Source organism: Acartia tonsa, chromosome 5 (assembly GCF_053477335.1).
Source record: "Acartia tonsa isolate MP-2025a chromosome 5, ASM5347733v1, whole genome shotgun sequence".
Classification (NCBI taxonomy): Eukaryota; Metazoa; Arthropoda; class Copepoda; order Calanoida; family Acartiidae; genus Acartia; species Acartia tonsa.
The window spans coordinates 28,732,107-28,804,195 of record NC_137264.1 but is presented as its reverse complement, the minus strand read 5'-3'; the positions used below and the strand labels follow the sequence as shown (position 1 = coordinate 28,804,195).

At 34.5% G+C, this 72,089-nt stretch overlaps 3 protein-coding genes across 5 annotated transcripts in view; 1 reads left to right on the top strand and 2 right to left on the bottom strand.

Moving 5' to 3' along the window:
* The window catches only part of LOC145319212 (heart- and neural crest derivatives-expressed protein 2-like), a 7,555-nt gene extending 1,414 nt beyond the window's left edge, over positions 1 to 6,141 (bottom strand). Inside the window, exons 1-5 of the mRNA XM_080161184.1 lie at positions 5,920 to 6,141; positions 3,076 to 3,354; positions 1,703 to 1,948; positions 688 to 746; positions 1 to 118 (exon numbers count right to left, since the gene is read on the bottom strand). The exon at positions 1 to 118 is cut by the window's left edge and continues 1,414 nt beyond it. Of these exons, the coding sequence (XP_080017310.1) occupies positions 1 to 118; positions 688 to 746; positions 1,703 to 1,948; positions 3,076 to 3,354; positions 5,920 to 5,941 (724 nt within the window). The 5' untranslated portion in view covers positions 5,942 to 6,141. The remainder of the gene's footprint in view (positions 119 to 687; positions 747 to 1,702; positions 1,949 to 3,075; positions 3,355 to 5,919) is intronic.
* A 15,682-nt stretch (positions 6,142 to 21,823) lies between these two features.
* LOC145319211 (uncharacterized) lies at positions 21,824 to 49,230 on the bottom strand. Of its 3 annotated transcripts, XM_080161183.1 has the most exons (20): positions 49,211 to 49,230; positions 41,417 to 41,467; positions 40,066 to 40,126; positions 39,681 to 39,758; positions 38,049 to 38,095; positions 37,531 to 37,588; positions 36,541 to 36,594; positions 36,245 to 36,304; positions 35,988 to 36,062; positions 35,590 to 35,650; positions 33,270 to 33,352; positions 25,018 to 25,053; positions 24,436 to 24,507; positions 23,859 to 23,922; positions 23,656 to 23,707; positions 23,528 to 23,582; positions 23,043 to 23,393; positions 22,499 to 22,713; positions 22,007 to 22,194; positions 21,824 to 21,947 (listed from the first exon to the last, which is right to left on the bottom strand). In XM_080161183.1, the coding sequence occupies exons 1-20, from the start codon at positions 49,224 to 49,226 to the stop codon at positions 21,912 to 21,914; spliced, it is 1,713 nt and encodes a 570-aa protein (XP_080017309.1). In that variant the 5' UTR covers positions 49,227 to 49,230; the 3' UTR covers positions 21,824 to 21,911. The 3 variants fall into 3 exon arrangements, with proteins under 3 accessions (XP_080017309.1, XP_080017307.1, XP_080017308.1); XM_080161181.1 differs by having other exon boundaries at positions 21,824 to 22,194; XM_080161182.1 differs by lacking the exon at positions 39,681 to 39,758 and having other exon boundaries at positions 21,824 to 22,194.
* Positions 49,231 to 68,063: 18,833 nt separating this feature from the next.
* The window catches only part of LOC145320299 (carbonic anhydrase 2-like), a 39,517-nt gene continuing 35,491 nt past the window's right edge, over positions 68,064 to 72,089 (top strand). The window contains exons 1-5 of the mRNA XM_080162714.1: positions 68,064 to 68,168; positions 68,765 to 68,873; positions 69,650 to 69,709; positions 70,820 to 70,916; positions 71,400 to 71,491. Of these exons, the coding sequence (XP_080018840.1) occupies positions 68,067 to 68,168; positions 68,765 to 68,873; positions 69,650 to 69,709; positions 70,820 to 70,916; positions 71,400 to 71,491 (460 nt within the window). The 5' untranslated portion in view covers positions 68,064 to 68,066. The remainder of the gene's footprint in view (positions 68,169 to 68,764; positions 68,874 to 69,649; positions 69,710 to 70,819; positions 70,917 to 71,399; positions 71,492 to 72,089) is intronic.

Here is a 72,089-nt window from a genome sequence, read left to right as displayed (position 1 = left end):
TGCTGGGTCTGCCATGATGACCGCCAGCCGCGGCCACCGTCCGAGCTGCAGCAGCCCGTGATTCTGTGCTATGACTGCGGCTTCGCTCTTCGCCTCGATTATTTTTTAATTCTTCCTCCTGAAAAAGAATTATTAATTAAAAAAAAAAAACTTTTTTCTCATGGTTTTTGAACAATAAAATCTTTTTTTTTTGTTTAAATTTGCTTGGAAAACAACTTCTTTACACACTAACAAAACTCTAACACAAAATTGTAAAAATCAGAACCGAAAGTCCAAAATTGAATCTTCTATAATGTAAAACTTTGATAGAACCTTGTCTATCAAGATGGAATGAAAATTATTTTTCTCAAACATTGCTTTTAGCTCAATTTTGTTAAAAAATTATTAGATAAAGGTGGTATATCAACATATCTTATTAAAAATTTATTAATTTTGTTTTGAAATATAAAGACAACACAAAATATTTTAGTATTTGATTTTCAAACTGTCTTCAAATATAATTAGTTATTTTGTTTTACAATATATTATAATATCTCTTGTTGTTATTAACAATTAATGTGCTATTTTATAAACTGTATATATTAATACTTCAAGACTATGTGATTTAATTATGTATAGTTTGTTCTTAAAGGAATAAATTATTAAATAAGAAGAAGGAAAAAATATAGAAATATTGAAAAAACTCACCAGTTCTCGTCTTTTTTGTTCTTCTGATTTTTCATTCCATTTTTTATGAATATCCGCCTAGAAATCAATTTTACTCTGTTCAATATTTTCAGAAAAAAAAACTTAAAAATTTTTCTACGAAACATACATATCAAAAATCTTGCAAAACAATATATATTTTAGTTTATTTCTATTTATCCATCCACTTATCTTAACATTGAAACAAATGTTCTGTTGCTTTCCCCTTAATCTCTTAACTTTTTTATCATAAATTTATCTAAAGTATAATTTTGTTTACCATTTTGTCGGAGCTTTCAAGTTAGTTCATCAGAAAATAGGGGAGGTCAATGACACAGTAGATAAAAATATACACATTTTGGAATGTTAAAGGAGTTATAAACTAAACGCAGTACTGAACTTACATTGCTGAAAAATTTGTCAAGGCTTAAAATTACAAATCTAAACATGTTAATGGACCACAGAAAAATATGTCTCATTATAATCATTCTAAGATTAGGGTTAGGTACGAGTTTCGTCGTATGGTAAATGATCACCACAGGGGCTAGACAATTTGTTTTTAGAAATTAACAATAAGGGCGAGTGGGTTTCGTTGGTCTAATGCACATAGAGAAAAAATATACCTCGCCTCCTAATGAAATCTACTAAAAAATTATAAATTAATTACAATTGATCCATTTGTTTATATCTTGATAAAAATTTGTTTGTCACCAATTATACGATAGCGAAATAGGGGGGTTGGGGTGTTGCCCATTGAGCTATAATAGAAACTACCAAATTGTTGATATTATCTTGATATTAAATATTGTTTGCCACCAATTATAACATCAGTAATATTCCACCCTGGATTATTATGGTTACAAAATTACAATTTGGTTCATAAGTAGCGCAGCAATAACAAATATTCAATATTTTAGATCAAACAAGGATAATTTTGCACATAAGTACGTAGTTTTAGCCTTGTAATGAAAAAATAATAGGAAACTGTTTATTGAACAGAGTTGCCCTAAACTTTCCTTAAAACCTTCAGCGGCCAGGTTCGGGTCGTCTGACTTGAGCACATTCAACAAATAATCTATATAGGAGGTCGCCAGGCGTAACGTCTTGATCTTGGACAGTTTGGTATCACAGGGCACGTTAGGTATACAGTCGCGTAGCGAGGCGAATGCCGCGTTTATGCTTTGGGTGCGGCGTCGCTCCTTCTTGTTGGAGCCCACTATTTTGCGCTTGTCCGTTCGGATTGGGCCGCCGCCGCCGCCACTTCCTAAAAAATAAATTATTAAGAGGTTGCGCTATTATTTCTATTTCATAATGTAAGATTTTCGCTTGAAGCTAAAGATCTCGGGGACCTGATGTAGGTTACGGTAAAATGTTCCTGGGATCGATTATCTTCAAAAATCCATGAACTTTAAAGTCTGCTAAATGCCAAACGACTGAACGTATATGTTATGCCTGCACAATTTTATAAGGCGCATAAGAAGGCCTATAAATAATCTGGAATAGCCAAGAATCTAATGATGCACGCATTGAATAAGTCTTTTTGTCGCATTTATTTGCGCTGTGAGTTGATTGAGTGATGGCTATTTCAGATTATTCGTCGATCTTCTTTTGTCTGTTAAAATTATGTGCAAACATGATATATACAGTTTGATCGCTACCAGTTTTTAAAGTTCTTTAGATAATCGATTCCAAGAAAGATTACTGTAATTTGTGATCTCTGAAAAGACTGGTCAAATGGGTTTTAGTTTTTCAGGAAAGCTTTATAAAAAAATCTTATGGTTATTTCAGACTTTTTAAATACACCTAGATGCTAGGTGCGAATTATCATTTTATCATTTTTCTGTTAAGTATAGCAGCTGCTTTTATGATTCGATTTGCTTCAAGCTTATAAATATACTAATTATGAATTTATTAAAACTAAAAGCAACGTTACTTTTTATTTGTATACATGATTTGCATGGCTCCTATATGTTCTAGAATGCTGACTTCCTTGTCAAATAGAATCTAATGTTTACAATAAATATCAAATTTTTTTTTGTTTTAGCTGTTTTTAATATTTAAATAAATAAAAAAAATTAACTCTATGTCCTTGTTTATTCTGAATGTTGTCATCCTTGTCTAATGATAAAATTTTCGGGTATAGTCCCTTTCGTGACATCGCTTCTTATGGGGCGAATTGTCGTATTTTTCACAGTAGATTTTCTCCTATTTCTAGACCCTGCGGGGGACTCTAACCCTGCGGTGCCAATTACCTAACCCTGTGGGGCAATCACCTAACCCAATATAACCTAACCTAACCTAAAATAACCTATAAAAAGTCATTCTAAAAATACGACAAATCGCCCTATAAGAAGCGATGTCACGAAATGGACTATTCCCAAATTTTCTTACCTTCATTGTGAAAAAATAGTTGTTCCTGGGCGTAATACTGGGCATAATGGGCGTGCTCCGCCCCTCCCCCTCCCCGCCCATATTCACTGGGCGAGTGGCTGGCCTCGCTCTGCGGGGAGTAGTCGCCGCCGTGACCGGCGGGCACTAGCGGTGACGGGCTGGGCTCATAGGTGGTCAGTGGCGGGGGTGGCGGGTAGTGCGGCGGGTAGGCATAGTATGGCGAGGGAGGGTAGGGAGAGTTGGAGTGGGTGTGGGTGTAATAGGGTTCACTGTTATATTCTGTACCATTACAAGTTATTTATATATTCTGCTTGGTTGTATAGTACAATTGCTAGCTGTATCTAGATATTATAGTACAGACCCAAATTTTATTGGCTTAATTTAATTTCAAGTTAAAACAAAAACTATGCATGTAAACAGTTTTGGGATTAAAGGCTGAGTTTTAAGTTTAAGTAAGAATAATTTTTTATCTTAAATTGTTAACTCAAATATAGACAACTTTAATCATATAGTTTTTAATTCTTTTGGTTTAAAAATGATTATTTCAATATTTTTATGAGATCATCAATCATTAAAAGGCTTTGCAAAAAAATTTATAAAATGTGCAAAAACACAAACAAAAAGTAGTAAAAAAACTACATTGACATAATAGCATGTGCAAAGAATACTTGAGAAATAAATTATATTCAATATGAGAATAAAATCTAATAAATCTTTAAAATTAAATAAAAAGCACAATAAAAAAAATAAGATATAAAGATAAAAAAATGGGATAATGATACAGGAACTAACTTTAAGAACTCAAGTAAATATTTAAAACCTAATTATACTCTCTTAAAAATGCAACAGAAAGATCTAGATTGACAAAATATGTAATTTAAAAATTTATATTTACAAAGAAAATTTTTATTCTTATTTTAATCAAAATTATTTTTCCAAATACGAATTCATGTAGAATCTAAATCAATCATTTAAAGACACATTAAAAAATATTTTTTTTTATTCAATTTATAGTTTGTTACATATTTTCTTCCTTTCTTGGGTTTTAATAAAAAAAAGTACATAAAATTCAATCTTTTTAAATGAATTAAAGTTTGAAATTCAAGATTTGTCTAAAAAATATGCAATGATATAAGATATATCGAACTCTTTTAAATTGTACCTATCTTCATTAATATATATAAACCCAGAACCACTTCATTATGCAATCTACATTTTCCTGGATATTTTTTCTACGGTAGTCCATAAGTGTACAGCTTTACAGTACATTGTTTCTATTTGTTAAAGCAACACGTATGACAAAAGAAAAAGATTCTTTTTAAAGTAAAATGCTTATATTTCAATCAAAATCTATATTTTGTATTTTTTACCGATCCACTTCATTATGTAAATCAAAAAAAAATCAATGGGAAAACGTTTGTTTTGCACTTTTCTCCACTTTTAAAAGATAATTCTGATAAAATAACAATTTTTTAAGGGATTTATGCATTAATTATAATGAAAAACAGTTTAAGGTAGATTTTAATGATTTTTCTAATTAAGAAATAATTGAAAAAAAGAATTTCTATCCCTATCACTTTAGAGGACAGCTGCCGACCCCCAGTCTTATGGATTAAGCTAAATACATGTTAAAGATAAAAATTACCCTAAAAAAGTATACAAAAATGTTTTTTGATGTGTTAAAAAAATCCATTTTAAAATCTTGATTTTGAGGATGATGACCTTTAAGATGCTCCTACTGGTGGTGAAGGTGAGCTAAATGTTATCTAAGTACATGACCATTACAACAACTTGTCTATTAACCTATGTACCATTTTTTGTAGTCATAGCGGCCTCCAGTGGAGCCTTTCGACATGAAATATAACCATTATCTAAAAAATACATTATTTACTTTATGAATTTTAGTAATTGAAATTGCAATTTTTTTCTTTTTTAATATTGCTTGGCTGGAGGCTGCTATGACTACAAAAAATGGACCATAGTTCAATATATAAGTTTTCATCATGGGCATGCACTTTAATAACATTTAGCTCACCATTACCACCAGTAAGAGCATCTTAAAGGCCATCATCCTTAAAATCAAGATTTTAAAATGGATTTTTTTTAACACATCAAAAAACATTTTTGTATACCTTTCAGGCTAATTTTTTATGTTTAACATGTATTTAGCTTCATCCATAAGACTGGGGGTCGGCAGCTTTCCTCTAAAGTGATAGGGATAGAATTTCTTTTTTTCAATTATTTCTTAATTAGAAAAATCATTAAAATCTACCTTAAACTGTTTTTCATTATAATTAATGCATAAATCCCTTAAAAAATTGTTATTTTATCAGAATTATCTTTTAAAAGTGGAGAAAAGTGCAAAACAAACGTTTTCCCATTGATTTTTTTTGATTTGCATAATGAAGTGGATCGGTAAAAAATACAAAAATATAGATTTTGATTGAAATATAAGCATTTTACTTTAAACAGAATCTTTTTCTTTTATCATACGTGTTGCTTTAACAAATAGAAACAATGTACTGTAAAGCTGTACACTTATGGACTACCGTAGACAAAATATCCAGGAAAATGTAGATTGCATAATGAAGTGGTTCTGGGTTTATATTTATATAAATCCACCACTTATGTTTCCCTACATAGGAAAATAAGTATACCTAAATATTTCCACTTAATATTTAATATTTTTAAGTTGTCATAAAGAATTATCATGTTTAACTATCGCAAAACAGCCACAAACTGCAGATTTTGCACAGAAAAAAAAAAGTTTTTAATATTCACTTTTGATTTATATAGGTGCAGATAAATAAACTGATATAAAACAGAATATATAAATCCCTTGACCTAACTCTATAGGCCTGGACATTGTAACATCACAGCTAGTAACGTCACACACACACAGGCAAATAGTTAGATAGATGGATAGATGGATAGCTGGGTAGACAGAGGGGGTGAATTATTTTGTATGCTTACAGGTTCTAACTCACACTATGACTGGTCTTTGTCAAGTGTTGTGCCGCCACTCTTCACACTCGTGCCGCCACCTGTAGACAGCTCAACGCTGATTGGTGGATTTTCTTCGTTGCAGGGGTAATTTAAAAGGGGAAGGATTCCCAAAAATGAAATGAAATGATTCATACTACTATATCTTATTTAAACACAATACTCTGCTTAAATTTTAGATTAATTAGCTTTGTATAGAAAATAACAGAAAAAAAGTAAAAACATTTAAAAAAGGTAAATTTTTGTTAACCATACCATTTTCTATCTATTTAATAAATCTTTTTTTTCATCCTGCTTTAATATTAAAACTTATTTTTTTTTATCTAGAAGTTTTTTCTCTAAATTTATTAATGAAATAGCCTAAACTTCCACCAGAATCTACGTGAGACCTTAACGGACAAGGAAAAAACATTTTATTTAATAAGATTAATGTCAGAAGACATTATATTTATAATCACAAAATGAAATGCTTCTAACGAAAATAGCAGTAAATATTTTTTAAATTTAAAAATGGAATAATAAAAATTTGTTAATTTAAGGTTCATTTTTGGCAGTGAATGTCAATAAACCTCTACATAATGAAATAACGTTTTTAATTTTTTTCTTCAAATTCTTTCATAAACAGAATTTTGATAATAATTTCATTTATAGAGAAGCTTTGCCTATGAAAATATCTTAATAGGACTTTAGAAGTGGTGCGCCTCTGTGTTTCATCCAATGAAAAGTGAGGCGCCCCCCCAACCCTCCTCCCCAATTTTGTTTATTTATTTCCCTTTTCATAAATAAAACATTCACCTTCCCCGTATTTAGATCTTTGCCCTCTTTTTTTTTCAGGCAGGATATAGCAGGAAGAAGGGGATAGGTTAATGTTTATTTGTAGCAAAGCTAATTATATACATATTTAGGGTATGTCTGTACATTATAAAGCAATCATAAAGATTGCAGACGTAAATGCACAATCTTCACTCTACAGTTTCTGATAACAAATATGTAAAGACTTGGTTGACTATATTTTAATAATATGTAATTTAACTTGTCATTTATGTTATTTTGTATTCAAATTTGATGTTATTTTTCATTTAAGAATGGTTTTCAGTGTTTCTCTGATTTTTTAGTGATTGAGCTTCTTTGGTCATATATGTCATTGTTTTTTCAGTAAAGCGTTATATTGGTCCAAGGCTTTGTGCAGGCTATTGTTTTGAGATAATTCGAAACCTATTTGATCCCCATATTTTCTATCTAATGTTAAAAAAGATTGTTTGAGTTGTAACTCCAAGGTGAAGCCTCTAGTACTAAATAAAAGATATTATAAAAACTTATATACCCCTATCACCCAGAGTTAGATATACAATAAATTGATTGTTTTAATCCAACTGAAAGGAAGTTCCAAAGATAAATAAGATGGTGTGCTATACCTACCACCATAGACGTCCAAGCTTTTTATTTTGGGGGGGGGGGTAAAAAAATTTTAAGGGGGGGGGTAATTCGTCTTTGGGGGGGGGGGGGGTAAAATGGCGCGGAAAGCGCGCCGCAAATTTTTTTACCCCCCCCAAAATTTTTACCGCGGGGGTAAAATTAGCTTGGGGGGGGGGGGGGTAATTACTCCCCCTGAAATCTGTTGGCAGGGGTAAATTTTGTTAAATATTTAGTATTAAAAATGCATGCGCAAAAATTTTTTTTGTTACAGATTTTTCATTTTGGGGGGGGTATTTACCCCGCCAATATTGTTTTGGGGGGTAAATACCCCCTCCTAAATGTTTGGGGGTGCCTACGGCACCCCCAAGGAAGGGGTAAATTTTAAATAGGGGGGGGGGGTAAAATGAAAAAATTTTTGGGGGTGCCAAATTCGTTGGGGGGGGGGGGTAATCACCCCATTACCCCCCCCCCTTGGACGTCTATGCCTACCACTATTAGGACAACAAAATTAATTTTATTCAAAAGAACAATTGAATATTTTTAATGATTTATTATGAAAGTAAATATTTTTTAAAAAGAGGATCAGTTTTGCTGTAGTAATAAATTTGTTAAACCCAAAACAATCTTTTAAAAAAAAACAAGACTTCGAGCGTTAATGATCTTGCACCAAATTATATCTTTCTAAAGTCGGGCGATATAATGTAATGGAGGCTATGATTTATTGGAAACACAATAATTATCATTTTTTATCAGAATAAGTGCCTTTTTATCTAAGATTTATTTTTTCTAAAAGGTTATTCTTCTAGATAAAATTTAAAAAAAGTGAAATAATTTCAATTGGTCTGTAAATCGTTTATAAACTTAGTTGACATCGATATCATAATTTTGGAAAGAAGGAATTCGGTGTTTTAGACGATTGTTCATATTTTCAATAAAATATCTGGATCATGTTACTTGTAGGTTAAGCGCTTAAACTTACAAGTAGCATGTTTAACTTTGCTTATCCTACAAGTAACATGTTAAAGGGGGATGAAAATATGGGGATAGGCAGACAATGTTAGTTATATTTTTATTGAAAATAAGCTTTTTTTGTCATTTCTAAAGAACTTCAAAATCCCAAACAACTTACTTTTTCTTGAACCAAATTAAACTAAGAAAACTCCTCCCACTCTTTTTCTCCTGATAAATTTTTACCAATCCTACAAGTTATTTGGATGAATATATGTAGAGATCGCTATAATGATAATGCTTTTTACAATTTGAGCATTGCTATTCAATATCATGAGTAATTATTAATAAAATTTTTGTATCTGTTCAATGCCATTACTAATAAAGGTTTAGCTATACAAATTCATATCAATTGTTTCTATTTATAATTATATTAGTATCTATATCAGGGTTCCGGATCCGGATCCTTGGACTCAAAAATATGCGGAAAAAATGGAAAAATCTACCTAAATTTATATAAAATCTCAGACATTCTCTTGATGAGAGCCAATTTTTAAGGTTTAGGTTCAGACTTGAAAATTAAAAGTATTTTTGACTTTGAATTAAAGAATAAATTTTTTTTGAAAAATTTGGTGATTTTATTTTTATTGTCAAGGATCCGGAACCAGATCCGGATCCGCATACAATCAATGCGGATCCGAAACCCTGATCTATATTATAGGGAATGGAAAAGGGATATTGCTTAACCTACAAGTAACATGTTTGAGTTTGCTTAACCTACAAGTAACATAATCCAAATATCTAAAAAAAAAAAACAAGAACCAACACATGATCTGCCAAAGAAAGGTTAAAAAAAATGAAAATTTAGATTTTTAATGACTATTTGTGTTTAAATTAGTATCATTATTATTTGAAAATATTAAAATTTCTATCTTTAGAATGTTTTGTGAATAAATCCCTGTATAACATTAAAAGCTCATTAAATTTTAATTCAATTTATATTTCAAATAATAAAATTCTGCCAATAAACAAAGAACAAACAGACAATTTCCTATATGCGGACAGAACCAATTTGTAGAATAATTGGGTAATTAGTAATTTTCAAAACTCTTAAATCATAGAAGCTTTTTATAGTGCCTACAAAAAATAACGTAATACTGAACTACCATTTGTCAATCAAAATATATACTGGCCTGCCATTGGTAATTTAGTCTGTGTTTTGGCCTATTATAGGTCATTTGTATTGTATGACTTAATCTTTGTAGGCACTATCTTAGTATTTCTCTATTAAAATTGAAACTTCACTATCTTAAACATCAAGTTTCCCTCTGCATAAAAGTTCTGAACAAATTAAGATACACTTAACTACAAATAAACATCAAACAAGGATAATACTTTTTATAAACCGCGCAACAATAAAACACATTTGATAAATAAATGTAGGCGAAATATATCCAATGATGAAAGGACATTTATTTTGGTATTTGATGTCAAATAAGACTTTTTATTTGTATAGTTTATTTAATGAAGATAATGTTTTTAAAGGCCATACTTTTCTACATATAGGGTTGGCCCGTCTGTCCATCCGTAACAGTTAGCTCAAATTATTAATGTTAGAATTCTCAATTCTCTTATAGATTTCAAACTTGGTATGCTGATTCCTTCCACAGTTAGGTACAGTTCAGAAAACGTAGCCTTAAAATCATTCCTAAAAAACGTAGGACTATAATAAACATTATTAAATTTAGCTTTTTTACATGATGTTTCAAAAGAATGATTTAAAAAAAAAAACTTCGTTTTTTTTAATGATAATCAAATAACACTCTAATTGTTAATTATCAATTAACACAATCATAATTTTCTTTTACATTTTTAAGTGTATGATTATTTTATATTAGTTACAAATATCCTCTAATATTTCTTAACCTGTTATGAGCCATATTAAAATACATGTCTCATATAGTATTTCGAATTCTAGAGAATTTCAACAATTTTTTTTTTAATTAGTCCCCTTTTGGCTCAAACCTTTCGCCCTTCTGGACAATAGAACAGAAATAAATCCTTTAAATTAACCTATTCGTTAAAAATTATATATATATAATACGATGCATTGTGTATGATTGAATGTATTTGTAATATTTTTTAATCTCTTTAATTCGAAATGTCCGTCCGTCTGTCAATCCGTCTGAGACAAAGTGGGAGAAACGTGATTTTCTCGGCTCCTATACAAGATAGACAGCTGAAATTTTTAGTGAAGATTCTTATGACATATGCCCATCTAATCTATAAATTATTTTGTCCACCTGTCTGTTATTTGGGATGCTAGATCGATTCCTAGATTTTCATATTTTCTTGATTTTCTCAACTCCTTTTTAAGATAATGGACTGAAATTTTCAGGGACAGCTTCAATTTACATTCTACATATAATGTTTATTGTATGACACTGCTTTATAGTAATTTTTCCCGATATCCATTCATAATTTTTGAGCTTCGTAATTTGTCATCCTTGAAAAAAACTAGGCTTCTTTCTTGTGACAGACCCAATAAAATTTACAAATGTTATCTTAATTTTTCCGCAATTATTTGACTTGAAATCCTCAAAATTTCCCAAGATATGAAACATAAATAAACTCTAATCAGGGAACTTAAGGGATAAGACAATATGGATGATAATTAATGTACTTCTCCAATGATTGAAAACAAAATTACCTCATAAAAAGATTAACATTATTGGTTAAAAGTCTGAATACTACTAGTTTGAACCTTCTAATCAAGGTTTAAAAAGAGTACCCAAAGCTTTTTAGCCAACGAATGAAAGATTTTATAACATTTAAGCATCATTATTATTTTCAGTCTAATGTTACCTCCCTCCCTGTTTTAACTCTTTCATATATCAAATTCCACCCCCTTATTCTGAAAACAAGGATGACAACATCCATAAAAGCGAAGCACTGAAACGGTAGGACAAACGGACGTTAACACTTGTATAGTTTCAGAACTGAATAATCCTAATATAAATGTATAAATATAAATAAAAGAGTCAAAGCAAAATTGTGAGTAAATTTGTTAAAAAACTGCTTGATACAGGATAATGTTTATGGACATACTTACATTTTTAGGACTTGATTATAGAGTTGCTTCGTTTATTACATTATACTTTGTTGTCCCAGGAATCAATATACCAAAAATCAGATCAATCGGATAATTAGATCACATAAAAATTTGATGTTAAAAAAGTAAAAAAATCATCATGTTTAAAATGGACGTACGGACATTTGGGTAATGATTATAGAGTTGCTACGCTTTCTAAATCGTACCTAACTGCTACAGGAATCACCATGCTAAATTTGAAATCGATAGGACAATTCTAACATGCCTAAATTAACGAAAAAAGCTATCCGTTACGTACGGACGTACGGACGGACGGACCGACCCTAATTATAGAAAAGCTTTGCTTTTAATAATTCCCTCCCCACTCTTCAAGGAGTTAAGGGGCACCTGTTGTCCCGACTGTTGTGCCATCACATTCGCAAAAAAGCTAAATTTTCAACAGCCCTAAATTCAGAATAATTTTATTCTCAGAATAAAAAACTAAAATATAAATACAGAAGTTAAAACGTCTGATTGTCCTAAGAGCAGTATTATTAAATATAATTAATAATAACAAATCGAGCTATTTTATATAATTACGGTTTTTAATATTTTAATTACTGGCGCAAATAAAGTATTGTTTTAGTTTATGAAAAAGCTCATTTAGATTTATTCTCTGTCTGGTTCAACATCCCTTTCATAATGTAATATTTTGATTTTATGATTTTGTCGGCAATATCAGTTTAAGTTTTTTTTAGCGGAATTTATGGTACACAAGCATATATTTCCCTTTATTCTTGACTTTTCAGTTCCCTTTATAATTATTGAAGTTTTAAGATTTATTATTACTAGAGTTAACATTTATTTTTAAATAAAAAGGTACTTTTATATAAACGTTTGTCTGTCAGTCTAAAACAAGTGTTTTTATACTGCTATTTAAGATAGACGGCTGAATTTTATTCTTTCTACTTTCCAATCAACTCTAATCAGACACATCCTTATCATTAAAAAGCCAGGATATAAAAAATATAGAAATTCAAATTATGTAAACAACAAGGATGAGAACATCGATAAAAGCAAAGCACCGAACGGTAGGACAAACGGACATTAACCCTTGTATAGTGTCAGAACTGAATAATCAGAATATAAATGTGTAAGATTTGAAGCAAAATTGTAAGTAAATTTGTTGAAAAACTGCTTGATACAGGATAATGCTTATGGACATACCTACATTTTAAAGACTTGATTATAGAGTTGCTTCGCCTGTAACAGTATACTCTGTTGCCCCAAGAGTCAATGGACGTACAGACATTCTGTAATGATTATAGAGTTGCTACGCTTTCTAAATCATACTTAATTATTAAAGGAATCACCATGCAAAGTTTGAAATCGATAGGACAATTTTAACATGCCTAAATTAACGAAAAAAGCTATCCGTTACGGACAGACGGACCTACCGACCCTAATTATAGAAAAGCATCGCATTTAAAAGGAAGGTTTTTAGAACGGTTAAACCGAATCATGCATATTGTCAACTATTCGGTTTCATAAAAAGATGAATTGCCACTCTATATTAAACTCTATTATTAAATAAAATCCCTCTTTATCTATATTGAATGACATATATATGTCATCATTAAACTATTAGGTCACATTATGATATTAATATCAAAATCGTAAACATGATAAAGTTATGGAACATGCATTAGATTAACAAGGGCCATTAAAACAAAAATTTTATTTCAACACAAACATAGAAAATTAAACATAAGACTGGTGAAATGAATTAGGACCTCAGTAGTTGTAAACAATTTCAGTTTAAACAAGCCGCAGTCTGTAAAATTTTGCCAATCTTCGCCGACATCAAAATGAAGAAGCAATGCCATAATTTTCTGGACAATCCATAGGAGGACCAGTTAAAATGACAGCTGATTGAACCCGTTTTACAATATTTCCTACACCTGAGTGAGTGGCCATTCAGCATACATAGCCACTTCTATCCAACAATCCACACCAAACCTCTGAGAAATCTAAACTACACAAAGTGCTAACTCAATGTTTGTCCAATAACCTGCCTGGGAAAATTTTCTTTATTAAATGCAAGTTTTGTTGCAATCTAGATAGAGGGAGGGAGATGATAATGGACTGTAAATTCCACGGGTACTGAAATTATGAAAAACTTTGAATGATATGGTTACTTAGATTCGTTAGGTATTTTTTAGATTTTTCTTGAATTGTTGGTTTCAACTAGCTTTGTCCCAATTTTTTAACCAATGATTTTAATGTACAGTAGAGTAGAGGTCCATTACGTCCATGGTTGTATAATAGTTCTGCAAGTTTTTAGTTAGCAAGAATGCAAGAATCATTATAAAATGTAGTAAGGTGTTTTGTCTTTAGCCTAGGATTTCGATAACTACTGTATTTATATATTAAGCTCCATCCAAGGTGTTTTAAGACTATTTCATTTTGAAATTTAAGTCTTAGGATAGTTTCAGTTCATTTATTGCCCTTTCCTACAACTGCGAATAAAGAGCCCCTATATGGTAGGGGCGCAGTCACTAGTGTTATTATAATATAATTCTAACTGTGTTTCTATTTTTATTCAGTAAAAATATACATATAATATTAATCAAACTCTAAGAAATATAAAAAATAGTAAATCCAAACAAAAATAATATACCATTTTAAAATAATATGAAATGAAATTTGAGATTATACAATATCTATTTGAATTCAATAAAATTTCCATTAAAGCAAGGATAATACCGTCTAGAAATAACGAAGCCAAACTATTTCAAAACAATAATACAATTGTGAAGTACTGCACATGATAAAACATTTGCAGTAAAATCCAGGGAGGGAGGGGACATTGGGCTGCAAATTACAATTGTGTCCAAAGTTTTCAGACCACGTCATATTGTTCATTGCCTCAAAAACTTTTATTTAAAAAAATGTATCAGTTTTTCGTCAATTGTCTTATTTCTTATTATCCTTTTAGTAAAAACTAAGTATGACAATTCCCATTAACGTATAATTAAAGTAATATTCATCAGTATGCAACTTACTTTTACCTAGTGTCGGCCTTACATACATATCATAGTTATAGAGATCTTTGCTACTTATAATGAATTGACACCATCCATTAGAAAGGGGCGCTTTAAAAACAATAATAAAAATGATATATTAATGTATATAACGTAAAATAGTCTCAAAGGGTTCAAATGTTTTTGTTATTTTAGGAAGAAAAAAATGAAGCTTCTTTAAAATTGATATTTTTAATGTTAGATATTTGGTTTCAATAAAAATACCCCAAATAAATGATGTTTTTATTTCATTCAAGTGAGGGGTTAAGATAAACACATTCATTAAAAAAAATACAATTTAATAAAATATCCTAAAGATTTTTTATCTGAATCTTAAGATCTTAGACATTGCTTGTATTGAATACTAGAGTTGGCTCGATATAATTATCTCCCTATTGGCTAGTTTTCTATATGCATATCTATTTCTCAATAAATCTATTTTCCTCACCCGGCATTACTATCTAAAAGAAAGTAAATATTTAATAATTTAAATGATTTTTAAAAGATTTTTTTAAATTATATTTTTTTCTTTATATTACCATCACCAAAGGGTTAATGATGATGATTACAATTTTAGTTTAATATTTGAACACACAAAATGTCGCCACAATCGAATTCTTTTAAAACATAGTTTTCTTAAATTTATCATATTATAAATTTAAATTTTCTTTTTTATGATTAGAAATTAAATACATCAATATAAGGTAATTAGCAACATGAAATGAAAAAAATGAATTTATCTTTAATAAAGTAAAATAATGGGTCTTATCGTTCTGGGCAATGAGAGTTTATTATGGATTATTGGAGCACTATGAGTTTTAATCATATATTCCTTGGAAAACTTGAGCTCGTTTATAGACATTTATTTCCTATATAGTTCTGACATGGATCTTGAAGCAATTAAGCAGGCCGTTTTGTACATGTTAAAAATTGGAAGATTTCATTAAATAAAAGTAATCGCAAATATACTTAGTAAATAATAAGAATTTAAAAACTTAATTTTCAAAAATTTATAAAATTCGACCCCCTTAGAACGTCGGTATGTCAGTCATTTTAGAATTCCATAAAATTAGAGATAAAATATATGGTATGGATAACCTACGTAATTATAGAAATACTTTGCTTCAAAAGGCTCAGTAATTTTGTAGGCAAATAAAAAGAAGTAAAATTAAGCATAGATAATTGAAAACAAGAGACTTTTTTTCCATTCTTTGTGAAAAACACACATTTTTTGTCGGTTTACCAATGATAAACTTTTCTACATTGTATTGTATCTGTTCGTGTGACGTAATAAGCGGCTTTGATTATGACATTTAAGCATTTAACAATCGCTAATGTGAATAAAAATTTAGTGCTTTTTCTCAAAGTGACTATCGAGCACTGAATCTTCTCTTATAAATACTTTCTACGCCCTAACCTGGCGGTGCTACCCAGTACTGAATAGAACCTAACCTAACATTACCTAAAGTAAAACAAATCACACGAAAAACTAAAGGGGTTATCACCTGTGCTTAACAATTACCAAGAATTGTTTAATTAACAAGATATTATTATTAAAAATCATAACTTCTAAAAAAACTCTTATCAAACTCTTATTTTAAACCTAAAATAATTGCTACTAGTGATGTTTTCAATATTGGGAAAAGATATTTTATAGGAATATAATTCATTTCACCCCCCCCCCCCTAGCTTGTTGGTAAGTAAAAAAAAGAAGTTTCAAAAAGTACCACAAAAAGTATTACATACTTCTTAATACTACAAAAAAAATTTCCAAAACCGTTTAGAAATAAGTAGAATTTGATTATATTAATGAGGCAATTAAAAAATAGAAATATGTAAATATGTAGCAATTTGCTGTTTTTGATTTTAACAAGGACAATTATTGTTAGTTGCAAGGTGCAGTACTAAGAGCTACAGTTAAAATGGAATAATTAAGGCGTGCGGAAGGGGGGCGTGGGAACCATCAATACCCCTCTAAAACATAATTTTATGAAGAACTGCCTTCCCCTTTTAACCTCTAGGTAAATCGCTGTGCATGCCAATTAATACATTATTTCTTATTTCTCAACTATACATAGAATATTAAATTATAGAGTAGTTACACTCATAATAATGTGATATTTCTCAACTATCCATAGAATACAATTAGAATACCACACAGTACTTAAAGCTTGATTAGGGTGGGTCACATTTAACAGTTTTTGTACCAACATAGGTGAGTTTGTTTCTCTTAAAAATATTGATTCATTCTCCCGCTCTACCCCTATCCCTAAACAATAGCATAAATAAATTATTTGAATATTTAAAGAAAAGTTACATAAGGATCAAACAACTTTCCCAGTATAAAGCGTGAACACTGAACAGGGTTCAGCCTTAGCACCTTAAACCAAAATCGAGGGGCTGTGAGCTTAATGAAGGTGTAATACAGACAACATGAGGATTGTAATTTCATTAAAATACACCCTCCTACATAACAAACATACTCTGAAGTCAAACAAGCCTCCTTTGATTGATAAATTTTCTAATACCGTCCTTTTAACTTGACACTATCATTGGCTGTTTTTGGGTGGTGTGTCAGAAGGGTGTAGACCTTGTGGGTGGAAACACCCACCAAAAAAAAACCTTCTTCACGGCTCTGAACCTAAACCTAATTTATTACAGTATAAGTAAAGAAGAATGAACCAGCCTAATAATTGTATTAAACATAAACCAGATGCCCCGACCCATTCCAAATTCAGGAAGCTCATCTTCCCGTGTAAAGTCCCACCCTCCCCTCCCTTCCCTATTTTCACTTATTATTTTTGGCAGCGAAGTTACTCTTTAAAGTGTTTGCGGAGAGCGCAAACACTTATCCACACTGATACCCTTTCCCCTGATTGCCCTCTTTTAAAATGGGTAACCAAACAATCACAAAGAACCTCCTTATAGTGCTAATAAAAGGACGTTTCACAATACAAATGACCAATGACAGGTCAATACACAGACTGAATTACCAATGACAGGCCAGTACACATTTATTTGATCAGTGGTAGGCCAGTATGGCTTCATTTTTATATGCACTATAAGTGTTTATATCAGAAAGCTTCCATTTTGCTTTTTGGCAAGTCTCCCTCAAAATAATTGTAAAATTTCTTCATAAAACTTTGGGATGTGAATGTTCTTGTTTATATTCTCTTTTTCCTTCACCTGATACGGTAATTTATTCTGAAAAATAAATTAGACGGAAAGATATCCAACATTAAGCACTTCTAATTATTTTAGGTTATAGAGCCTTGTGTTGTAGTTTCTAGGTGAATGACTGAAATTGATATTTTAATAAAGTAAACTTTTACATTTCTGCAAAAAATAGACCAACAATCAACGTTTAACTATTTGTTTTGAAGAATGTTAGTCCTGACTTGTTTCTTATTTTACTCCACTTAAAACTCCTCCCTTTTCACCCCCCCCCCCTTCCCTCTTATATTTTCTTACTCTCCACCACCTAACTTCTTGAGTTTTGAGGAGGGAGGCCACCTTGTGGTAACGCCCTCTGGTGAACCCATTCCCTGGAAAACGCCTTCCGAAGAAAACAAATAGAAATCAAAGTTATTGTATAAAAGTTAACATTTAAATAAAAATGCTTATAAATTAAGTAATTCTTCATTTTTAGAGTTGTGTGTTTTAAATGAATTATTCATCTTACTAGAAAAAATCGTAAATAAATCAAATATGATAATATTATATAATACACATATACATGCTAAGACATTATGTTATATTTTGATTTATATTGATATCATCATATAAAATTCTTTTTAATTCTTTTTAATTTAAGATTCCTCTGACTTATTTGTTGCATTTGTTGCTTCTCCGATTGCTTTTTAAAAAAATTAATACTTTTAAATAGCGTTTAAAAAGATAGTTTTAATCTGTTCTAAAATTTGTTTAATCCCAAAGTATGATGTGTGTCTCTCTGTATAGGGAAGATCAGTAATCTATTACAACTGCAAAAATACATCTGTTTTGGAGTAAACTATTCTGCATCCAAATTAATTCTGTTGATTCAAAATCAAACATCTGAAAATGATTTTTAAATGTTCATTTTTTCCCTAATAACTTTTACATACATAACTCTGAATGCCAAATGAAAAACCTTAATTGAATTCTGCCTTTGGAATTTCTCCTACAACTTTCAGTAGCAAGTATTTGATTTTCATTATTACTGAATATAGAACCCAAAGATACTAGGGGCTTAGACGCATAATTTGAAAAATAGTATTAAAATTGAAATGTTTCAAAGATTATCTTCTAGTAACTACATAACTCACTTTATTGTCAAACTATTAAAAAATTTATGATGACAGCATCTACAAAAGCGAATCTCTAAAACACTAGAACTAACGAACATTAACACTTATACAGTGTCAGTACTGAGAATAATAATAGTACTTATAGATATGCATATCTTATAACATTGTACCTTGTTGTAATAGGAATAAGTATTCCAATAATCAGATGAATAGGATAATTATATCACTTCAACAATTGTTGTTGAAAAGGTTAAAAATCAACGTGACATAAATGGACGTACGATCCCAAGTTTGAAATCGATAAGACAATTCTAAAATGTCTAAATTAACGATAAGAGCTATCCGTTACGGACGGACTGACATAAGGTCGCCCGACCCTAATCATGGAAAGCTTCGCTGTAAAAGTCTAATGCCTAACAATAACATCTCATCATCCTTGATTTCTTTTTTTAAATCGAAGTTTTCCTACATTTAGGATGATCTTATTATCTATTCTGAAATTTCACTAATGTACGTTTGTCCGACTATCTAATATATCAGTCCAGTTTAAAAAAAAACTTACCATCCTTGTTTAATCTAGTAAAATCTGATTCATCTATTTGTAATCTAAATTAAATATTTTATTATTTCTAAATATGCTCACAATATTTTAACATTTTAAGATAAATTCAACAAATTGTATGTAATGTATTTTTAATTGTATCATCAAAGTTTTAATAGTAGAGTTAACTCATATTTTTGGAAATATGCGAAAAAAAATCATAAGAAATAAAAAGAAGGAGATGGAAAAATACGAATAGAAAACAAAAAAGTAATTTTTTTCGTATTTATTCGAATCCGGTGGATAGGAACCGGTTCTCATCCATACGAAAAAACTATGTCTAGCATCGTATTATATCCAGCTTTTTACGAATATAGAAATGTACAATCATAAGATTCAAACCAGTTTTTTAGCCCGTGCCTTCGGCACCTCGGGGCTAATAAAACTAGTTTTAATCTCATAATTGTACATTCTATATCCGCGGAAAGCCGTTTATAATACGATGAAAGAAATAACTATTATCGACAAAAATATAGAAAGATTAGCAGACTATTATGATTTAAATATTGAATTAATATTGTATAATTGTCTATTTATGTCTATACATGGTCTTATATTCAAACTGTAAAGTTATAAAAATAGAGGGACGAGCAAAAATATTATTTCTATCAGAGGGAGAAAGGGTTAAATCACTTTATCTCCCCATCGCAACCGCCTTGTGCAACCGTTCTATTAGGTCATTGAAAATCAACCAATCAAGTAGACGAAAGATGCCTCTGTACTATAGATCTACTTTTAATCCTTAGAGTTATTTTAGTTTTTACCCCCTTTAAATACAAAGCCCTTTGATGCTTTATAAAGAAACTAGCGCCCCTGGCCTCTAGCTTGTAGTCTTCAAACAAACAAAAATCTTATACTTTATATAAAAAGTTATAATGAAAAAAAAGGTTTATAACTATAATCAATTTATTGATCAATAAATATCAAATAACCGGGTGCTTTCACAGAAAGTGCCAGCTGAGTAATATTCTCTTGTCTAATACTTGTATTATTTAAAGTTTGTCTAGGTGTTTACTTTACAGGATTGTGTCTTATTTTAGAGGAGCATGTGTCAATCAGGAAAACGGAATAATGTTAGGAAAAATAGAATAAAACAAGGATGACAACATCCATAAGTAGCGAAGCTCAAAACTATGAATGGATATCAGGAAAAATTAACAATAGACCATTGTTATAAAAAAAAACATTAAACTTGATAATCACGAAACCTTTAAAATAACGAAAACTAGGAATCGATCTAGCACCGCAATTAATTGACAAATCTTAATGAAACTATGTGAAAATTTTAGAATGTAAACTTATCTAATCCCTAAAAAAAGCTGAGCCATCTGTCATAAATAGATTTATAAATATGTAATTTTTAGTTGCGCCTTTTTAAAATTTAAAGGCCAAAGTATTTTTTTCATCTATTTACATTAAAGTTTCTGTGAAACCAAAAAAGACTCTCTTCTCTTATTAGAGAATGTATTTGGTTTCCTGGTTTCCACATAATCCTTATACTAAAGTAACAGGATGTCTGTTTGTCTGTGTGTTTGTACCAAAAGATCTCGCTAACCGCTGAACCGTTTGGGTTCTCCTTAATAGGGTAGATTCTCAAAGGTCCCGGGAAGGTTTATAACTATTTTGGGGGAGGGTACCACCACCCTCCCAAGAGAAATCACAAAAAAATCAAATTTTCTTTTTCTTGATTTAACAAAGAGAGTTTAACGAAACATAAACGTCAAACGCAACATAGACATATTTAAATATAAAAAAAACACTTAAAGTGCTACTAGAGGCCTCTAGGGGCGTAGCCGCTAGTACTAAAAATATAGTAATATCACACATAAGAACAAAGACGAAGAAAACTTCATCATTTTCCTACCTCTATATACATAAGTATTTTAAAAACTTGATTAAACTTTTTAAAAAAAATTAGTGACTTGTTTTCTTTCATTTGTTTATCTTACTAAATCTCCCTGTCTTATGTCAATGTTTGTAACCTAATGATATAAAACAGAAGCCTAGATAATGTTTACAATTATTCACTTGTTCATTTAGAGTCTAATGCATATAAAACTGGATTGGGGGAAGATTAAAATAGAGAAGTGGAGATCAAAGTAGCGCAATTTATTTTACTTCATTATGTATGTAGAAGGTTGCGTGATTATCTTATTATTGTTTATTTATTTATAGGTTGCGTGATTACTTTTTATTTAAATGTTTTGTGTTTGAAATAAATGAAATCTATGAAAGAATTCTCCATAATCAGTTATTATTAAATAATGCCAAAATCTGAAAAATCATAAATTCATTGGATTATTTGAAACAAAATTAATAGACGATGTTTTAAGTTTATTTGAATTATATATACAAAATAAAATAAATATTACTTGATCTATATGTTAACAACATTAAAATACTTATCAATGTACAACCCAGGCCCATTTTTCCTTCCTAGCCTAAAATTACCCAGAAATATGAATCCATCTGGATAAATGAAAAGCCCAGGTCCATTTACCTGTCCCAACACCAATTTAGATACAAGAACAGTTCTATGGGTTTTTGATGATGAAATATGAGCACCAGCCCATTGTTTGTATCCATTATAATATTGTCCAACATAGGTATGTTCAAATTCTTTTTGTTCAACTCCAAATGTATCTTTTTTATTATTAGTCCAGTAACCAAGGTAGGTTTCCTCTCTTTCTAAAACACAAGTCAATTGAATTATTTTTATATAGTTTCAGTATAGCATATAATTTTTTATTTACTAGAAATAGTAAGTAAATGGCAGTTTCAAAAAGTATTAAAAAAAAGCATATTCATCCAAAAAAGATGAGAGGTTCCAACAACATATAATTATACTGTAGAGGTTTGACGGCAAAGGCGTATAAATCAATAGTTTGGGTTTTCCAAGATGTGTTTAAAAACTATCAGATAAATAGTTGAACGCTACAGAATTTAGAGAAAACAATAGTTGACTAGCAACAACCAATTAAAATATTGTTACCTATATTAGTGAGCTTGCCAAAACCATGTCTGATGATATCACTTTTTACATCTAGTTGTCCAGAATACACACCAAGATCATTAAATTGATACTCCCCATCAAGATCACCGCCTTCTTCTAGGTAACAGCTGGCCTTTACACTTGGAGTAGCTTTGCATTTCATAGAAAGGTTGTTTTTATCAGACATATCAACATTGATCTCCATTGATTCATTACTAGAAATAGTAGATGACTTATTATTAACTAGTAGCTATGCCCCAAGCATCTAGAGTCTAAGCATAAAAAATCAGATCCCAATTGTTTCCAATATCTTAGGTTTGTAAGGGACCAGAGAGACAGAAAAACTAACTAATGTGTTTTCCCTCTATTAGATAACTAGATAGATTACCAACAAAATTGAATATATCTTGTAGAGGCCAGCCTCAAAGAGATGTCAGGTCTATCTAAACAATATTTACCTAACCTAATCTAATATGGTATGAAACAGGACTTTAAGTATATAACAATATAATTGTTTGTTTAGTCTCTTCAGCTTTAATTTTACCTGTCTATATATTGAACTGTCATAGTATTGATAAATAGCTTCATTCCATTACTTAATTGTCCTCTTGTCCAAGTTCCAGCAAATATTTGATAACCCTCTTCTGCATTGACTTCAATGCCAAATCCAGTCAACTCAGAATTAGTAAATTTTCCAATTCTGGCAACAAAAGTGTTGTTGTTGATAACAACCTGTTGCTGATTATCTAGAAGAAACTGCTTTTCTAAAGATTTGTTGGTGTTTGGATACCTAATTGAATATGGTACTTCAGAATAAGTACCATCATTTTCAAATAAATTTGGAGCTTTCTCGTTCTCTTCTTGTAGTTCAGCAAGACTCATTCCAACTGTTTGCCTAAATAAAAAGTCAACAATGTTATGTAATCAAATGATTTTAAAGAACATTGAAAAGCATTAGCTTAAGATTTTTGCTCTCAATCCTAACATCACAATTTCACTCCAATCCTTGGGGAATACACAAATGTATACCTTATCCAATCTACATATGAGTAGATATTTACCATGACATCAGGGGATCTACTACCTAGACAATAGTTTATTTAAAAATATGATGAATTTGAAAAAGTATGAAATAATTTTAGGACTAATTGAAGTACCTTGTCCACAATCTGTAGCCCCAAATGAACTCACACCTCTCAAGAAAAATCTCTGGAATTGGATAAAGATATATAATTTTAATTACTTTATTTCATTTTTTTTCTAGAGGTGTTTTCTTTTGTTTGGGTTGAGTATTTTCTTCCATACTTTTTGCATAATCTTTAGTACATATGCAAAAAATATCTATATCATGTACAAATACCTTTGAATCAGTTCTTTGAACATAAGCCCCTCCACCTGAATCTCCTGTACATGATCCAGCCAGCCTACACAAATTGTAAGTAGTAGCTTTCGCAAAAAGTTGTGAGCAAGATTCCAGTCAGATGCGCTTATTAGTTCAAACTATCTTTAAGTATGCGTTTAATTATATTATGCGTTTTTGTGCAAAATTAAGAACAGATAGATTTAATAAGCACATTTGACTAAAGGTTGCTCACAATTTTACAGAATATTGTGAAATAATGTACTATTCTCTTTATTATAGGATTTATAAATTTAGTTTAAAGTAATTAAGAATTTTATTCAGTTTTTACTGTGATTAAAAGGGTGGAAAATAAAACATCCCTTCACACACAAAAAAAACACTCAGTTATAGTTTAAAAGTTCGAAAAAAATTTTATTCATTCTCAAGTAATAAGAAATATCCTTGCCTCCACTAGGAAACACAGCCCTAGACAGCCTTTTTTTGAGAATTTTTCTCTATAAGAAGAGTGCTTATATCAATACTATATGCAATTGGGTCACATACATAAATGAATTTAAAAAATGCTCTATATTACCTGCCTATATTGTCAGCTCTTCTGCCTTGTATGCAAACAAATTGTACTGATGTATTCTTTAAATCATAAGCTCTAAATTTATATTTATTAACTTATCTATTTAATAATTGATAGTTAAATCTTTTAGATATATAATGGACGAATAGTGTATTAACTATTTGACTCAGGTCTAGCTGTAGCTACACTATAGTTATAATCCTCTAAAAAACGTTAAAATGATAAGCTATTCTTGCCTGATTTGCAGCTAATGCAATAAATAAAACCGGGGATAGGATAGGAGCCGTCAACTTTTCATTTGAAAAAGAAAATGTAAATTTTTTTTGCGGTGGTCAGTAATTTTTCTAAGTATGATTTCTCTTACAAGAGTTGTGGTAACCTCTCCCAAAATATTTATAAACCATCACTGGACCTGTGAGAAGCTTCACACTAATGGAGAACCATATTAATTCATTGCTTAGAAAGATCCTTTGGTACACACATCCTATGACTTTTATGTAAGGATTTATAATCCTAAATTAGGATCATGCTCAAAGTGAAGCTGAGATGCACTAAAAGTACATAACAAAGCCCTAATTAGTTTACCTTTCACAGAATCTGTTGTTTATGACAATCATTGGTGTCTTAACCTCTTTTCGAGGAAGCTTTGTGTTTATCAAGTACGAAATTAATTCCTTATCATTAATCCTAAAACTAAGCGCAAATGTCGTCTTTTTAGCCTTTCCCTTCATAATGTGGCGCGGCATGGATTGTTTTGTTTATTATGATGCGCACGTTCTTTACTTTTGAATGAGATATGAGAGTGTGAAGATTTCGGAGAACAAAATTGGGCCTATCATTGGTCTCATTGTGTGTGAACGACCCTAGTATATCAGGGATTTGAAACCATAAGAGCTTCAGGTAGAATTTGTTAATTTGATTAAGAAGTATGGTGTATAGGACGATTATATGTAGTTTTAAAAAAAGGCTTTAGCCAGCTAAGCATGAAACTTAATTATGATTAATATATGTTTTAGTAATTTTTATGTGCCTTATTGTTGCATTTAACAATGATTTATTAAACCAAATAATTTTCCTTTAAAGCCAAAGTTTCCAAAGATTTTTTACCGTAGAAAAAAATGATTTTTAAAAAGCAAATAAGATTACGTGGTTATAAATAACTGGAATTATGAACTAATTGATATTGTAATTTCAGGTCTTTGAAATAATTTCATCAATAAATCTATATTCAAACCTGCTGTTGAAACTTGATGGTTCCTGGTATTGGGGGTTTGTATGTTCGCCAACTGATCTCGTGAACTTCCCGCTAATTCGGAAGTCAAGCTCAACCAAAGTGTCATGGTTGAGACAATTTCAAAGTATCTGATGAATAGGCGTTAGCATTCATCAAGAGATCAATAGCATCCAGTGAATTATTGATGCAATAAACTGTGACAATTTTTCTGTGAAATAAGTACCTAGTGAATCAATATGCCACTAACCAAAAAGCAGAAAATTGAGCGAGCTATCGCTATTGGCAGTGAAAGGCTAGAAGTTTTTGATGAACAGTTAAAAGTGTTTTATGACAATCTAAAAGCCTGCCAAAGTTTTAGTTCATGTGAAAATGTGACTGTAAAATCAATTCGTGACATTTTTAGTGAGGTCAAGGACCAATCTGACCTAATAAAAAGTCTAAAACCTGCCGTGGAGACTAGTGAGCTGCGCGAGTTTAAGCGTGATTTGGATGAAGCTAGTGAGCAGAAAACTGTTGCAGATAAAGTTTATGCGTCGTTGGAGCAGTGTACAAAAATTCTGTACTGGCTTGACAATGATTCAGATGACGCGAGGTCAAGCACTGTCGCCAGGAACCTCGACGTCATTGAGAAGGTGAAGATGGACATGGGAGTGCTTAAAATTTCCGTGGAGTTGCGCCAAGAAGTACGTGATATGTACCGAAGGCTTAGAGAGATGGAACGTCGTTCATCTAATCTGGATGAGAGTGGGACACCTGCCATGCTCTCCAGAAGTATGTCTGCTGTGGATATTCGGAGTTCCAACCCGCAGTACGGGCGCTGGGACAACAGTTTGTTGCCGTCGTTCGACGGTACTGACACGGATTACCCAAACTTTAAACAGGTCTTTAAAGATCTATGTTCTGGTTATGGATTTGCTGACCAGAGGTTAAGTCTGATGTTGTGTATGGAGAAGGTGATAACCAACCCGGAACTACGCAAGCAAGTGTCAGCGATTAGAGATCATAATGAACAATGGGCGTTTCTTGATCAGATGTTTTTATCAAACACTCGCCGGTTCATGAGGATTTTAACTAAGTTGAACAAGATGAAACCTGTGGATAAACCTGTGGACGTGGTTAGCGCAATTGCTACCTTCAAGAGCATGATGCAGGAGGTAGAAGCTATCGTTGGTTCTGCAGCTAAGGATTACAACCACCTAACTCTTATTCATATTTTTAAAGACAAGTGCCCTGAAAATTTGAGAGACAAAATTATGATGGAGCTAGGTAGCATGAACCAACCAAACATCCCAAAGATTGTAGAACTGCTGGAGAGGACCAGGGGTGCCATGTTGGCCGGTGATATGTCCTATGACAGTGGCGCCGGCAAGAGAAATCGTGACAGAGCTGCCGCCGCGCAAGTATCTGGCCGCAGTGACAATAAGAATGGAAAGGCTGGGAAGGACAAGGCTTCCAAGTGGAACAGTGCATGTCCTGTGGAGAACTGCAAGGAGAAACACCCGATTTTCCGTTGCCTCACGTTTAAGAAGATGGATGTGGTCGACCGAAAGAAAGTTGTCCAGCAGAAGAAGTTATGTGAACTCTGCTTGTGTGACGGCCATACTGCTGACAAGTGTAATAAATCGGATAAGCTTGGTGTTTGTGGTACCAATAATTGTGACAGATACCATTCAAGGTTACTCCATGAGGCTAGTGCTGGTGTGAATACAGTCTACAAGTCAAGTTCTGCACCCAGCCCCTGTACCTTCTTACTTCAGTTAGTTCCTGTTGTAGCACCTGGCGGCGGCACCTGCCACGCCACGGTAATGTTTGACTCCGGGGCAAATTTGCCACTTGTGTCTGAGAAGTTATCATCAGCCATCAGCTATTTCTGTAGCTGATGGCAGTGAGGGACGGCAATTTGAGGGAGTTTGAGGCAGCTGTCATGCCTACCCTCGGCGGGGCCAACGAGATGCGCTCGGTCCACCCCGAAACTGCCGCCGAGATATTTAAAATGCCGCCAGAAAGGTTTACATATATTAGTGGAGGCTTAGATATCATCATTGGAAATACACATCCTGACGTGTTTCCTTCAACCTACCAGAAAGTGGGCCAGTCTATGTTGTGGCGAACCATTTTTGGTAGTGGTTTTATCTGTACAAGTGCTGATGGTGGAGCTGGAGATCAAAAGTCGGCTTATAAGGCTGTCAGTGTCAGTGGAGGCACTTTGCCAGACTTTCTGACGTCTGAATCGTTTGGCGTACAGCCGCAGGCACTTTGTCCAGGATGTACTGCTTGTCAAGAGTGCAAGGCTATGGCCGACGGCACTACCTGGGACCAGCGTGAGAGGTAGAGGATAATTGAGGCAGGTTTAACACTAGACTTGCAGTCCAACAAGTGGACAGGTCAATATGCTTATATTGAAGATCCTCACACTCTACCCTACAATGAGAGTTTAGCCCGCAAAATTGCTGAAAAGGATCGTGCCAGGATGGTCAAGGAAGGTACCTATGGAATGTATGTGGAGGTATTCAACGACGCCATAAGAAGAGGCGTTTTTCAAAAAGCCACGCCTGAAGAATTGCAGTATGAAGGACCTAAGTCTTGTTCATCAATAGTGGTTGCTTTCAAGGAGGATTCAAGTTCCACACCCATGCGATTGTGTGCAAATAGTTCTCTGACGTTCAAGGGTACCAGTTTTAATAACATAATGCTGGGAGGCCCGCCGCCAATGCAGAAGATTTTTTATCATTTGATGCTTTTCCGCGGTTACAAGGTTGGTATAACCGCGGATATCTCCAAGTTTTATAACTCCATCCTGGCCACAGAGTTCGACAGCCAGATGAAGAGAGTTTTATTTTCCCCGACGCCAGATGGTCCACTTGAAATTTACCTGACCAAAGTTGTGAATTTCGGCGAGTTAGCTGCGGGAAATTTGGCAGTTACAGCCCTGAAGTTGACGTCCCGCCTGTTCGGCGGAAAGAGTGAAGCAGAGGTCAAGGAGATGTATGGAGAGGGACAGATAAACGGTAGTGAAATTGTTGCTAAACCTGAATTATGGAAGGAGCCACAAATACCTACCTACCCTGATGAGGAATTCAAGTTACCTCAGATTCCAGTTGCAGTCAAGCTTGAGAAGCACAGCTTCATAGATGACGTTATTTCGGGAGCAGGATCGAAGCCAGAAGCCAAGGAGATGATGAAAGAGGCCGACAGGATTATCGGCAAGGGTAGTTTTTCCTTCAAACAAGTCATTTATTCTGGAGATGATTGCCAGCCTACCAAGGTTCTCGGGCTGATATGGAAGCCAGCCACCGATGTGTTGTCCATCGCTACAAGAGTCAACCAAGATGGTAAAGTCAAGGGAAGGAAGGTGAAAGAGGATGCTGATTTGTACAACCTCCAGGACGCCTTGGACGAGAATCTGACAAAGAAGATGGTCCACAGGTTCGCCGCCCAAACATTCGACCCGATCGGGCTTTGCAGCCCTATTCTGTTGAGGATTAAACTTGTCCTGCGGAAAACATGTTTGCTGAATTTGGGCTGGCAAGATTTCATTCCAAAAAGTCTACGGGATGAACTTGTTCAGTCGCTGGAGGACAGAGCTGAGGTCGCTAAATTGGAGTTTGACCGTTGTGTGGTCCCGGATGAACCAACTGGCCTTCCATCCTTGATGATGTTTTCGGATGGGTCATCAGAGGCTTATGCATCTAATGCATATTTGAGGTGGCCAACTAGACAAGGATTTGAAACGTTTCTGCTAGCCACCAAGTCAAGAGTTGCGCCGGTCAAGTGTGAATCAATTCCACGCCTTGAGTTGATGGGGTGCCAGATGTCCACAAGGTTGGCAAAGTCCGTCAGAGATGCCCTGCCCTTTGATATTATCAGAGTGATGTACTTTACTGATTCATCGTGTGTTTTATCACAAATAGTTTCCAACAGTGCTATGTTGAACACATTTAATTCTCATCGTATTGGAGAAATTCAATCTGCAACCAACAAGGATGACTGGAGGTGGGTCCCGGGGACGCACAACGTTGCAGATTTGGGCACCAGAAGCACCTGCAAAGTATCAGATTTGGGACCAGGTTCCTGGTACAGATTGGGCCCAGAATGGTTGCGCCAGGATGAAAGTGCGTGGCCGGTGAAAACTGCCGAAGAAGTCAAGCAGGTTTTACCCCCAGAGGAGTTGAATACCAAAATGGTTAAGTTATGTTCAATGAAAGTTGCCGGAGAAGCCGCTGAAGATGTCTTTAGGTTTAAGCACAGGAGATCATTTGGACAGGCCAAACGTATTATGGCAGCTGTCCTGCAAGTTGCGAACACCTGGTTGAAGAAGCTAAAGAGCAGACAAGAAGGTAAGGCTACAGCCGCTGGTAGTCATGTAGCAGCCGCAGATTCTGTGTACAAGCCGTCTTTGTACAATTTTATGGCGGCGGCGGAACTTTTCATTGTGTCACGAAGCCAAGAGGATGAGTGGATAAATGACGCTAAAGGCAATTATGCGTCATTAAATCCATTAGTGCATGAAGTATCATTGACCTGGCCTGTCGTTGGTCCCGGAGGAAATTATGTGACCAGGGAGATGAGGATTCTTAAAATGGTTGGTCGTGGACAGCCAGTCATTGACGCCATTACTGGCGGCCGTAAAATGATATTTGAAGACATGCCAGGTTTAATAATTTTGGAGCCTGGTAATTGGTTAGCTGCTGTTTTTATGAGAGAAGCGCATGTTGAGCTTCACTCTGGTGTCCGTGGAACTTTAGCTGAGAGTCGCCGTTGGTGCTGGATTGTGAAGGCAAGGAGGTTGGCCATCATGGAAGTGAAGAAATGTTGGCCCTGCAGTGTTGAGAGGGCTAAGGAATGTCGTGCTACCATGAAGGAGGTGTTACCTGACAAGTTGGTCCCGAGCAGGCCTTTTGAAGCTGTGCAAGTCGACCTAATGGGTCCGCTGGTTACGAGGAGAGCTGCCGCCAAAACGAGGAGTCAGACAGCAACGAAGAAGGTGTGGGTGTTCGTGGTGGTCTGCAGATTCTCAGGGGCGTTGTGGTTAGATGCCTTGGAAAAGTATGATACCAGCAGTATCCTGTTGTCCCTGCGCAAGTTGGAAGCTGTTCATTGTCTGCCGAAGATCATAGTAAGCGACATGGGCACACAATTATCCGGTGCTCGCAAGGTTTTAGAGCAGAAGTTGGGCAGCCAGGTAGAGTTTTCTTGGTCCCAGATCCCGGCCCGAGCCCACCATTATATTGGGCAGGCGGAGAAAATGGTGGGATTAACCAAGAGATTGCTGTCCAAGAAGTTGGTGAATAGTTCTGTTAATTTCAACGAGCTCCTGGTGCTGTTGGCGGAGGTCAGCAAGTTGATGAATAGCAGACCATTGACGATAGAAGCTGCGAACGACGTGGAGAATTGGCGGCTGATCACCCCTGGCCAGCTGCTGGGAAATGTTGACCGCCAGCCGTTGTGCAATGTGGCGATGAAACCGGAGGACCAAATTTCCTCCAGGTTGAAGTTGTTGGAAGACTTGTCTGCCCAGTTTTGGACTGCCTACCGCCAGGAGATCCTACCGAAGATATTACGGATGTCCAAGTGGAAGGATGAGATGGCAGAGCCACTAGCTGACGGAGATATAGTTCTGGTTACGAGTACCAATCCCCTGATGAGATGTTTGAGGATGGGCCGAGTGACGAGAATTGAGGATGGGAGAAAGACTGCAAGAGTCTTGTTCAGACTGACAGATAAATCTCCCCTAGAAGAACATGCTGTATCAGTCAGGCAGTTGTTAAAAATTATGATTAATAATTGATTCTTATTTTATGGAAATTGAGATTTTTTTTAGTAAAAAGCCACATTTTTCATATGCCTATTTTTATGCCTAAAATAAGAATCAAATGAAATGCGATTAAATATTCTTCTATTTCATATGCTCAAATTTAATTTTATTGAGTTTAATTTCTTTTCAAAAGTACAATTCATTTTAAAACTTACCTGAAAAGTTTAACAAAAAGGAATAAATGTGTCGAGGTTGCGTGATTCGATATTTATTCTAAGAAAAAAAAATCAAGTATTTTTTAGCAGATTTTTTTTAAAAATTATATATGAATTTCAATCAAGTAAAACATTTTTATTCAGATCAAGGAATGATTGAAAATTCATATTTAAAGTCTCATTTTTTTTACAAAGAAAAATTGGTATTTTTTTTCATAATTTCAATGAAAATTCTAACGAAGATATTATTATTTTGCTATTCTTTAAGTATTAAAAAGTTTTATTGTTGATTAAGATATTACAGTTCTTATTCATTAGGTTTGAAAAACTTTCTGCCCGAGGATTTTGAAAAATTTTTTCTTACTACTCTTTTTGATGCTTAACAAATTTAGTTTTAAGTACCTATAAATCTTAATTTTCTTGTCTAAGATTTATTTCGTTTTATTTTTACCATTATTGTTTACATTTACATTTCAACCTGATTTCGTAGGTACTTATTGATTTATTAATAATGATTTATTACCTATTGATTATGAAATGATTATTATTAGTATAGTTGTTATATTTACAACATCATGATTAATAGGATTATCTATTTTAGGATTGTGTATGTGATCTTGTGATTGTCATGTGCATGGAATGTTGTATGGTACAAACCAATCCCCATCCTTCTATCCTAAAATGTGAGGTATTATGAGTCCTAGTGAGGAGTATAATATTGTGTATGCATTTCACGGGGTTTCATTTAGTTAGGAGCAAAATTGTCACGTTTTCGGGATGTGGCCATTCTCATGTGATTATGGTGAGTTGAGTTTAGTGAGAAATGTTGCTAGTGCTCAGCGCAAAAAAACCTTGAATCTCGTTAAGGAAGTTAATTTGACTTTCAAACGGGGGGTGTGTCTTAACCTCTTTTCGAGGAAGCTTTGTGTTTATCAAGTACGAAATTAATTCCTTATCATTAATCCTAAAACTAAGCGCAAATGTCGTCTTTTTAGCCTTTCCCTTCATAATGTGGCGCGGCATGGATTGTTTTGTTTATTATGATGCGCACGTTCTTTACTTTTGAATGAGATATGAGAGTGTGAAGATTTCGGAGAACAAAATTGGGCCTATCATTGGTCTCATTGTGTGTGAACGACCCTAGTATATCAGGGATTTGAAACCATAAGAGCTTCAGGTAGAATTTGTTAATTTGATTAAGAAGTATGGTGTATAGGACGATTATATGTAGTTTTAAAAAAAGGCTTTAGCCAGCTAAGCATGAAACTTAATTATGATTAATATATGTTTTAGTAATTTTTATGTGCCTTATTGTTGCATTTAACAATGATTTATTAAACCAAATAATTTTCCTTTAAAGCCAAAGTTTCCAAAGATTTTTTACCGTAGAAAAAAATGATTTTTAAAAAGCAAATAAGATTACGTGGTTATAAATAACTGGAATTATGAACTAATTGATATTGTAATTTCAGGTCTTTGAAATAATTTCATCAATAAATCTATATTCAAACCTGCTGTTGAAACTTGATGGTTCCTGGTATTGGGGGTTTGTATGTTCGCCAACTGATCTCGTGAACTTCCCGCTAATTCGGAAGTCAAGCTCAACCAAAGTGTCATGGTTGAGACAATTGGTCTTTGCTGAATAATGTCAGGTGTTACTAATATTCCAGATTCATCTTCTACAGAACCAAAACCAAAAAACTCTGTTGGGGTCCCCTTTATAAATAGTAACAGAATATGCAAATATTGTGAGAGATCTTTGAATACCCTAAATAAATTTTTCTCCCATCTGGCTAATATAATGATATAACATCTCCCCCTCCCTTCACTATGACTTTACCCAATACCCTCCCCTGACCATATAGGAATGTATTGTCCAATATCTGAGAATTCTATGAGCAACCTAAATTGACAATGAAAATTTCCCTGTAACAATATCAATACATTCTAAATCCATTCCTTTATGATTATAATATGAGATTACAGGGAGTGTAAATGTAAAAAAAAAATTTCTGATTATCAAATTTAAGCATTTTATAAGCACATTTCACTGTACTGATCAACCAAAATCGTCCTGTTAAAAAAAATATCAAGGATTTATGCCTTGATTTTGCATCTCTTTGGGAGGGAAAAATGGAAAAAATAAGAGAAATCTAAATTTTTTTGTTTATTATACTGTTTCTAGGGATATTCAACTTGTCATATATAGTTGAAACAATTTACTAACTGTTAATGATTCATTTATATGACATAAAATTGCCAATTCATGTTTTAATAACATAGTAATTAGGAAATAAAGATCTATTTTAAATTCGTGTTATTGATAAAAATTTACCTCACTTTCTACAAAGGGTTTAATCTCAGAGGTTATTTAAAATGATAGTATCCTTTTTTATTGTGTCAGACAATAAATAACCCACTTAGAATATTCAGATTACACTTTTATCAGACTGTTTATAAAGAAATATTGCACCTTTATTTTTTTTAAATTTGTAAACAAAAGTGGGTGAGAGATTGGCCAACTGAAGTTACTTGGTTACTAATAAATAAACTGTTTTGGCTTTGTTATTGTATTTGATATCAAATAAAAAATATTGCTTATTTTATCAATTTCTAAGTATCTATACATTGCATTGGTTAAAGGCAAGGATTGTGTTAAAAGTAGGCTTAACCGTTAAGAAAAATAGAGAACTGTGTCAAAAAGTTAGTTTTATTTATAGATGGAGAAAAAGACAATTAAAGGAACCCTGCAAGAAATGTACCGCTTTAACTACTGAAAGACTGAGAACGAGTAGACCCAATACCTAAAATTTGAAGCCTCCAGCTTCAACAACAAAAAAAGTTATAGACATTTAAAAATGATGTTTTTAGTACAATGAAAATTTTGAAATTTCATTATTAAAATAAGTCGGCTAGAAAGAAAATTATAAGCTTAATTTTGGCAGAAACATAGGATGCCAGTAACTGATAATATTTTTACAATAAAACACCCTTCTTTATAGTCAAAATCATTTTTAAAAATTCAGTTTAATTTGTGTTGTACTGAGAGTACTGTAGAATGAGAATGGCAGCCTTTAGGATTTCTAGCCAATCAAAAGGCTGAGTCTGCGCTAAGTCTGCTGATCAACGAATCACAGCTGAGCATCTGCATTGCTTACATAAGTTTTTTCCCGCTATGATCTTACAAATGTAATTTAAACCAAATTTTTAAAAGAGATTTTGACTGTAAAAAAGGGGTGTTTTTATTGTAAAAATGTTATCAATTACTGGCAGCCTAAGTTTCTGACAAAAATAAGCTTTAAATTTTGCTTCTAGGCGACGTAATATTGAAATTTCTATCATAAGCAATGAAAACCTTTCAAAATTTTCATTGTACAAAAAAAATATTTTGAAATGTCTGTAACTTTTTCATTATTGAAGGAGAAGGCTTCAAATTTTGGGTATTGGGTCTACTTGTGGCAGTCTTTCAGCAGTTAAAGCGGTTTATTTCTTGCAGGGTTCCTTTAATTTACTCCAGAAAAAATTAGTAAAAATCAGCAAAATAAGCCGTTATTAAAGGAAACGAGAGCCCGTTTGGCTCTATCTTTGAGATTATATAAATGAGATGATGTTAAGGTTTGATAATCCAATTAGATATTTTTTTGTTCACTGTCCCTTTAAAGGTACTTCAATTATGAGGAATTGCAAACAGTTTTCTGTTGGTAAAAGAATTATAGGATAAATTTATTTTGTTTTCCTTCAGGTAGAAGGCCTTGGCAAACAAGAACAAGTCTTATTATATGATCTTTAATTTCTTTCTTGTAGCTTAATTCAATTAATTCACATGTTTTCAGGAAAGGTTAAGAGATTACTTTATCCAGTTCATGTATTGTAAAGAACTCATTTGAAATAAGAATTAATTCAATGTTTACAGCTATCTGTTCTATTTCTGGAAGACAGTAGATTTCCCTTACCTCTTTGTACTTAGTAATATCATCTGGTGTAGGTAAACAAATTGGTGAAATGGCAGGAAATCTAGGCAGACAAAATAGGTAATAACTTTACCACTAATAATGTCTTAAAAATAATCTGCATTGATAAAAAGAAATATGAGCTTTATTGCATTCTTTCTCTGATAAATATTTGGCTCTGTAGTACGATTCTTCAATACAGAGACATGCAATAGGGTGTTATCAATGATGAACATAAAGGAATGTACTAACCTCTTTTTAAAAATGCCCTGAGTTGTTTAATGTTCAACTGCTTTTTTATTTTTGTTTAATATCCATCTAATTTGACCAAAAAATGAAAAATTATCAACCCTTTGCAAAATCGTCTCAACAACCCAGGTACATTTGTGTAAAATACTTACCCATATGCAGCAACTTTTATTTCCAGGATAGCAAGATCAACACCCTCAACAATGTTGGATGTATAAGACTTTTCCCTGAGCATGATAACTTTCAATACAGTGATTGAGAAAGATAAAAGATATTTATAGTATAAAAATCTTTTAGCAGAATGAGGAACACACTTTTTAGTCCATGCACCAGTTTCAAGTTTTCCAAGACAAACCCCTATTTGCTTTTTGTAATAATACTTTTCTTTAGTAAAAAGATATATACTTACCAGTTCCATCTTGGATGAACAATTATTTTTTCAACTTCTGTCTTAAGTCTCTCCACATTTCTATAACAAAAGAGGGTGTTTTACTTCATCTGTTTAAACTGAATACTGTCAGGGATATAAAAAGATGGGGGATCATTATTTTAGCAAGGTATAAGTTTCACTATATTAAAGTAATGATAATCTGGTGTAAGATAGAAAGAAAATAATTGATGGTAACTAGATGCTAGGTGGATAGCTGATCAAGTCTGATCTTAAAATCAATTGTAATTTTGCTTTTTACAAACAAACTTACTTACGTTTTCAAAGTACTCCTTCCATAAAAAACAATTATCTGATTTGGCTGAGCAGGACTAGAAAATTTAAGATTAGCTGTAGAATCTTTATTCCTTGCAAAAATTTTTATTATATTTCACTCATAGAATTATCTTAGTGATAAAGTGCATAAGAGTATATTTTTAGTAGCAAAGATACTCTATAATTTGAAATGTCCTTCAGTCCATCAGTCTGAAACGTTTTTGGAGGAAACGTGATTTGAACAGCTCCTTCTCAAGGTAGACGATTGAAGTTTTCAGGGATTAAAGAAGTTCATATTCTTCATATTTTCACCAAGTTTCATCAAGATTTGCTAATTGGTTAGGGTGCTAAATGTATTCCTAAATTTTAAAGTGTTCATGATTTTCTCGACTCCTATTTAAGAAGGACATCTGAAATTTTGAGGGATTAAATAAGTTCACATTCTACACATTTCCACAAAGTTTCATTATGATTTGCTTATTGGTTGGGGTGCTATATCGATTTCTAGACATTCACGCTATAAAGTTTAAAAGATTTCATGATTTGAAAAAAGTTAAATGTTTATTTTGTATGAAACTTCTTTATAGTTCATTGTTTTTCTGAATATTTATCCATAATTTATTATCTTCGCTACTTATGGATGTTGTCATCCTTGTTTTAATACAATTTTCTAAGAGCAGGACTGAAATATGGTCTTATATGGTCACACTAGCAATGTTTTTAAGGGTTTGTAAAAGCTTATTTGTGTATTTGTCAAAAGTAGCATACGTTTTGTACTCTATAAATTTCCACGTCATAATAAAAAAAATTACTAAATTAACAACAAAGATTTTAAAGCTGAAAGTTATAAAAAAAGACTTTTTACGGTAAAAGCTTTTTAGGCAGAATTTTATTAGTCCTTTCGCTTTTGTAAGTTGCAGAAAGTATATCTTGATTTTTCTTAAGTTGTTATACTTGTTTGAATAATATTAATTCATGAGTCCTTTGCTTACCCATTCCCAAATGTGATAGCAAAAGGATGAGCGACAGTAACAACATGCTTTGATGTAACTAGAAAAAAGGCGCAATAATACAAATTTGATATATGTAGAACATAAATGGAAAAAAAAATTAAGAAATCAAAATCTGTTCCTAAATTGTAAAGTCAACTTAGTAATTTGAGTTTAAAGTTCTTTATATTTAAGCTGTTTTGGGTTCCAGGACAAACGCAGGAGTCCCAAACACAGGAGTGTTAGAATTTTAACTTAATTAAGTATTTCTATTCAGATTAGGTTAGGTTTAGATATAGATGTACAAATAAGCCCACCCGCAGGGATTAGGCATTAAAAAAACTAAAAGAAGGTCTAAAATAGGTTAGGTTAGGTTAAGTGTCCACTCCTGCGTTTGGGACTCCTGCGTTTGTTATAGGACCCTGTGTTGCAATCTCATATGATTTTTACTTCCATGTTGTTGATATGCCTATTATGGATATTATTATTCCTTATTATACAAATAATAAACAAGCATTTACCCAAAGACCCAATGCTATTTAGAGGTATAGTTTCTGAAGGGTAACTCCTAAATACAAAAATTCAATATAATTATTTTATCTATCCAAAGTTTTCATCAGGGCTCGTGGCAGCCGCGCATCAGGCACCGACCTAAGTCCTAAAACTAAAAGGGACAAACAATGTAAAAATCAAATCCAATATGGCGATAAAACACACAGGGACGAAATTCAAAACCGAAATTTCTTTCAAAAATAACTTTGAACACAGGGTGAAATTAAAAATCCGCCCAACTGTTTGTCCAATGTCTGTGCTGGCTACCCAACAGGGGCATCCAAGCTTTTTTTTTCGGGGGGGTAACAAATTTTAGGGGTGGGGGGTAATTCGTGTTTGGGGGGGGTAAGCACCGAAATTTTTTTTTACCCCCCCCAAAATTTTTACCCCGGGGGTAAAATTTGATTGGGGGGGGTAATTACCCCCCCTAAAGTCTGTTGGGGGGGTAAATACTCCTTCCAAATCTGATGGGGGGGTAATTACCCCCCCCCCCAAACTAATTTACCCCGGGGGTAAAATTTTTGGGGGGGGTAATTTAATTATGTAAAAAAAGCACCTACCTAATCTATTAAGTTAATAAGTACTATCTTATAACATAAAGTAGTAAGTAAGGTTTATTTGACTATAGCTTCAGATTTCATTACTTTTAATACTGAGTTCTCCTTTTTAGGAAAGCTTCACATAGATCCCATGATGGTTCCACACTATTATAGGTCAATCCTTTAGAAAACACGAGTTCTTAGATGCTAAGGGCGCCTCTACTATTCAAATATATAGTAGTATCTCATTCTTTAGAACATAAAAATACAATAATTAACTCACTAACCAATGAACCAATATGATTTTACTTTAAAGTGAAGCGTCTTATAGGTCCTGGTAAGTTTTATAACTAGTTTTGAGACACCCTGACATCCTCCCAAAAGAAATCGCCTATAGAAATTCTTTTTCATTATTTAATGAAATATTTAATTTAGTTAGGTATCTATTTTATGGAATCTTCAGTGCTTTTCAATTACATCATAGATCCCCGGGATGGTTTTAGCCCTTATAAAGGCCCAAGCAAATAAAACATTATCAAACTATTAAATTTTTTGTTATCATGCTTAAGAACTGTTTTAACTGGTTGGACAGTAAAATTTTTTTTTTAAGAACATTCAATTCAAATACCCCCCCCCCCCCCAAGATAGGGGTAATTTTTTTTTTGGGGGGGGGGGTATTGTTCACAAAATTTTGGGGGTGCCAAATGGCCCATTACCCCCCCCCCCCCTTGGACGCCTATGCTACCCAACGTCTTGGTTTCGAATCCACTACAACCTTGCTTTAATAAAGTTTGTTCCATTACGATGTTTGTCCCTTTAGGAGGTTTGTCGATGTACCGCGCATAAGCCTCAAATTTAAACCCACTTTAACTGGAGATTACACGCGACTGACGCGTGCCTGTCGAACCCTTATGTAAGCATATTAGCTTTAGCTTCAAAATGAAAACCACCCTGAAGAAAGTTAATAATGGACATCTGTTGTCTATGAAATCTACATTTACTATAAAGTTGTGCTTGTATTAGATGCCGATATGAATATCTAAGAGACCAAAAAATATTTACCTTGGTATCCTATGATTTTCAATTATAACTGTCCAAGGAGCCTTCTCAATACAAGATTCAAAACCAGTGACTGTGTTGCTTTTAGAATTAATGGAATTTGGTTATTTATCGCATCGTATTATAGACAGTTCTCCGCGGATAGAAAAAGATTAATTTCAGTTTAGTTGGCCCTGAGGGGTCAAAAGCCCGGTCCAACTAATAAATTTTTTTTCATTGATCAAAAATTTTTAAAGTTCAAAGAAAAATAATTTAAAAACAAATAGAAATATGCAAGAAAACCTAAACAACTAAACATAAAATAATGTAATATTTGAATTTCTGTTGTTTCAGAGTTATCTGTTTGCTTAATATAAATGGTACTCAATTTTGTTTTAAAAATAATTACGTTGAAATTTTGAGGCTTGTTAGGTCGGGGCAGGAATCTTCAGCAAATCCACAAACTTTATCTATACAAGTTATAAATAGTGTTATTATATTAAAACACTAGCAGCTACGTCTCTTAGAGGCCTCTAGGGACACTTAAGGTGAAGGGTTGAATTTGGCCATCCAATTTTTTAATTTAGTGGGAGGGAGTGGACCATTTGTAATTTTAGTTTTAAAAATAACAAGGATGACAACATCCATAAAAGCGAAGCACTGAAACGGTAGGACAACCGGACATTAACGCTTGTATAGTGTCTGAACTGAATAATCAGAATATAGAAGTATAAGAGTCGAAGGAAAATTATAAGTAAATTTGTTGAAAAACTGCTTGATACAGGATAATGTTTATGGATATACTTACATTTTTAGGACTTGATTATAGAGTTGCTTTGCTTATAATATTGTTCTTTGTTGTTCCAGGAAATAATATACAAAAAATCAGATCAAACGGATAATTAGATCACATAAAAATTTGTTGTTAAAAAAGTAGAAAAATCAACATGTTTAAAATGGACGTACGGACATTCTGGTAATGATTATAGAGTTGCTACGCTTTCTAAATCGTACCTAACTACTACAGGAATCATCATGCAAAGTTTAAAATCGATAGGACAATTCTAACATGCCTAAATTAACGAATAAAAGCTATCTATCTCGGACGGACCGACCCTAATTATAGAAAAGCTTCGCTTTTAAAAATGAAAAGCTATATAGTAAAGGAGAACCTTACAGATTCAGGGTTAGCGAGATACTTCAGTACAGGCTCACACACAGATCCTGTTACTTTATTATAAGGATTGAAATGTAGTTTTGAGTATATAAAACAGTAGAAAACAGATTTCGCATTGGGACAATAATATAAAACAAGGATGGAAACATCCCTAAAAGTGGAGCTTTTCTTCATCAACTTTCATTCCCATTCAAATTTCAATGGCGGTGTAATTTAATGTTCATTAATCTTTTTTCTTGAAACATTCGAAATCGATTCATTTCCAGTGGATTAAAACCAATTCTCAGCCATACGAAAAAAAATGTGTCTAGTATCGTATTATATACAGTTTTCTACCAATATAAACAAAGGCACTTGCTAAAAAAACTGGTTTTAATCTTATGATTGAACATTTTAATCCGCGGAAGGCTGTTAATAATATTCTGCGAGAAATAACTATTATAGCATTTGTATATTTTAAAATTGTAATAATTTTAAATTTGACATATGTTGGTATCTTTTTAAATGTGCTTACTAACGTAAATTCTCTAGTTGTAGAAAAACTGTGAAACTGTAAAACTTATAAATATAAAAAAAAGCTCACCAATTTCATTAATTGACAAAACAGGAAAGTACTGAAAACAAACAATCAATGCTAAAACAATTATATTATGTTAGGATAATGCATAGTTGATTTTTATAACGTTATAGTTGATCTTTATAAAGTTGTAAGAAAATAATATTTTATATGAATATCTAGAAAGTAATGTTAACAAGTAGCAAGGAAGATCAAGTGAGGGGGATGGGGGGCAACCTTAAGTCTCTGAAACCTTTTTGTTGGCGCTTCGCACCTTCATAAGAGATGGGAAACGTCACAAAATATTATTAAAGGCCTATTTCACATCACTCTCAAAAATACTGGTTATGGGAAAGCGCACTAGATTGTGTAGAAAAATATGAATTGTGTCTAGTATCGTATTATATACAGTTTTCTACCAGTATAAATGTGGTAATACGACACCCATACGGACAGGCCCAATACAGAGTTGCTTCGCTGTGACTTATGATAAGAAACCCACCGCACTAATCCTATTATATCACTATCCATCTCATGACCGCTGTTAACCCCGCACCCGGCGGTCAAACTAAGCCTGCCTAAATGTGGGGAGGGGACTTGAACATGCAACTATCACGAGTCCATCATGCACTTATATAATCGGGAGGCACTGCCTCCCCTTTTACCACCGCTGCCCCCACAGCCTGTCTACCGTCGGGCGCTAAGCCCTAGCGCCCCACACCCCCTTCAAACCTAACTATTGTCATATTTTTGTTGTATATATATAGTAAACATAACTTGTAAGTATTATTCAGTTTAAATATATAATTCTGTATGATTGAATCCTGCTTGTTTGTTTGGTAGAATACTTAAAGGCTAGGGCCCGTTGAATCCGAACTCGTTACCCCGTGGGCCGAGTACGCTCGGCTTACCAGAACTTGGTGTCAGCGTGTTTCAATCGAGCCTTACAGAACTAGCCTATTCTACCTCTGATTGGACCCTTTGGCAAGTAAGGGGACAATCAGCCGCCAACTGAGAAGCCAACTGACCCGTGAGACGGCCTTTTTAGGTCGAATTTCCATCATTTTGAACACAATATGTGGGCCTCTGGCCTACGGCAAGCAGATTTAGCCTGCTAAAAGCGCCAGTTAAGACGCTTTTTCCGTGTCGTGTAGGAGTAGCGCTAGGTGCGCAGCCACGGCAACCGGATAATTTAGCTCAGACGGCTACAAAACTGAGTCTAAATTGGCAAGTGTAGCTGGGACAAGCCCCAGGACACCCAGGCCAAACCTACGAGACAGACAGCTGTGTGCTGGTCTCCCTAAGAAGGCAATGTGTGGCTGCGAAGCTTCAGCACACAAGTAAGCCCTACCACTGCGACGGATAGCAGATTTTGAGCCACAGGCACGGCAGGACGGGACATTCCCTGCCGCTGTCTCCCAGGATTCGAACCCGAGGCGCTGTAGGACGGGCCATTCCCTGCCGCCATTTGTCGGGATTCGAACCAGCGGCGCTGTAGGACGGGTCATTCCCTACCGCCGTCACCCCTCTGAACCTTGCAGGACGGACATTCCCTGCTGCCAGTGCTTCCAGAATCACACCTAGAGCTCCTAGTGATAACAACACATCATTGTGTATAAAAAGTCAACCAAGTGATAAAAATAAATATAAAATTGTTGACCAAGTGATAATTAATAAGCTCTAGTGATTCGAAGCTACAGTCTAAGCCACCATGGTAAGCGATACCACCATAGCTGCGGTGCGGCCACCACCAAAGTTTCTGCCAACCCCAGCCGAACGAGAGGCCCCCTTGTCTCAAGGGCAGGACCTCCACTTCCCCTGCCATATCAGGGTGAGGTTTCCTACTCCTGACCCTGCCCAGCATGTACAGGTTGATGCCATGGTTGATTCTGGCAACCGTGTACCAGGGTCTGCTGTAATTTCTGAGCACCTCATGCACGCGATGGGCGTGCAACGCATGTTGATTCCGGACAACACCCAGATCCTGACTGCTAATGAGGAAGGCCAGCCCCTCCAGGTAATTGGGAAATTAAAAGAGTTATATATGGCAGTTTCACACACTCTTATACTCCATCTATACCACGTGACTGTGGTCCGAAATCTCTCCCACCCTCTGAACTTGGGTGGGTATTTTCTCAAGGAGTTCGGAACTAGGCTCTGTTTCGACATGCAACCACCTTGCTTGTGGGCGCGTGGGGAGTTTATCCCACTCCGTGGCGTCCCCATTGACCGGGAGACAGCCGAGAGAGAGCTAAGCTATGAGGGGCCTCTGCCAGGCCCCCTGCCTGAGCAGCCGCGTGTGGTTGAGAAAGGCACACACTGGGTGGACGCTGAGCTCAATGCACACAAGGGCGCTAACCTGCTAGCCATGGGGTTGCCCCCAGTGCCCAAGGTGCCAAGGGAGAGCCTGCCAACAACGTTTCCTGAGATTGCCAGCCCTCCAGAACCAATCTTCTCCTCCGACATTTTTATCAACGGCCAGCCGTGTCCACCTGGCCCCCTCTACCTGGGACCTCCAGCCAGTCCACCAGCCAAGCCCGAGTCCAGACCCGTCAAGTCGCGGTCTGATGTACCCAGAGCCACACTCAACTCTCAGGCTCCAGCCTCTCCCGGCGCTGTGCCCGTCAAGTCGCGGCCGGACGCCCACGGAGCCAAAGCTGGACCCAGCATTTTGGCCTCTCCCAGCGCCGAGCCCGTCAAATCGTGGCCGGACGCCCCCGGAGCCAAGCCTGGCTCCGACACGTCAGCCTCTCCAGAAGCCGAGCCCGTCAAGTCGCGGCCGGAGGGTCCCGGAGCCAAGGCTGACCCCTCACCAGCCACGTATAGGCTGAGCGCTGTCACTCCAACTGACGGTCAACCACCCCAGCTCCGCACAGCCAAGCGGGTGGTCCTGCCTGGCCGCGGGGTTATGGCAGTCCCTGTTGAGCTAGTAGGCCATCGCACCAAGGATGCCATTCAACTAGCTGCCCCAGAACAGAGGTTTGGGGAGGACCTTGTTATTCCAGAGGGCCTGTATGCCCACAGGCCTGGCTCTGCCACTGTGTTTAGAGTACTGGTGGTCAATGAGGGGGAGGTGCCCCTCTTGCTGGATGCTGGCCTCCCAGTGGCAGGGGAGCTGGTCAAACCTGACATTCTGGAGGTCTCTGATACGCCTCCCCCGCGTCTCCACTCGGTCCAAGAACCTGCTGAGCCTATAGACATGCAAGAGTTGTGGGAGGCCTTGGAGATGGAAGACAATGAGTTCCTACGCAAGGACCCCTTGCTCAAGAAGGAGGTCTGGACTACGTTGTCAGAGTACAGGGACGTCTTCTCCAATTCTACCCCCGGCTGCACAGATGTGGTTGAATTGCAGCTGCGCCTCAAGCCAGGGACCCAGCCGATCCGCCAGAGATTTAGGGATCTGAACCCGCGGCAAGAGGCTGAACTGGAGAAACAACTGGACACTTGGCTGCAGGAAGGAGTCATAGAGCCGTCGGACTCCGCCTGGAGCAGCCCCCTGGTGCCCATCAAGAAGAAGGACGGGAGCACCCGCTGGGCCGTCGACTACAGGGCCCTCAACAAGTGTCTGGAGCTGGACAGCTACCCCCTGCCTAGGATCCAGCAATTGGTGGAACGAGCTGGCGGGCACCGTGTCTACAGTGCTCTAGACGCGGTGGCCGCATACTACACCATCCGTGTGTCTGAGGATAGCCGGCCCTGCACCGCCTTCACCACCCCCAGGGGCTTGTATCAATGGAAAAGGATGCCCTTTGGCCTGGCTACGGCACCGTCTGTCTATTCCAGGTTTATTGCAGGGGTCCTAAACCCACTAGGCACAGCCAACCTCCAGTCATACCTTGACGACGTCCTGACCTTCCACCAGGATACCTGGGCCCACCTGGCCAGGCTCCGAGAGGTCTTGGAAGCCCACCGCAGGGGAGGGATCCGCCTCAAGCCAGCCAAGACCAAGTTGTTCCGGTCCAAGGTGGATTATCTGGGTCACACCCTCAGCCGAGAGGGGATAGCCATGCAAGAGGACTATATTGACCGCATCTTGGACTGGCCAGCCCCTAGCACCCCCAAGGATTTGCTGGCGTTGCTGGGCTTCTTTGGATACTACCGCCTGTTCATCCCAGAGTATGCAGACCTCACATACGAGATGAATCGGCAGAAGACGGCCAAGGCCCTAACCTGGACGCCTGAGATGGAAGCCCAGCTGCTGCAACTCAAGGACAAGTTCCGACAGGCCCCCATCCGAGCGCCGCCCAGGTTTGATTTACCAGCAGTGTTCCAGCTCACCACAGATTTCAGCAGCCGCGCCATCTCTGCCATATTGAGTCAATGCCAGGAGGGCAAGGAGAGGCTGATTGCCGCCGTGGGGCGCAAGACAACCGACCCTGAGACGCGCTACCCGTCCTGGAAGGGAGAGATGGCCGCCATTATCTATGGGATCCGAAAATTCCACGGCATCTTGTCCTACCGCAGCTTCCAGATCAACACTGATTCCTCTGCCCTGCTACAGATGAAATCACTGAACACATCCACAGGGATGGTGGCCCGCTGGCAGGAGGAGCTAGCGGCCTTAGACTTTACCGTCTGCCACAGGCCTGGCACCCAGAATACCAACGCCGACGCCCTCAGCCGCCGGGAAGATGCCAACATGCCAACGGCTAGCGCCGAAGAATTAGCAGAGCAGGCTGAGTATATCCACAACCTGGCCCAGCTAGGGGAGCCCGCAGCTAGCCGGCCCCCTGCCGCCCGACTGGACTCAGCTAGAGTATTGGAAGCCCAGACACAGGACCCCCTCCTGCTCCGTGTCCGCCAATGGGTGGCTGATGGCAAGGCCCCAACCAAGGCTGAGCTGCGTGGCAAGGAACGAGACGAGCAGCAGTACGCCAGCCGCTTCCCAGCCCTGGGGCTTGACGAGCATGGCTGCCTCACCACCACTGACCAGACTCTGACAGGAGAGAGGACAAGATACCTGCTGCCTGCGGCCCTCCAGCAGGACGCGTTCTTTCTAGCCCATGGGACCCCCATGGCTGGGCACTTTGGGATGGACGCAACTATCGCCCGCGTGGCCATACACTTCTGGTGGCCCAACCTGGCCCGTGACGTCCGCCTGATGGTACAAACCTGCCCTGAGTGTGTCCAGAAAGTTACCAAGGAGAGGCTGAAGCAGGGGATCCACGTGCCTTCCCGCCAGGGGTATCCACAGCAAGTCCTATTCATCGACCTGGTGGGGCCACTGCCAGAGACCCCAGCTGGGAACCGCTACATCCTCACCTGCCAAGATGGATTTAGCCGGTTTGTCAGCCTCTACGCCATCCCCAACAAGCGCACCCTCACGGTGGCTGAAGCCCTGTTGCACCGCCACCTGGCCACGTTCGGGTGCCCCCTGAAGATCCATTCCGACAATGGAATGGAATTTACCGGCCAGGTATTCCAGGAACTGGCCTCCCGGCTCGAGATTGGCCTGACACATCCACCACCCTACAATCCGCAGTCCAACCGAGTGGAGAGGTTTCATAGGACACTCAACACAGGCATGCGCCTGTTCCTAGACAGAGACGATAACAACTGGGAGCCCCACCTGCCTGCCATCGCCTTTGCCTACAACACCAAGGCCTGTAGATCCACTGGTGTGACCCCGTTCCTGGCCTTCTTTGGGAGAGAGGCCAAACTTCCGGTGGACATGGTGCTACGGCTGCCAGAGACCGAGTATGCTTCAGTTCCAGCCAACGTCCAAGCTCTGTTGCAGCGCTACTATGCAGTTTATGATGCCATCCAGCAGAAGGAGGAGGGAGCCATCAGGAGGAGCGCGGCAGCTTACGAAGGCACGGCCAAGTATGAGGTTGGAGACTTGGTCTGGTACCTGGCCCCTCGCCTGGTGCCAGGAAAGGCAGCCAAGATTACCAAGAGATGGACGGGCCCCTGGAAGGTAGTAAGGAAAGCTACAGAAGTCCATTATGTCATCAAACCTGCCTCTCCAGTAGCCAGGATCTCAGAAGTTACCGCGCATGTAGGCCGACTGCGCAAATACACTGGAGATGTGACTGCCCACCAGATCCCAGAAGACATCCAAGTGGACGTGGACGGCGACGAGGATGCCACCGAGCTGCCAGTTGGAGCGGCGGCGCCCGCAGCTAGCAACCCAGGAGAGTTCCCAGTGCACCAGCCAGCCGCAGCCGCCCCACAGCCTAGCGGCCAAGACCGTGACCCAGTGGAGGAAAACCTGCAGGAGCAACCCAACGAACCACCGCCGCCGCCGCCCGCTCCAGAGCCACTCAGAGATGCCATCTGGAACCCTGACGCAGACATGGAGAACCTGCCAGCCAGCAGCGGACCTGTAGGAGAAGAGCCAGCCACTGCGATGGAAGAAGCCGCCCCAGAAGAAGAAGAAGAAGCCATGTGTCCCCTGCTGATGACAGCCATCCCCATCCGGGTAGGAGCTAGGAGGCCAAGCAACCTGAATCAAGCAGGCGCCCCCATGGAATTCTATGCGCCCTTTGCCATCACCATTCCACCCTTAGGAACCACCAGAATTTGCCTAGGCCTCCGGGTCCAGTTACCAGCCGAGACAGAACTGATCCTGCAGACGAGGCAAAATTTCCAGCGGCGAGGCCTGGCCGTGGCCAACCCACGCCTAGAAGCCAACCAGGAGCTGACAATGCTGATCACCAACCACAGTCAGACCGAGCAACGAGTGTCCCGAGGAGCCTGTGTAGCCCGAGCTGTCCTCCATCGAGCTGTGCCCCAGGAACTGCCTGTCCGGCGCATGAGCCGGCTGTCGTATCCCCAGGTTCAAGGCCTGGTGTCTCAAGAGCCACGCAACCCTTGAAGGGGAGGTTGTGGTAATACGACACCCATACGGACAGGCCCAATACAGAGTTGCTTCGCTGTGACTTATGATAAGAAACCCACCGCACTAATCCTATTATATCACTATCCATCTCATGACCGCTGTTAACCCCGCACCCGGCGGTCAAACTAAGCCTGCCTAAATGTGGGGAGGGGACTTGAACATGCAACTATCACGAGTCCATCATGCACTTATATAATCGGGAGGCACTGCCTCCCCTTTTACCACCGCTGCCCCCACAGCCTGTCTACCGTCGGGCGCTAAGCCCTAGCGCCCCACACCCCCTTCAAACCTAACTATTGTCATATTTTTGTTGTATATATATAGTAAACATAACTTGTAAGTATTATTCAGTTTAAATATATAATTCTGTATGATTGAATCCTGCTTGTTTGTTTGGTAGAATACTTAAAGGCTAGGGCCCGTTGAATCCGAACTCGTTACCCCGTGGGCCGAGTACGCTCGGCTTACCAGATAAACATAGGCACGGGCTAAAAAAACTGGTTTTAATCTTATGATTGTACATTTTAATCCGTGTCAAGCTATTTATAATATGATGCGAGAAATAACTAATATAAATTTATAACATTTGCATATTTTAAGATTTTAATAATTTGAAGAAAAATATTAACTGTTGTGCTTTACATTGCAATAACAGAACAATGAGGAAATATGAGGGCAAAAAAAATATAGAATGGAATCACGTTATGATGGTTATTAACCACCCCCCCACCCCCACATCCTCGAAAAAGAGTTTTTCTTTATATGGGGATTTAAAATCTAATTTATTTTCATAAATTTTACCTGGCCTCTACTTAAATCCCCTGATTCGCATAGAGACGTTAACACACGTTTTGGGAGAAGAAATATCTTTGTCATCCTTCCCTTTCAAAAAAATTAAACGTCCATCATAAGCTAAAGAATAAAACATTAAATGCTTTAAGACTCTTTTACGCACAGACACAATCTATTTAAAAGAATACCTATTCTAAAAAACATTTTTATCTCTGAAAATGTATATATATATTATATAAATGGCGTTGCTACAAATGGTATGGTCTACCCTTACAAAAGGTGTAATAAAGCATGAAAAATATATAATTCACATTTTTTATCTACCAAGCAGCGATTAGAAGCTTCTGAGAAATCTTACTGACTAGAAGAAGATGAAATTTTTTACTGTGAGCAGTTTTTAAAAAAAACTGTGTCTTCTTTAAAAATTAATTTATTACGATAAACTCTTCAACTTTACAATATAAGTAGAGTTAACCTAGAAACATACTGTCTAAATTAGCCAATAGGAGAATAGTGAAGACAATTTCCTGACATATCCTTGGTTGATGAATTGTCATACGTCTTAGGATAAAGCTTTTCTTGGGTAAATTGTTTTGTGTAAAAAATTCTTTCCTCGCATAATGTAAAGCATACGACAAACCACATAATAAGTAAGTTATGAAAAGTTAAATTTCTTAAGATAAAGTTAGCCTCCTAAAAATTATATAGTCGAAAATTTCGTCGTCTGTATCACATATACAATACGTATCTTTATTATTTTGTTTATCATTGGTAATTGCTGATTTTTCTCTAATTTTAACAATGATTAATAATAGCTTATTTTTTGTCTTTTTTACAAAGTGCAAATATTACACATTTAATGCCAAAAATAGTTGTTTTATTTATATCTTAAATTTTGTTAAAAACTGGACACTGGTTTTTTCCAGGAATAAGGTATAACCAACAAGCGAATTAATTATTTAAGATACAATTGTTAGTACTAAAACATTCATATTATGGTAATCGATATATTATTACATGGATATTACACCAGATTTTTATGTACTGTAATAATGTTATACTCGCAGCTTCCTAAAATGATACCCCCCATCCACATCCTATATACTATCCACTCAACTCCTACTGAATGAACGAACTGACCAATATATGTACCATATATGAAAAATTCATATAAAATAACCATATCAATAATATTTGACTGTATACTTAAATGTAGATAATGTTCATTCAATTAATTTATTATTGTTGTTCTCTTTATGTTTGAATACCCAAAAATAATATATCTTATCTACTCTAAAAAACAACAACCAAAATTGACTATTTTCTTCTGTCAATATATCCAAATATACTGTATCCATTATGGAGTACAAGGACGTCCAATGGGACGTCTACAGCACCCAAAATTTTGAAGTTTGCATTTTTATCTTCCCGCCCTCCAAAAAAAAAGCTTGAGGGTTTTTTGCTAATATAAAATAAAGATTACCCCCCCCCCCCCAAATAAAAAAGCTTGGACGCCCATGATGGTGAACTATGATCTGTCAAGTTTTGATTGGTTAATAAAGCAAAGCTTTTATATATTGGATATGTTCTAGATATAAACTCTCTAAATCAGACAATAGGAAAAAAGTTGAAGGATAAAAAGGCCATATTAATGATTAGAAAGTGTACAGATTTTGATACAAAAGGTCAGTTATTTTATAAATTTCATTTAGTGTAAATATTAACATTTATTATAATAATACTTTGCTTAGGTATATATATTATGGCGGGTTCATATCAAAATCAGACAAAGAGGGGATGTGCAACAAATAAAACTAACTTAAATAAGATTTTTGATGGAAAAAGAATTTTAAAAAATTTATATTTAGAATGCGACCACTTAAAAATGTATTTCATTAATAAAAAAATATGCAAAGATGACATTCAAGTCATCTCTACTTACTATCTCAGTTTCTTTTAGTGCTAGAGGGCTAAATATTTTTGTGCATTTCCCCAGTTATATAATAAATTTCCGACTATAAGTCAGTCAAAGTCATATTTAGCTTCCTTACCCTTTAATTACCAACCTTTTACCAACGACCAGACATAAAATTGTATAGCTATTTGATAGCAATGATAGTAAAAAAAATATTGAATGAGAATAATGGCTTCATGGTGCTCCCAGGAAAGGCCTTGAGGAGTAGAATCAGGAACTTTTGTCTGTTTCAAAATATCTCATTCCTAGCCTTAGAAATGACTTAAAAACCACCATTTTTAAAGGTTTATTGAGAATTGTACAATTTGTAGAGGTTTTTTGAGATTTTCTCAAACTAGGCACGAGATATTTTGAAACGGTTAAAAGTTCCTGTTTCTACTCCTTAATGCTCCTGGGAGCACTATAAAGCCATAGTTATGATTAAATAAATTTTCGACACCCATTTACAAATAGCTATACAATTGAACGTCTGGTCGTCAGTGGTTTTAAGACATAGAATAAATTTTAAATCATCCAGAGGTGTATTATACTCATAAAAATCGTTTGCAGATCCCCGCTTTGGTCTCAGAAAAAAAATGTTCAAAATTGACCCACCCTAATATATGTCCTGTAAAAGTTTCTTCCCTTGTATAATATGGGTCATATGACATCATTTTTTCATTGCTTGAATTAATGTAATGAATCCTGTATATGTATAAGTAAGCAAAAAGGTTTTCAGTTTGATGGATGAAAAGGCCATATTGTCCATCTATATCTACTATGTCTATTCAATTATAAAACTCTATTAAAACTAGATTTTTTATTTTAAAAGGAGTGTCCTAATGAAAAAATTCGAAATGTAAAAATCTTAAATTTTTTAAGTGGCTTCTTTATGACAGCATGGCGATTGAAGGCCTTTGAAAAATTTAACCTCTAACTATTCTCCCACTGGGCACATTTAGCATCGTGAGAGGCAAAAATAGGAAAAAAAACTTCAAAGGTCACCACAAAAGGAGCACAAAAAAGAGTTAATAGGTCAGAATTTTGATCATGATGATGTCAACATAAATTTTCTTTAATAAAAATATTCTGCTTGTGGACAATTCTTTTTTTAACTTAACAAACCATTGTCTGCAATCTTGGGATTTTTTTATTTACAAATAAAGCACAATATGTAGGAAATGCCGCGATTTCTCAATGGTGAAATACAAATTTTGCCCCCAACGACAGCTAAAAAAGGCAATTTAATAAAGGTTGCGTTTTTTGCCCCCCAAATCAATTTTCGAATTAATTTGCTTGATGATTATACCTTATTTCTGGGTTTTTTCATTGTAACAGGGAAAAGGCATATGACATCAGGTTTTATTTTTGTAAGCAAAGTGAATTTTAACAAGGGTTGGTTGGTGTTGTCATTTTCAGTAATTTACGTCGACATCTACATGATGATTCATTGTAAGGTGATGTTACTATTGATTGGTAAGCAGAAATTAGCTTAGGTCTTAGATTTCTCATATTTTGCCGGTCTGCTGTTACTGAGGTTTTTTTTTAATAGATCTGAAGAATAGAAAGAAAGAAAGATATAATTGGCTGTTTATTACATTTGTCCCCAAAATTTTAAATTAACGTTTTCTTTTTCGTTAGCTTAACAACTTTGGGGAATTTAGTGAATTTTGATTGGTTGATTTATTAAGTTGTTTTAACTACTAATTTTAATCCACAGAAGGAGTAATTTTGTGTTTAATCATTTATCATCAATTTATCAGCCATTGTCTTATCCCTTTAGATCCCTGGTTAGATTAAATAGGAAGGGTTTTAGTTAAAGGTTGAAACTAAAGATTTCAGAAATAACCAGAACAATGATTTTCAGAGAAGTCTTATATAACTTCTATATGGTTTAGGCTAAATTCTTGTCGCAGCTAGATTGTGCATTTCAACTACGTATTTACCATTATGGCATAAAAAATCTTGGATATTTATGTGTCTTAACATATATCCCCTATCCTGTGTAAATAGTAATTACTTGTGGCTTCAGAAACTAGTTTTTTTTGCGTGTTTCTGAATTCCCTCTGTCAGCACCAGAATTTATGTTAGGCTTAGAAACCAAGGCATTGCAGTAGCGCAGCTATAATTCTTATGAAATTTTAGATGAAATAATAAGAGAATCTAATGGTATCAGTCAAAATTACATTTATACCCCGTATAAATGTAATTTACAGTTCAACGTTCCACATAGAGTTACGGACTGACGGATGGACTGACTGGCTGAATAAATGACGGATAGACAGACAAAGTTGATTATAGAGTAGCTTCGTTACTGAAAAGACATAGAATAATATTTCAGTTATTAGAACTTTGCAAAATCTTTGAAATGAATTGTTTTTAAGAGAGAAAAAAAATGTTATGAAATTTTTCCGAATATTAAGTCGATTGCCACGCTAATCTTCTAGGAGCTCACGTAAAAATCATTGAAGGGTCCGACTGGCAGAAAACGAACTGACAAACCTTTCTTAGAGAGTAACAGTAAAATTTATATGTGTGTATTTGTATTCGTGGAAAATAAAATAAAACTATTAATAGAAGATTTTTAAATGTCGGCTTACATTGATTTTTTATCTTCAAATTTATCAACATAAACCTTTCTATTTGGACACTTCTTTAAAAAAAACTGAAAAACTATTGTATAAAAAAACGATATCTTACAAAAATATTTATATTATGAAAGTTAAAATGAAACCGTAGGACGAGTTCTACAATAGTATTTTTCACCGCAAGGTAATTTTAAAAATTTGATGTTAGTCACTCTCAGTCTCAGCCTCTCTATACTTTGATTTGATGTTAGTCACTCTCAGTCCCAGCCTCTCTATACTTTGATTTCATGTTAGTCACTCTCAGTCCCAGCCTCTCTATACTTTGATTTGATGTTAGTCACTCTCAGTCCCAGCCTCTCTATACTTTGATTTGATGTTAGTCACTCTCAGTCCCAGCCTCTCTATACTTTGATTTGATGTTAGTCACTCTCAGTCCCAGCCTCTCTATACTTTGATTTGATGTTAGTCACTCTCAGTCCCAGCCTCTCTATACTTTGATTTAAGCAACCAGGCTACACTCAGCCGTATCCAACGCAATATTTAATTTTTCTTTAAAGTCCAACTTACTCGTTCTTTCTCTATCTACAATCTATATATCAATCTCTTATCTATATCTTCCATCTAACTTCCTATCAATCTTTCTTTTTTTCTCTTACCTTTTCTTTTTGTTATCGATTTTCTCTCTAACCTTATTTTGAATTGTGATAATGTAAAACATTCTTTTCACCTATCTCTGTATGACTTCTTTGGTAAAGAATATAGCCGCGAAAAGCTAATTATAATACGATGCGATAAATAGTTCTATAACATTTCATTTTTAGAACACATTTCCTGATTAAGAGAATATAGTTGTAACAATATTGATGATTGATAAAATCAAAATAAATATTATTATAAACAATGATGACATCATCCATAAGTAGAAAATTATAAAAAAAAAATCACGGTTGGACAAACGAACGTAGTCAGTTAGAGAACAGATGTTAAGTGGTCATAAAAATTGAACAACCTTATAATAAAGTAACAGTATGTCTGTCTGTCTATTTGTCTGTCTGTTTGTACCGCGGGTTCTCGCTAACCGCCAAACCGATATAGTTCTCCTTCACGGGGTAGCTTCTCATAGGTCCTGGAAAGGTCTTCTCCCAACAGAAATCGCCCCTAGAAACCCCTCCCCCCCCCAAAAAAAAAATCCACGAAATCTTTTTGTTAAGAATGTGTATAGGTATTTTTAAGCTTGACCTACAAACTGACAGACGAAAAAAATTACAGAAATGATGCTTATCCGTACAGGGAATCTTCAAAAGTATTTTAGCTGTCTATCTTAGATTCCTAACAGACGAACAGATAGACGAAAAGACATTTCGAATTATATAATAGTTTTGTCACTAAAAATAAACATCCATATATTAAAAATTGATAATAATCGTAAAAAATCAATGTTTTTATTATCATTTTATTAGTACGTACTAGGTACAAGGTTATACCATTTGGGGAAATCACAAAAATTGGTCAGGGGATAATCTCAAAACAAATCTTAAAGACCAAAAATCTATCTAATTAAGAAGTTTAGTTATCAACATTTCCCCAATTACCGTATTAGCTGCCATAAAATTTTACATTGGATGCTCATTGACACAGAGAATCCTTTCCATAAATTTCAGCCGTCCATCTTAAATAGCAGCCAATAAATTAATGTATCTTTTCTGACAGACAGACAGACGGAAGGGAATTTAGAAATATAAAGTAGTAAAAATGAGATATTAGCAAAGTATAGCTTATTTTCTTTGACTATCAGTTTTTACATATCTTAAAATGGTTCATTTAGTAAAATAAATGAATTATGAAACAATGAATTTTTTGGAAAAAATAATTCAGTGGTTAATTTACAGTGTAGTTCACTAGTCCCCCAAATTGTCTAATAATGTTTTCTTATTCGGTTGTTCAACAACTTTGTGGACTTTTATTGAATTTTGATTGGATGGTTTATTAAATTGAGTGTCCAAACGTTTTAACCACTAATTGTAATCTACAGAAGGAGTAATTTTGTGTATCATTAATGGGGATGTACACCAATTTATCGGCCATTGTCTTATCCATTTAGGTCCCTGGACTTATACAATGTTATGACAAGAAGTTATTTAGATATCTATCGAATATTTTGTTGGGTTCCAACACACTAAAATGATAGGTAACATAATTTTTTTTGTATTATAAGTTACGGAACAATGAAAAGACTTTCCAAACAGAAAGAAACTGTAATAAAATTTTTAATTTTAACATTTTTTAGATCGAGTAACTTAAAATTTTACCATCTGGTTCTTTTAGAAATATTAAGGCATAAAACGTTCTTTCTCGCCTGCTATAAAAGATAGAAGTCTGACAATTTAAGTTTTAAATCTATAACTTATTTAGCTTCTCAGCTTATGGGCGAATATCCCCTAAATGAATTATATGTATTTAGCCAGATTCTTTACTGTTAGGAGGTGCTTATGCCCAGAGGAGATAGCGGCTTGTAGCAAATATATGCTTTTATTATCCACCCGTTAGAAAATAAGGATTTTCATTTTCTTTTGCTATTTTCATCATGTAAAAAATCATATAGACTTGCTACCCTATCTAAATTATACATAATTTTAAGAAAGAATTTAGATGCAAAATTTTTAATTGTTAGGACGATTCTAACATGACTAAATTAACTATATGAAATATACAGATCTATGGACCTTAATTGAGCTCAGTTTCTAGAGTCTTAATCTTTAAACTATGGAAAGAAAAAGAAGAAGCGGGTTTCGTCATATTTTCACTGTAGCTTTTCTCCTATTCTCTAGAAATAGGGTGCTCCAACCCTGCAGGGCCTATTTTCAAACCCTGCTGGGCAATCATTGCCATTTATATAACCTTAAATAATCTATCAAAAGCTACTGTGAAAATACGATGAAACCCGTTCCTTCGTTTTCTTTCCATGATCCTAATCTTCATGAGCAAACATTATATATTTATTTTTACTTATTGGTTCAAACAAAAGAATCAATTATTTAATACAAATGTGTATAAGTAATGTCACAAAATACTATTAGGATATTTAGTAGCGAAGCTTTTCTATAAGTAGGGTCGGTCAGTCCATCCGGAACTGATAGCTTCATTCGTTAATTTAGGCATGTTAGAATTATCCTATCGATATGAAACTTTTGACGGTGATTCCTGTAGTAGATAGACTCGATTTAGAAAGCGTGGCAACTCTATAATCGTTACCAGAACGTCCATTCTAAACATGTTAATTTTTAACTTTTCTTAACGACAAATTTTTATGTAATATAATTATCTGATTAATCTGATTTTTGGAATGCTGATTCCTAGGAAAAGAAATTACAATGTAATCCTGTATTAATGCTATTTTTCAACAAATCTATCTAGAATTTTTTCAGACTTTTATACATTTATATTCGGATTATTCAGTTCTGACACTCTACAAGTATTAAAGTTCGTTTGTTCCGCTGTTCCAGAGCTTCGTATTTATGGAAGTTGTCATCCTTGTTTAATTATTTTTTGTTGATTTTAAGATGTAGTCGTCATACATAATATCATAGAAGAAAGATTAATATTTTGATGAAACAGGATCAAATGTGTCAAAGGGCTAAATATTAAATTTGGATCAGTTAAGAAAACGAAGTTGTTCCTTTAAGGTTTAGAAGTTTCCTATACTAGGTAGGTATTGGATAAATCTACTTTATTCTTCTCAAAGCTTTTTCCTAATTTTACAAAATCTCCCTAGTTATTACAAATTTTTTCTAATTGTAAAATTTTTTTCCTAATTCTTCCCTAATTTTCATATATTCTGTATAACATTCAACAATTTTCCTTCTAGAAATTTAGTTCAAACAAGCTATTATTTATGCATTAGAATAATATTAGAAAGAAATTAAAAGATCCGAGTGAAATGAGGAAAAGAATGATAAAATTGCAAGAATAAGCTTATTTGAAGAGTAGCTACTTTACTTTTTAGAAAAATAAGAGTAAAATTAGTAAAACTTGAGGATCAAAAGTTTTTAGTAAAGAACGTGTCCCAACTTTTGTGATTTTGTTTTAACCCATTCGTGACGAGCTCCAAAAGATCAAAGTTCTGATTCAACGGGATTCAACAAAATAAATTTTTTCAATAATTATTCCACATAATTCAAAAAGTAAGGTGTCAAATTAAAGATCTCAATTTTATGGATCATTTTACATCTACTTCTTACTAAAAGCACCGACTAGCTATTTTTAAAAAAAATCACAGAAGTAAGGATTTGTTCTTAATACTTATTGATTGAATATTCAAAGAGGGCCTTTCTCACTTTTATTTACCCAGGAAAAAGAAAAGATGATAATTGTCCAAATAAATCTTTACTTTAGAAGACGACATAATATTCCTTCAACACCTTCAGAGCTCCACCTACCATACAACCCAACTCCCAAATTATATTTATCTACCAAACGAAGATTTCTCTTAAATTGATCTATCCACATATCCATGAACTTACTTAACCTATCTTCTCCAAATCTAAAAAAATTAGTTTGTCCAATAGCCAATGTAAGACTTGATATATGTATTAATGATCAAAAACTGCTACACCAAATGCTTAGAATGGCCCTAAATATTAACCAATATAAAGACCACAGTGCCTTCGAAGGTGCTTTGACTTTAGTGTCAGAACCTAAATTGGGACATAGTGCATTTCATTACCCTAGGTTAGGTAACTTCATTTCACTTTTCAATAAAATCTAAAATGCAGCGGTTTTTGAGAAAATTAGATTTAAAAATTTCAAGTTCAATTTTCACCCACTAGGAGTTACCGCATAATCATGACAAGAAAAGCAAAGATTTTTAATTAAAATTTTGAACAACTTTGCTTTTATAAAGTCAGTCATAAAACCTCTCTATATATGATTTATTTAAGGCTGAATTTCCGTGATCTTAGCAAAGCAATTGATAAAAATGGCCATTAATTAACTCATTTCAGGAGTGGTTTTATGAAGAACTTTATAAAAGCAAAGTTGTTCAAAATTTTAAATAAATAACATTTGCGGTAACTCCTAGTGGGTGAAAATTGAACTTGAAATTTTCAAATTTAATTTTCTGAAAAAACTCTGCATTTTAGATTTTATAGAAAAGTAAAATGAAGTTACCTAACCAAGGGTCCCAATTAGGTTCTGACACAAAAGTCAGAGCACCTTCATTTGCACTGTGAGACAAGATCCTTAATCATGAACTCTAGGGTAACTCTCCTAGAGTCAGTACCAAGGTTAGAAAAATGAGGCTGAAACTTGCTAGCCATGCCGCTCCACAGTACATCCTGGCCTTTCTCTCAACAAAGAGCTTCTGATGGAGCCCCAAGTCATGGGAGACGGAGCAGAGGACGACCAAAGATAACTATTGTCAATGCCATGCTGTTGGACACAGGATTAGAGAAAACAAGTAAGCTGGAGAACCTTATGCTGAACAGAGATGACTGATGTAATTTCATTAATGATCCACGGGCACAAGACCCACCTTAAGCCAAGTAATATGTATATTACTAGCCTACAGCTCAAGTTGTTCGCTGGTCTGTAATGCTCTTGAGAATATTAAATATCTGTACTGGAAAGGTAGAAGGCTAATGCAATTATTAAGGTATAAAATCCGATCAGTTAAGAATTTGTAGAGAGCCCAATCTTTCAGGGTTATGACAGAAGAATTGTTTTATGTTTGCTGACCAATGCACGTCTACTCTAAGTATAATATTGTCTGTCGGTCTATCAGTAATGCTCTTAAATAATTTTCCCAGCTTTTATCAAAGATATTTTTGTGTAAAGATTCACTATGCATCATTACTTTATATGTCAGTCTGTTGTGCACCCTTTTTGCTTTCATTTGCTTTGCTTTTTGTTTTTTTTAAATTTAAGAGGTTCTATAGTTATGGATGTTGTCATCCTTATCTACCTGTTAAATGTTAGTAGCGTAGTCAATTAATTTAAATTTAAAAAGTTTTATTCCACACTTAGTCCATTATTCCGTCTAAAGTGCTCTGAAATAAATAGAGTTACTGTAGGGGAAATGTTTATTTTCCTTTCTGCTATTTAATATAGAAGATTTTTTTTTTTGAGATCAATGTACTTCTCTCCGCCTATCCGTTGATCAATCAGTACTGCACATAAACACAATTTTATTTTCTGATATCAAAGACTACTAATATTTTGTGTAAAGATTTGTATGACCACTGCACTGATCATCGTTCGTCTGTCTGTTGGTTATGCCGCGTTTTCTTTTTTTTGCTTTTGTGTTTTTACTTTTACAATTTGGAACTTTGTTACTTGTGGATATTATCATCCTTGTTGATGATTTTTAAACTCAGGGATCTTAGGAAATGATGTTTTATATTTATTTTACATCCCCCATGATGATAAACAAAGGTAAGCCTTCTGTTGATTTAAAAGTTTGAACACTTCTTGTATAGAACTGACGAAACACTGATTAAGTTTTTTTGTCACAGTGGTTACTAAACTTTGGTTAACAGTGTAATTTACAGTCATATGTTACCTCCTTTCCCTGAGGAAAAGAAATTTTGTAATTGAAATTATCCTTCTTACTCTATAATTCACTCTAAAATATTTGTTTTCTCAGCTGCTATAAAAATTAGATGGCTTAAATTTTTAATCAAGATTATAATAGACATTTGTTATAAAAATTGCTTATTGCTTATTTATAATTCAAAATGTCCGTCCGTTCGTCTGTTGGCTAGGATTAGAGGAAAAAGTAATTTTCTCATTTGCTAATCAATGGCTGAAAATTGTGTTAATATTCCCTACATAGCTTGCCAGTATGGACCTTATTTATTGGTCAGTTCGTTCATCCAGTAAGAGGGAAGGAAATGGGTTAAAAGAGTTGTATAGATAGCCCTATCACCATAACGTTAGGATGTCCAAATAATATAACTTTTATTTGAGCTATTAAATTACATATTTACTTAAATTTTTGCTGAAATCTAGATATTTTCTCTTTTAAGTGCAGTTACTCTATATTTCTTAATGTTCTTTAATAGCATTGATTAATGTTTCTCTTTTACGGATTTTGTCATCCTTGTTAATGTTATTAATTATCAGAGATAATTACTCTTTTTAAATACTCTCGCTCTTTGCCTTACATATTTTATTCTCTAATTCTTCAATTAAATGTTCATTTTTATTATCTCTTCAATTTCTCTCTCCCCCTCTCTCTCATTCCCCCGTTCTCTCTCGGTCTCCCCCCCTTCTCTTTTTATCTCTCTTTCTCCCTCTCTTTTTCTCTTTCCTCTCTCTTTCTCTCTCTTCATATACGTTACACATAATGATTCCATTACTACAACTTACGTCTTACGTTAGAATATCTGTTTAATATATATTTAATCAATAATTATTAGTTTTATATTTACACCCAATGTAACAATACACGATTTAACGTTTTGCTCCATTTTTTTATCATATTTTAAAGATTGATATCCTTATATTCTTCATTTCAATTTATCGTTCTCAAAGGGTTGAAATGTTTAGTTTAATATCTGACCTCATTACGGGGGTGTTGCATGAATCATTTCATTTTAAAACTAAGTTTTCTTAGATTTACTATATTAAGTTTTCTGTTTTATTAATAGAAATCAAATACTTCAATGTTATTTAAATAGCAACATGAATTAAAAAACTGAATTTATGATGCTAAAAGTAGAATAATGGGTCTTAACGTTTTGGTCAATGAGAGTTTAATAGGGATTATTGGAGCACTATGAGTTTTATACATAATATGTTTGGAAGATTCGAGCTCGATTATAGACGTTTATTTCTTATATAGATTTGTCATGGATCTTGATGCAATAAAGCAGGCCGTTTTGTACATGTTAAAAATTGGAAGATTTCATTAAACAAAAGTTGTCGCAAATATACTATAAATAATGATGTCACGCCGAGACTTTTTTTAAAAGGGATAAAATATATACTTTTTTTTTAAAAGCGAAGCTTTTCTATAATAGGGTCGGTCCGTCCGTACGTCCGTCCGTCCGTAACGGATAGCTTTTTTCGCTAATTAAGGCATGTTAGAATTGTCCTATTGGTTTCAAACTTTGCATGGTGATTCCTGTAGTAGTTAGGTACGATTTAGAAAGCGTAGCAACTCTATAATCATTACCAGAATGTCCGTACGTCCATTTTAAACATGTTGATTTTTTTTCGTTTTTAACAACAAATTTTTATGTGATCTAATAATCCGAATGATCTGATTTTTGGTATACTGATTCCTGGGACAACAAAGTACAATATTATAAGCGAAGCAACTCTATAAAAAAAGTCCTAAAAATGTAAGTATGTCCATAAACATTATTCTGTATCAAGCAGTTTTTCAACAATTTTACTTAAATTTTGCTTCGACATTTATACATTTATACATTTATATTATGATTATTCAGTTCTGACATTATACAAGTGTTAGTGTCCGTTTGTCCTACCGTTTCAGTGCTTCGCTTTTATGGATGTTGTCATCCTTGTTTTTTTTAAAGTATGCTCGAATATAAGCATTATATAAAACTAAAAAAGTTTATTACAGTTAACAGTCAGAAAATCTACATCAAAAAATGAGCCGACTATCTTAGATAGTAGTTGTGAAAACTCAATTAAAACTATCTGACTCATGGATATTTGGAGTAAAACCAAAAATGGATTTACTACTACATGGATCTTCATGTACTCTAATAAATTTAAACTTGTTGCTGGCTAAAATAACGATCACCCCATCCATCCCCTTTACCCCCATCAACTCCTCTCCTACTGGATAAACGAACTGACCAATAAATGATGTCCATGTTAGCAACCAAAATTGACGACAATTTTTCACCTGTCATAATATCCACGTATTCTAGCCTTATACTAAAGTAACAGGATGTTTGTTTGTCTGTGTGTTTGTGCCCCGGATATCTAGGCGAGGCCAGAATTTAACAGGTAAATGGCCTAATACCATCCCAAAACATTTTAAAACCTTCCTTGAAAAGTACCTACTCATATTTCCCGAGATCTTAAGTTTCTATGAAAAGAAAGATGTTGTTCTAAATATAATTATAATAGTTATTTCTCGCATCGTATTATAAACGGCTTTCCGCGGATATAAAATGTTCAATTATAAGATTAAAACCAGTTTTTTTAGCCCCGAGATGCCGAAGGCACGGGCATTGTACATTTTTATATTCGTAGAAAACTGGTTATAATACGGTGCTAGACATAGTTTTTTCGTATTGATGAGAACCGGTTCCTGTCCACCGGATTCGAATGAATACGAGAAAAGCTTATTCTCTAAAAGTGCCTGCTGTGCACTGAACATCCCTATCATACTTTTAAATAGATTAGAAATATGGTTGAGGGCGGGGGGAGGTGAGGTACAGTATCAGAGAAAAATATACATGTTATGAAAAAAATAACATTTTCATTATTTGGCATATGCGGCGTTTTTAAAAGCGAAGCTTTTCTATAATTAGGGTCGGTCCGTCCGTAACGGATAGCTTTTTTCGTTGATTTAGGCATGTTAGAATTGTCCTATCGATTTCAAATTTTGCATGGTGATTCCTTTAATATTTAGGTACGATTTAGAAAGCGTAGCAACTCTATAATCATCACCAAAATGTCCGTACGTCCATTTTAAACATGTTGATTTTTTTACTTTTTTAACAACAAATTTTTATGTGATCTAATCATCCGATTGATCTGATTTTTATGTATATTGATTCCTGGGACAACAAAGTATGATGTAACAAGCAAAGCAACTCTATAATCAAGTCCTAAAAATGTAAGTATGTCCATAAACATTATCCTGAATCAAGCAGTTTTTCAAAAAATTTACTTAAATTTTGCTTTCACTCTTATACATTTATATTATGATTATTCAGTTCTGACACTTTAAGAGTGTTAATGTCTGTTTGTCCTACCGTTTCAGTGCTTTGCTTTTATGGATGTTGTCTTCCTTGTTATCTTTGATTGCATATTGAATATTTAGATATGACCCGCATGTAAAGATTGATCAGTTTATATTGCGACATTTTTATTCTTTACTATTATTATTATTATAATGTATTTTATTGATAAATCACAACAAAGAAAAATTAAATAATTATATAAAAAATACATACAGTGAAATTATAATTTTTTTTTTTTAAATTTAAAATTTGAATAAGTTTTAAAATTACAGTTTTAATTTTTAGTCAAAAGACATATCAAGTGATGCCAAAGCTGCAGCTAGGTCTTCTCTTTGCTTAACTCCATATCGGAGGTTTCATCGCCGAAAGCAGCGAAGGATCGGGGAAAGTTGACGGGTGGTGTATATGTGATGCTTGAGATGTTGAATGTGATGAGTCATCTATATTGACGGTACTGGTTGAGGTACCTGTTGTCATGGTGCGTGTTTGATTACTGGGTGATGATGTGCTGCAGGGTGTTGTGATATTTGTTGAGCAGAGTGAGGGGGTGTGATACAGGGTTGGTTTTTTTAAGGCTGTAACCCGGCTGTAGAAAGATTCTGATTCCTTCCTGTTGATGACAGGTAGAGAGGTGACCCGCTTGATGCTGATGGTCTTGAGATAGGAGGATAGGGTGTTTGTGGCTGCTACTGTGGGGTGGACCAGGTCATGGGTGAATGGAACGGGAAGGGTACGGCCAAAAATTGCAGTAGTGGGGATAAATTCAACTTTCTCTATCCTTAACAGGGGATGAAAAGCCATAAATTTATTTAGATAAAGAATATATTCCCCCGTGCTTTCGAAAGGGAAGGAGGGGGTAATGAGGTGGTGAGGGGTTGAACAACAGTTGCGAGAAAAACGAGGCAAAGGACCAAACAGCTTTATTTTACCTTTAAAACCTATCTGTATATCTGAGATAAGATTGCAAGTTTCAGCAATAAGACTATTAATTTGTTTGTCCGTTAAAAATTTTGGGTTTTCCAAATGGTAAACACCATCTTTTTTGAAATGATTACTTTTGCTAAAAATGTGATTTCCCAAAAAGAGTAAAACTAAAGTATCATTTGAATTGGACGATAAAGGTAATTTAATCCCCTTGATGTTGTTAAAAAAATCACCACCTTTACATAAATCAATGACATCAAAACCCGAGTTAGTTGCGGAATCCCTGATTTTATCAACACAGTTTTTAAGAATTGAGGTACCCAAAAGAACAAGTTTTGTTTTGGTGATGGGAGGGGTATTTGTACTACCAGAGAAACCACCCAAGAGGGCGTCAGAGCTTGGGATAGTGAGGGGGGAGGAAAGGGGAGATACGCAACGCAATTGGTTAAAAAGTAAAGGAAGAAAAGTAGATTCTATCAAAGCATTTGGTTTGGTAGAGCCCAAGAAAACTTCACTATCACATTGGATTGTGATTGTTTTGTTATTCTTGATAAAGGAGATGGGGGGGGGGGGGGACAGGCAAGATTTTTTTGTCCATACCTAATTCCCTGCATGCAATTGAGAAAGGTTTCCACATTGAAAATTTGTTTTCCACACCTCCCATAAAATCACCTAAAAATTTTGCTTTTATTACAGACAAAAATTGCTGAATAGTTATGAGGGCGTGCTCAGGGAATCCGTGGGGGTAGGGGGTGACAAACGGGATAACATCCCATCCCATTTCTGCTTTAACCCACTCAGAAAATTCACCCAATTTAGATAAATATTCAGTGGCCCCAACATTAATTAGATAAGAAAGAATGGATACCAGGGCAACCCCTCCCCCATTTTTACCTACCCCGTTTTTTTTCTGTGCTCTTAAGGACTCTTTAAGAGTTTCAAAAGTAGGGTTACTTATTCTAATAGTAGGGACACACTCTTTTTGACCTCCAACTATTGGGGGGATAAATTGGTCACCTAAAAGAAACACGTTTTGTTTGGCTATTGAATGATTACCATTAAGAAGATTACAAGCAGTACAGTTATTTCCAAAAAAGAACAAGACAATGAGAAACTTTGAAGGTTGTCAAAGAAGGGAAACTTTTTTGTTGAGGGGAGAGAAATAGCAGTTTTTGATGAACGGGTATCTGAAGACAGGATGGGGGAGCAGGGAAGGGCTGACCTGGAGTTGCAGACAAAAAGTTCCCCACCTTCCTCCTTTATACAAATGCTCTGTACGCCCAAGAACTCAGGTTTGACGGCATTGTTATTTACCTTACTTTTTTTACTATGATCCGAAACTAAAGGGCTGCTTGATCTCTTTAAACCTCTATTTAAAGGGAAGGGACTTTTAAACCTTTGAGAGGGAGAGTTTATAGGGAAGGGAGGCCTGTGGTGAGGGTTGCTGTGGGATGGCATGGGGTGCGCAGGACCATACAAGTGAGCTGGTCTGTAGGTGTGAACTGGTCTGTAGGGGTGTCCCTGGAATCCTCTACTCGCACCATTTCCTAAAAAAAAAGAGGAGATAAAAGGACAATGCATTTGACTGAACATTTTCTGTAAAGGCATTTTTACTCCTCTGGAAAACCTGTAAAAGAAAAAGAATATATTGTTAAACTTCTAGAAGAAAAACCTGAGTTCTGACACCTGAATGTAAAAGGGTTATTGACAAGTGCTTAATAGTTTTTGTATTAATATTTTAGGTAGAGTTCCATTTTAGCCAGCATTTCAAATATTTTGGAAATTTTAGAAAGGTTTCCCTGTATAGATCAGTAAAATTGGATAGGTTACTATTACATGACGGTTCTAAGCTAGAGTCTGGAGATATTCTATTATGATAAAATGGTTTAATATACCCTTAGAAATTATGTCTGTGACAGTTAATAATAAATAGATAAATACTTTAGACAGATAGTACGTACTTACTTTTGTAAAATAGTAGTGCAGCTGCTCTAAAAGTCATTTTTACTTTGGTAAATTATCCTCTTCGTTTCTAAAAAAAAATTTATTTAATCTTAAAAGTGCATACATTTTATTTTTCTTAATTTTTAAGATTTGCTGTTGTGAATGTTGTCAACCTTGATTGAAAATTATATACTGTTAATATTTCAAAGGTAAATGTTATTATGTATTGTAATTTGAGCGATTTATTAAGCAAAAACTATTAAATTTATTATTATTTATATGTTTCGAATTAGTTTGAAGAATATTCTAAAAAAAATCAATCATACCCTTCCAAATTTCAAGCAGTTGATATTGTATTAATATAAGCATGTAGTAATAATGACGGTGAAATATCTTTAGCCATGCAAACTTTTATTTATTATCTTTGGTAATAATGCTTTTAGGTAATTTCAAGATGATAGAATTTTTGCCATAGATAACTTTTGTTAAATGAAGGATAAGCAAGGGTTATGATAGCCCCTGCAGATATCACAGGGTTTAAGCTCATCACCCAAAAAAGTAACCTATCACACAGCACCAAACCTAACCCTCACTAAAATATAAGGAAAATCACATTAATCAAAACGTGTACATAAATCCAAAAGTAAACTAAATATATTTTATATGTATCTAATAATCTAAAAACAATGATCAATTGTATGTACTAAGTGAGATAAAGTGTTTATTTTTTATATAAAAACGGCATACCACTAGTTTTTATTCGTCAGTTTAGTTTTAGAACTGTTACGATCAACAATATATAATTGTTTGTTCTTTTCTATTAGCACAAACAACTCTATAACTATTATCAGTTCCTCCGCCTGTCTGACAGAATAATTTTAAAAATATAGATTTTGTTACCTTTCTAGTATATTTGTAGATTAATGGACAATTTTTTCTCTTTTGCAAAGGTAAGTAGGCTGCCATATCAACTCTTACCTGCCTTTTTGACCAAAATGTATTTTTATCTAATATAGATAAAAAAAGGAAAAATATTTTCTCAATTTCATTTTTAAAATCTCTTTAGAAATTCTTCTCTTACGTGCCTATAGGCAGCTAAAATATAGGTAATAATTGAATAAAAGATGTAATTAAAGATACATCACTTACTTAAGTTTTCATAGTAAATTCAACTTTTTATGAGGAAAATTGTATAAATTGATCGTTAAATACTTTAGTAAAATTTAAATAACACAAATTAACCATTTAAATAAGATAAATATTAATTCTACATTTATACAAATTTCTAATTTACATCTATATAGAAATTCTGCAATGAACGATATATAAATTTCAAATCAAAAGTTTTGCTACTTTATATTTGTGAGACGTTTTAAGCTGAGGTAGATTCTCAAAAAAATGATCGCTGAAAAGGCTATGGTAGCCATATCACCAAATTTTATTTTGTACAAATTTGCGATAAATCTAAAGACAAGTCTTCTAAAATCATAGGAGGGTTACTAGTATATGATTTTTAAATTTTTTGGAGATTCTTAATATAGTTTTGGAAGATTTTTTTTACAAAAATAAGTTTTGTGATTTGGCGACCATAGCCGATCATATATCCAGCAATCCTTAATTTATTTTAAGAGTCCACCCCTGTGCTTTTAAATATAATATCTTCCTTGTATTTGTATGATATAGATTTAAAATGAGGAAAATTTCAATATTTTATGTGTTAGCTCTGATCTTTGAGTATCTGAACTTTAGTGATAATATTGGGGTTGCTCAAGCCTATAGTGCTAGAAATAAGGTAGGTGCACTAGAAACATTAACTAAAATAAGTAGGTATACCTTGTTAAAGTATATGTATCAACTTTCTTAAAGGATACCTGTTCGTATTGTGTTTCCAATTATTACCATATTATTAATCAAAGTATTAATATTTTTTTCTTTCGTAAATTTGCATTTAAAATGTGTTTAAGAAAGAAATGTAAAGCACATTATATAATTAGCTCTTTAACTGTGCAAACTTGATCTGTAAGTTTTCTACTATATTTCATTACATGCACACCACAGGAATAACATTCAAACAAAGGTCGTGCAATCAAAGTTTTACAATTATATTTAATTTAACAATTAGTTGATGCTTTTAATCATTTAATAACTTGTTAAAAGCAAAAATGGGTGAACGGCAAATGATTTAAATAATCCAAGTAGTCATATCTATTAACTGCAATGGTATTTGGCTAAATGCTTGATATTGCAATGATATAAATAATGCAAATCAGTAAGTTTTGTATGACTGATAATAATCATTAAAAGCAAAAATATAATTTTGTTCATGCCTAATCTTATTTTACTTTCCCACTATCTGCACATCACAAACTAAAATTATTTTTTCCTTAGTTTCTGAGAACTGAAGAAGCCAATAGATTTTATAACCCATCAAATAGAGATCTTACCTTCTTTAATCCATCCAATAGGAATCTCCCAGCCTATATTTCAATAAACTCAGGTAATTGGGGGTCTTAATTAAGCTGTTTTTAAACATTTTTCAACCATTTTGTCACTAACAGATTTCTGGTGGCACTTAAGTATGAATTATACTGACTTGATTACGTTTAAGCACATTCTCCTTTTTAGTGGCATTTGATTCATGATTGGTCTATAAAATGTTGCGCCAATAATTTTAATTTAACTAAAGATTAATTCAGTATGTCATTTTGGAGTGGGGGTTTACTAATTTATTTTTCCATCTCTTGAGAAATGTTTATATCTTTCGCAACAATAAGAAGTCAGTTTTTGCTGGGTAGAGTTACCAATTATCCAAATTGATAGTTTATTCATTTTTTAAATTTTGAATTTCTGTAAACAAATTAAAAAGTGTAAGAGTATTTTGAGAATGAAATTGAAAACAGTAATATCACAAAACCTTTCAAAAATTTAATTTGAAATATTCTTTTTTTGCAGTATAATATTAGTTAATACTAGTTTTCTTGTAGTTGACTTTTAAAAGACCATCCTAAAAACTGCCCAATTGATAAAACTGTTTGAAGTAATTTTTATAGAAAGTTTTATCCTTTTGTATACAGATATAAATGTTTGTGATTAGTAAGATCTGGTAACCAGCAGTATTACACTTTCCACACTTTTTAGAAAGTTTATATTGCCATGAGTAGAATTTTAGCTATTTTATATCCTTAAGAGATTTGATCTTTGAAAAACTATATTATTTCTCCCTATTGGCTTCCAGTTATTGAAAATAATATCCCGACTTAAAAATTTGTTAAGTGCCAGCATACCATGATAGAACAGACAATAAACAACCTTGGGACTATACAGGAACTAAAGGTATAGTAGCTTTTACTTAGTTTGGTGTATTATGTAAAACCAGTTGGCATTCTATCATTATGAAATTTCATTGGTTATATTAGGACTAATATATGTAGCTATAATAATAATTGGTAGTAAAATCACAAAAGATAATGGTAAATATTTCCTTTTAAAGACCACTGGCCGACCACAAAAGTGCAATCAATAAGAGGCAGTAAAAACACAGAATTTTTGCCTAAATGTATACATAAATGCACATTAGGATTATGTAAATTTTTAATAATTAATCAAGAATGGCCATATCCATAAGTGGCAAAGCACAGCAAAGAGTCAGCAGATTAATCACAATAAACTTAGTCATTTATTCTTTACAGAAATAAATCTAATATTTTTAATTAAATCACTTAACGACCGACAGAAAAATAAATATATAGAAGGGACGATTATAGGATTGCTTCTCAAATAAAAGTTCAGCAGTTTATCTTAAATAGGCGCCGAAAACATCACGTTTTTTTACGCTCATTCGTGATCATAGATTATCTTTGCATAATAACTGGACCTATCCTATTGCAATGTTTTTAAAAACAAATAGTAATATTTGGAAATACAATTAAATTATAAATTGTTTCATAGCTGGGGCTAAAGACATCTTTTTAAGTTGGTAGTAAGGAGTGTAAATCAGTGTACTTTTAAGAAATTGTTGTACTTTAAAATACGAAAAAAATGGAAGAAGCTTAATGCAATTATAAGAATTTGATACAAATAATTGGCCAATTATAAGTCAAAATTTAATTTATATCATTAATACAAAATTATTTAAAATTTGTTTTAGTCTAAAGTATATCTAAAATTACCATTCTTAAACTAATCAGTGCAAAAAGGTTATTTATTGCTTAAATCTAAGTTTTAATATCAAATTTGATTATTCTAATTAAACGCCATTCTATGGTCAAACTACAATAAAAAGTCTTTATCTTATTTTCCTTAAAATGTTCAGTAGATGCTAATTCGTTAGTAATTTTATATCTTGTATCTAAAGATGCTTAAAATAAATAAAATATAACATATAATTACTTTTTACTTTTTTTACATTTATAAAAAGGTAACAAATACCTTTACATGTTTTAGGTCTAGCTCCATCAGATTGGAAATATGGCTACCCAGCTTGTGGAGATTCATCTCAGTCACCCATTGACATTCCCATTGATAACTGGCCATTCGAGAGGTATTACTTTTATAAATAACAATTAGCTTGGCTTGTAGTCTGTAGAAACCTTTAGAGTTAGGAGGGGGTCCAACCTAGCATGTTAAACATGTTTCAAGGTGTGGTCGGGGGATTGGTTGTCACCAAATAATTTTGTATCTTTTAGTTTTTTTTTAGAGATGCTAATATTTATCTATTTTATTTATAGTTATCTATCATTTTTGAAGTTGCTACGTCATGGTAGGACGCAACCAGTAGTATACCATAATAACTATGATCCCTCGCATTCAACCTATCTATCAGCCTATAACCATCTATCTGAAGATGATTAAAGTTCCTCAACAGATTATGACGTCATACGATAAAATAAACAATGAGAGGCCAGCATAAATTTTAACATTGGTCAATTACAGTGTATACTGGCCTATCATTGGCTATTCTATCGTATGATGCCATAATCTGTTGATGGACTTTAATCACCTTCCAATTATCTATCTATTTAAGTTATGCCCCACCCCTGTCCTTCAATAATATCTCACCCCAATTGCCCTCCAGTCTGAAAAAAGAAGAGCACAATATCAACCTGGTATTCTCAGGTAAAAATGATGATCACATATTTTAATTAATAAAAAAAATCATAAAGGTCGAATAGTGCATTAAAACAATTACTAAGCGTTTGGAAAAGATCAGTATCAAAATCATTCTGATATTTTAGATTTTGACTTATTTCAACCTTAATGTAATTTTTTGCTGAACTTTTCTAAATAATTCATCGCCCGATTGATCTAAATTTTAATTTGAGCATGTTAGAATCGTCTTATCGATATAAAGTCGGAATAATGATACCTATAACAGTTGGGTACGATTTAGAAAGTCCATTTTAAACATGATGATTTTAACTTATTCATAAAATAAAATTGTATTATCATCCTTGATTTTTGGAAAATGGATTCCTAGGACCATTTGGCATAATGTTATAAATGTAGCATCTCTATATTTAAGTAGTAAGTAAATTAGGAAGGGATTAATAATATTTTGTTGTTTACATGTTATCAAGGTAATGTCAAATATAAAATGCGATGAAACTCTATAATTGTTAATGTATGTTAAAATCTGACTTCGCTTGTATGGATGTGTTTCGTAGAGTACTTCCTAACTACGTATGTTTTTACACGCGCTAATTACATATATCTT

What these genes read in the sequence shown, in the direction of transcription:
- LOC145319211 (XM_080161181.1), bottom strand. An exon ending in GGAAGGAGTACTTTGAAAAC is followed by an intron (nt 36,305 to 36,540) that starts GTAAGTAAGTTT and finishes CTTTTGTTATAG; the next exon opens with AAATGTGGAGAGACTTAAGA. An exon ending in GGCTACAGATTGTGGACAAG is followed by an intron (nt 23,583 to 23,655) that starts GTACTTCAATTA and finishes ACTATTGTCTAG; the next exon opens with GTAGTAGATCCCCTGATGTC.